The sequence below is a fragment of the Zingiber officinale genome, chromosome 9B (genome assembly GCF_018446385.1).
Source record: "Zingiber officinale cultivar Zhangliang chromosome 9B, Zo_v1.1, whole genome shotgun sequence".
Taxonomy (NCBI): domain Eukaryota; kingdom Viridiplantae; phylum Streptophyta; class Magnoliopsida; order Zingiberales; family Zingiberaceae; genus Zingiber; species Zingiber officinale.
In genome coordinates, this window is record NC_056003.1 from 117,549,296 (window position 1) to 117,621,384 (window position 72,089).

General features: G+C 34.1%; 4 protein-coding genes across 6 annotated transcripts in view; 2 read left to right on the forward strand and 2 right to left on the reverse strand.

The window, feature by feature from the left end:
- Nucleotides 1-11,413: 11,413 nt before the first annotated feature.
- LOC122025166 (ER lumen protein-retaining receptor A-like) lies at nucleotides 11,414-15,668 on the reverse strand. Its single transcript, XM_042583937.1, has 6 exons — nucleotides 15,431-15,668; nucleotides 15,074-15,339; nucleotides 12,422-12,537; nucleotides 12,181-12,251; nucleotides 12,039-12,102; nucleotides 11,414-11,674 (listed from the first exon to the last, which is right to left on the reverse strand). Exons 1-6 carry the CDS (start codon nucleotides 15,519-15,521, stop codon nucleotides 11,638-11,640), a joined length of 645 nt encoding a protein of 214 aa, XP_042439871.1. The 5' UTR covers nucleotides 15,522-15,668; the 3' UTR covers nucleotides 11,414-11,637.
- Nucleotides 15,669-23,122: 7,454 nt separating this feature from the next.
- On the forward strand, nucleotides 23,123-24,596 carry LOC122025209 (reticulon-like protein B4). Its single transcript, XM_042583980.1, has 5 exons — nucleotides 23,123-23,390; nucleotides 23,618-23,798; nucleotides 23,882-24,023; nucleotides 24,101-24,170; nucleotides 24,245-24,596. Exons 1-5 carry the CDS (start codon nucleotides 23,189-23,191, stop codon nucleotides 24,412-24,414), a joined length of 765 nt encoding a protein of 254 aa, XP_042439914.1. The 5' UTR covers nucleotides 23,123-23,188; the 3' UTR covers nucleotides 24,415-24,596.
- Nucleotides 24,597-60,606: 36,010 nt separating this feature from the next.
- Nucleotides 60,607-65,780, forward strand: LOC122023695 (probable polygalacturonase). Of its 3 annotated transcripts, none has more exons than XM_042581960.1 (7): nucleotides 60,608-60,898; nucleotides 60,983-61,044; nucleotides 61,147-61,476; nucleotides 61,874-61,994; nucleotides 62,691-62,865; nucleotides 64,851-64,921; nucleotides 65,006-65,780. In XM_042581960.1, exons 3-7 carry the CDS (start codon nucleotides 61,150-61,152, stop codon nucleotides 65,641-65,643), a joined length of 1,332 nt encoding a protein of 443 aa, XP_042437894.1. In that variant the 5' UTR covers nucleotides 60,608-60,898; nucleotides 60,983-61,044; nucleotides 61,147-61,149; the 3' UTR covers nucleotides 65,644-65,780. The 3 variants fall into 3 exon arrangements, with proteins under 3 accessions (XP_042437897.1, XP_042437894.1, XP_042437896.1); XM_042581962.1 differs by having other exon boundaries at nucleotides 60,987-61,044; XM_042581963.1 differs by lacking the exon at nucleotides 60,983-61,044 and having other exon boundaries at nucleotides 60,607-60,898.
- Nucleotides 65,781-70,821: 5,041 nt separating this feature from the next.
- LOC122023332 (abscisic acid receptor PYL8-like) overlaps nucleotides 70,822-72,089 on the reverse strand; it is a 2,983-nt gene continuing 1,715 nt past the window's right edge. Inside the window, exon 4 of the mRNA XM_042581386.1 lies at nucleotides 70,822-71,424. Within this exon, the coding sequence (XP_042437320.1) occupies nucleotides 71,215-71,424 (210 nt within the window). The 3' untranslated portion in view covers nucleotides 70,822-71,214. The remainder of the gene's footprint in view (nucleotides 71,425-72,089) is intronic.

A 72,089-nucleotide genomic window follows, 5' to 3' on the forward strand; every position in this document is an offset into this window, starting at 1 on the left:
TTGCGGATTTGGCGGGCCAACCCACGAACCCATCAATTTTTTTTTTTAAATTAAAAAATATTTCATATCTTCAACGTTTTACTTCAAAAGATTTAATCAAGTAAATATATCCATAAACATGTATTTTAAATATCAATAGATACAAAAAAGTACTTATATGAAATGAAAAGTACTATTTTTTATTTCAAATTTATAAAAAAAATAATAATAAATTGACATAAAACTTAGCTTATATGTGTTTCTCAATCCGCGAGCTAACCCAAGCCTATTGCAGGCCGACGCGCGAGGGTCGCAGACCTAAGTGGGTCGACCTACGGTAGACTTGAGTTGATAAAATTTCAACTCAATCTACTTAAATTGTTTGGTGGAGCGGGCTAATCCGACGGGCCCAACCTAAATTAACGGCTCTATCGACCGCTCTACTCCCTGGCAGTATGATGTTATCAGCACATATCTAATATGTGGTCAGTACGATGTTATCAGCTCATATCTAATATGTGGTCAACGTTTAGCACTTGGCAAAAAATTAGCCTCCACTGATAACATAAAGTTATTAGTTCGGATCATCTTGATAGATAAATAAATTTAATTTGATGTATTTAACTCCGGCTAATTTCTACCGAATATTATTGAACCACTAGTACTACTCACCTGTTAGTTTTAGACCATGTTCCTATTTTTTTAGGCATCTCATATGATAGTTCTCGGGTCTGTAAGTTACAACTTAGGTATCAAATATTAGAATGGAACAACAACAAGTAGAACTCAAGCGGGAAGTTGAAGCTTTGCGTTGTTCTTCCAGCTGCAAATCTAATACAATGTGAGATCTGTTGGGTGGGAGATATGGTTTCATTTCACCTCTCGAGGTTTACTCTCGTTTTCGAACTATCCTTCAGAGTTTTAAGATCATCAAATTTCCCCATAGAGTTGATTTTTTTTTGTTTTTTTGCCATTTTACCCTCCAATCACTCATACTGTTAAGTGACTCAAATAATATGTGCCAATTACTTCATGGTGTTAGTAATTGAGCGATAAAATTATACAGCATTTCAAATTCTACAGGGGCATTTTGACATATTAAACACTTTAAGGGCATTTTGAAAATGCAAGTAAACTACAGGGAGTGAAATGAAATTTTCCCCAGGAAGAAGAAGATTCAACATCTTACCGCACGAAGTAATAATAATAAAAGAAATCAGCATAAAGAACTGTCTGGCCAAGCCCACAAATCCCAGCTGTAAAAATCTTTAAAAAAACAACAAAAGAAAGGTAAAAGCAAAAAATAATTTATATGGCTACGATTATATAATTAGAGTTTTAAATGAATTAAGAATAAATTTAATATTTAATTCGGTAAGAATTTATTTATATTCATTCAAAATATATATATATATATATATATATAAAAGGTTAATTAAATAAATAAGTTTGAATAAATCGTTAAGCTAAATAAATAAGTTTGAATACATATGTGTTCAGTTCGTTAATGTTCGTGAACAACGTTCGTAAACAATATTCGTAAATAATAATATTCACGAATCATATTCATTAATAATTTTTTTTGCAATATGTTAAATAAATAATAAAATAAATAAATTTAAATTATCAAGCTCAATAACCAATCAAATAGCTAAAAATTTTAAACAATCAACCAATCTTGAATTGAGAGTTTGATAATATTTAAACGAACTAAGCTCAAACTAAATTTGAATTGAGAATTTGATAACATCTAAACGAACCAAGCTCAAGTCAAACTTCAAACAAACTCAAACTCATAAAAAATAAAATAAACCTAACCAATCTTGAATAATTATTTCAAAAACTTAATTCATTTTAAACTCGATTCAATTATCTTATTAAATAAATTTAAACGCCTTAAAACTAGACTCGAGTTATTTACAGCCCTATCAACCTCTCTATCTACATGTTCACGACCTGTTAATTGCAATGAATGTACATAAATGCACCCAGCACACTATATGTGACTTAAAAGGAATTGCATGAGCAATATAGCAGCTGTCCAGTACAGTATTACCAAGTCTTGATTAAAAAGGTTGAATATTGAGGCACGTTCTGACAGGATGTTGGAAATCTCAAAACTTATGAGCATGCATGTTAGCCATATATGTCAGTCCCAGTAGAAAGTAGATGCAATTTGAGTGTGATATATATGGAGTAACAAAGTAATGAACACGAGTACGACTTTGATCAATCTATAGACTAAATAAAATTAGCAATGAAGTTAAATAAGAATGATAGACATAGCAATGTTAATCCAAGAATGAAAATTAGCAATGAAGTCCCTAAAGCTTTGATCAATGCTTATTATATTTTTTTAATATCTCCTTCTGCAGCTGATTGAAGGTTTTGAATGTGGGGAAATAGATTGTGATGGACTGCGGACTGAATATATATATATATATATATATATATATATATATATATATATATATATATATATATATATATATATTAGGGTTCCTTTTGTGGAGTTGATATTGAGGAGACTATGAAGTTCAATATTAATCCAAGTGGCAAATTAAATTTGCCATAGAGGAATAGAGGAACTGAATAAAGTTTTGATATCTCTTCGTATGCTTCTAACTTTTCTACCCGTTGAATACTACTTCGCGTGTTTTTAAAATACCCAAAAATGCATCTCTTTTTTATTTTACCCCTACGTCAAACGATTTTTCCTCTTTGGTCTTTCCTTTTTCCTCTGCGTGAAATAATTTTCTCTTCTCTTTCCTCTTAAAAATTAAAATTTTTTCTCTCCTTTTTATACATGCAAAAATCACTTTGATGCTCATTTTAAAAAATTAACACCATGATAATATTGGTATATTAAACTATGGTAATGATTTTTTAAAAACAATAAAAAATGGGATATTTAGATTCTGAAACACTACATAAATTCACATAAGTTGGGATGGATCAAATCCGAGTTTTCTAATCCATCAATGGGTAAAAACTATTAATGGACCAAAGAAATTTAAATTTTTAAAAAGTTGACATGTAATAAAAGAGGATAGTGGGAAGGTATTTTATGGAGCCTATGTTTAATTATGACATTCCTACGATAAGTTATGTGTATATGTTAATGGTCTTAAAGTCGTAAAATTTTAAAAACCTTCTGATCAAGTTATTAATGATTTTAAACTAATATCATTTCTAAGTACATAAAGACTCTGGGGCACTTCGAAAACCTATAATACTTGGAATGAGTTCAATTGGAATTCATTAGATAAATGATTTTAACTGAAACTCATTGATAAATCTAAGAAATTTGAATTTCTGAAAAGTTGGCATATAATGAAAGAGGGTAGTGCAATAAAAATATGTATCATGTATGATGTCCATACCTGATTTTGACATCCTTACGATAAGTTATATGTATGTATTGCTTTCGAAAGTCATGATTTTTAACTTGGATATTAGAACAAGATAATTTTTTTAATCAAAGAGTGCTTAGAGATCTACATTTGTTGTCGAATCAAACCTGAATGAAACCTATAACAGCCCAATTTCAAGCCCAAAAAATATCATTTAAAGCTTTTTCAGATCTATCAAAGGATTTCAATCAAAATCAATTAATAGATCTAGAAAGCTCTGATCGGAACCATTCCAAGTACCACATATTTCTGAAGTGCCCCAGAGTCTATTTGTGCTCAGAAATATCAACTTCAAGTCAGAAGGTTTTCAAAATTTATGACTTTAAAACAATTAACACATATACATAATTTATTGCAGGGATGTCAGAACTAGATATGAATACCATAAATACTTTCATTGCAATACCCTCATCCATTACATGTCAATTTTTTTAAAATTCAAATCCTTTAGGATTCATCAAAACTCATTGATAGACTTAGATAATTCTGATTGGACCCACATTTCAACTCTTGTGAATTTTGGCAATGCTCCAGAGTCAAAATATACCCCTTTTTTTAACAACGCCACAACTTAATTAGATCAACACCGCTATGTTGCTAGTGTAATTAAACTACTGTGCATGCAGATTTTTAAAAACCATCATCTAGTGGTTGTTGTATGCATGCAAAGGAGAGAGAGATTTTTAATTTAAGAGGAAAGAGAAAAAAAATATTATTACGTGCAAAGAAGAGACGAGAGAGAGGAACATAGAAGTGAGGAAAGAGAAGAACAAGTCTGTTTTAGTAGGGTTGTAAACGAGCCAAGTCGAGCCGAGCTTTGGGGTGTTCAATCTTGTTTGAGAAGATAACCGAGCCGAGCCGAGCTTAAAATGAATCAAGCTTTTGAAATGAGTGTTCAAGTTTGGCTTGGTTTATTTTTTATGAGTTTGAGCTTGTTTGAAGCTTGACTTGAGCTTGGTTCGTTTAGATGTTATCAAGATCTCAATTCAAGCTTGGCTTGAGCTTGGTTCGAGCTTAGCTTGAGCTTGGTTCGAGCTTGGTTTGAACTTAGTTCGTTTAGATGTTATCAAGCTCTCAATTCAAGCTTGTTTGATTGGTTATTAAGATTGATAATTTTAATTTATTTATTTATTTTATTTTTATTTTATTTTATTATTTATTTAGCATATTGAAAAAAGTTTTATTAATAAATATGGTTCGTGAACATTGTTCACGAACGTTGTTCACGAACATTGTTCACGAACGTTGTTCTCGAACATTGTTCATGAACGTTGTTCACGAACATTGTTCACGAATGGTAACGAGCTGAACACATATGTGTTCAAACTTGTTTGTTTAGTTTAACAAGCTGTTCAAGCTTGTTTGTTTAATTAATCTTATGTATATTGAACGAACATAAACAACCTCTTACCAAGTCGAATACCAAATTTGTTCATGAACGCTTGGTTCATTGAAAATCCTATGTTTTAGAAGAAGAGTAAAATAGAAAAGAGATGCATCTTTTGGGTATTTTTAAAACTCGGGGCACCAGAAAATTACCGTTTAAAAAACATTAAAAGGATGTATTCTTTATTCTAAAAAAAAACTAAAATATTGCAATATTGGTATATGAATGACCCTAATCAAATTACACCGCCTTATAATAACTATAAGGTTAAAACAATTCTAATCAAATTAAAATAGCTTTACTTAAATTTATACAATTTTAAATAAATCATATTTTAATATAATAAAACATGAAAATAGTGATGCTTTGCTAATATTCTTTTAACTCGATATTAAATCTAAATACCAAGTATAGTAAAATAATAGAAATGCTAATTAATTTCAAAATCCTATTAATCCTTTACTTCAGGGTTTAGGATTTCATTAACATCTTGCTATCTATCTTGTAAAACACAATTACATGATTTTTTTTTTTAATCCATTTATCCAGCTCGTTAAACCGACTAATCGGGGAAATGACTGCCCCGGCCTTTTCCCATTACCCACCACGAAAATCAGAAAGTACAAATATCTCCTAACAAATGAGACAATCAAACCTTCCCTGTATTAGTGTATCATCTTACCACTTATGATCACATCATTGGCTACCAAGCAGCAGAATTATTTTACTTGCTACCCATTCCATATGATTTAATGCAGATTGTATTGCTTGATTAATTGCTTTTCCCACCAACCTTTTATGATTTTGTCCTCTTTTTTGCCTCCTGTCTTGTGACTGTGTGCTTCATCATTCTTGGTCCAACATCAATTAAATGCACAACAATGTTCAACTTATTGGATGATGTGGAATTGTCTCTTTATTCTCCAATGTTTGACCAGTTCATGCCCTATATTATTGGTCAATCTAAGACCCATCCATGCTTCCCTAGCCTAGTTGCTGATTGAGACATGACAATTAGTCAACTAGGTTTCATTGTCAAACTTGCCATGCCCTATTTATAAGGAGGTCCTCCTTCAAATAATAATATGTCAAAATGATTTTCATGTTATATATAGTGTATGTCTAGCTATCTTTGAACAATTCTATCTATGTTTCATATATAGTGCAACAAATAGACATTGAACATTTATGAACTAATTTGCCAGATCAATTCAATAAATCAATCAGATTCTCCTAATATATGCAAAAATAACCATTCCTGAATACATTCCAAAACTTTGGCTTCTTTAAGTCATAATAAAATACATTAACAAAGAAAACTGTGATTAAGATTAAGCCACAAGAATATTATTGGACCACTACTCACCTGTTAATTGGTTTAGAAGTCTATGTACTATTACTATCTCAGTGTAGAATTTAAATATCTAGTGCCATAGTTGAAATAATTTGATGAAAGACTATGTTACAATTTTTTTAGGCATCTTATATGCAGTGGCGGATCCAGATAAAAAAGAGGAGGGTGCTCAAAGAAAAGAGTTGGAGTTTGTCTTTCTTCTCGCTGTCCCTCGAAATGCGGCATACTGGTAGAATTTTCCGGAAGTAAGGGGGTACTCAAGCACACCTCCGCTTCCCCCTAGATCCGCCACTGCTTATATGATAGTTCTTGGGTCTCCAAGTCACATCTTGGATTTCAAATATTAGAATGGAATAGCAACAAGCAGAACTCAAGCGGGAAGTTGAAGCTTGCGCTGTTCTTCTAGCTACAAATCTCATACAATGTGGGACGTGTTCCGGTGCATGAAACTCCCACTAATATAGGGTCCTAGGGAATAATCCATTGTACATAATCTTAATCCCTCCAATAGTTAAACCTCTCCGTAAGTTTTTTTTTTAGTTTTTAATATGTCACATCAAAAATTAAAAATCTATTATTCTCTCCATAATAAAAAAAATCTCCATACAATTTTTTTTTATGGGTCCTCAGTTATAAATTACGTATCTTTATTTATTATTTATTCATTCAATATATCTATATAATTTTTACTTATATTTTAATTAATTCTGATCTTTAATTTAATTTATTTATAATTTTTTATTAATAAATTAATTAACTTATAATTTTTAATTTAATTTAATTTATAATTTTCATGTAATATTTTATTAATTTATGAATTTTAATTTAATTATAGTCATTTGTATTTTTTTTAACTTATCAAATATATTTATTAAAGAAAGGAGTACAATTTTAACCATTTATGAAATAAAACATTTTACTTGTTTAAAAAGTCAAAAATATAATATTATTTTTTCACTGATTAATGATTTCATCTCTAAAAGGAAAAAAGTATGTTTAAAAAATTAAACATGCTCTTGAACTAAAAACCCCAAGTTCACCTTGACATATTAAAACTTTTTTGTTGAGCATTTTTTAATTTTAAAAACCTTTTAAAAAGCTTACATTAGAGATATACTATATCTGTGCGCCAAGACTCCTATTCTAATAATAGCTCGATTAATATCAAAGGTAATTTGTATCCAATAGTTTAAGATACCACAATTCAAGATCTTAGGCATTTTTTGCCAAGTATATGATAAGTACGACGAAAGACTATATGTTAAGAACAATCGAAACTAGTTATATTAAAGTGAGTATGCATAGGCTGCTGAAAGAGACCATTAAGATTAAGAATGCATGGGCATATGTGTTTGTGACTTGGATCTCTCTGTGATTCTTTTCTCTCATAATCTCTTGTGAATCCTTAGTGTCGCATAAAGGCCATTATTCAAATATAAACTTCTTTCCTCCTCATTTTCATCTTTCAAAATAAACAAAGCATTAGTATGAAATTTTAAACCTACCTTCGGATAATTGGCGATGGTCAATTCTTTTATTTTGCATCTTTCTGTAGGATAATTGTTTTCCATGCAAATTCATTTTTTTATTCCCTTAATATGAAATTTTAAACTTTTTTTCTAAAAGAACAAAAATAGTATTAATATTTTCATTGTAACCATTCATACATCAATAATAAAATTTAAAAAAAACATATTTTACGATAAAAAGGCCAACGTCCCTGCCAAGTCATTTATAGGTGAAGACGAAAGAAATAAAATAAATAACATTTTTGAATTATCTCGGTTTGTTATCCCCTATATCAACACTGACAATATTGATCCTTTGTGGAGCAAAAAATCTCATGGTCCTATATTGACATTGATCCACAATCAAGGTCGGCTCAAGGCAAATGCCACTAAGATCTATGCCTAGGGCTCTATTATATTAGGGCCCATATAGATATATATGTATATATTAATTTTAGAAATATATGAATTTGAATAGTAATATTTAAAAGTATGATTAAAATCAATTTTAATTAATATTTATTTTCATTAATAATTTTGATTTTTTACTAATCAAGTTAGATTTATTCAATAATTTTTATTTTTTTATTTGATTATTTTTTTATAAATTAAAGTTAAATTTGGGTTTTTATTTTTTATTTTTTACTCATTAAATTTAGATTTGATTTAAAATTTATTTATTTTTACTTGAACGTTAGATTTGGTTGTTAATTTTTATTATTTTTATTAAAATTTTATCTAAATTTTTTAATCTTTTATTAATAAAAAATTAATTTACTAAAAAAAATGAAATTGATTAATAAATTAAAAATATTTATGCGTTATACTTATATTTTTTTATAAAAATACTTTTAAAAGTTAAAACTATATTTAATATTTTACTTTTATTCCTCTCTAAATTTCTTTGTTTTTTTATCTTTCTCTCTTTCCTTCGTTATCATTTTTATATTGTTATATGTTTATCAATTAAATTTTTAGCCAAATAAATTTAATTGATAATTTATCAAAGTTAGAATTGATAAAAAGATAATTCTATACATAAAACTCTCGATAATACAAAATTTTCAGTAAGAATTTATTATATATAGTACACAACAATAATTTTATTGTTGCGTCAAACTTCTCCTTTATCAAAATTAAAATTTATTGATAAAAAATTTTAAATAACAATTAAAATGTATGTTGTTGGAATTATTATAATTTATTTCTCAACAAATTAATTAGTATTTTTAACATATTATTGATGAAATTTAATTTAATTTATTTAATTTAAAAATATTGATTAGATAAATATATTATTTTTTAATAACTTATGCTTCAAAGTTTAGCATAAATGATTTTTTATATTTTATATTTTATTAATAAAAAAGTGAGCTTTCGTATAAGAATAAGTTGGTGTCTGTTTTCAATTGTAAAAATAATTTTTTTACAATGTATAAATTGTCCTCTCAAATTTTATTAATAAAATTAAATATCTCTAATAATAGTTTATAAAAAAATCTATTTTAAAAAAATATTATTTATTTAAAAAAAAATATTAAGGTCTTAGAAAAAAATTTCTACCTACGACCTTATGAATTGTTGAGATGACCCTGTCCACAATTAATCCTTTGTGGAGGACAAAAATCTCATGCCCCTATATTGACATTGATCCTTTGCAGAGAACTAAACACTAAAACCCAAAATAGCATTTCCATACCTTGCCATGTCAGCTTTGCTAGGGAAGAAAAGCTTCTTCATCTCTAGAAAGACTTGCGCGGTCAATAAGCTATCAGATCCAGCCTTGTGCACACCGCCAACTTCCTGAGTTATCGTCAACATTCTCTAATTTGCTGAACAATCCATCATAGTGGTACATCAAATTCTTGGCATCGATAAAATTACCGAACAAGTAGGCGACTTGCAGTAAAAAAAATCATCCAGAGTTTTTGGTAATCGTTGATCTAAAGACAACGCCTTTACCATGCAATCAAAGTCATATTCGTTGCTAAAGGTAAGTCATTCTACCGTGGTAGAGCAGCCGGGGCAATGACGCATGAGACTAGTAAGGTGGCAACACGCAGCAAAGCGACAGGTAAGAATGAGCAAAAGTTCGATTAAACCGAACAAACCAATCAAACCGACAGAATTTAAAAAATCGGTTCAGTTTATTCAGAAATTCAATTTAAAAAAAAAATCGATTAATTCGGTTCGGATTCAATTTTATAATTTCTTATTCGGTTAAACTATAATAATAGAAAATCAACCTAAAAATAAAAACTCATTTTTTTAAAAAAATAAATATTTATTTTAAAATACTTATAATGACAATGTTATAAGACCCTTTATTTAGAAGAATAAAATTAAACTTATTTTTTTTTTAATGTAAAGTAGTATAAATTCAACTAAATTGTTCTAAACTATATATATATATATATATATATATATATATAAACTCTAAAGATACTAAAAAACACATAAAAAATATTTACTTATATAATTATTTATCTAAATTAGTTATAAGGTGATTTCAAATTACTAAAATATATATAAAATATTCATATGTGAATTTAGACTGTAGAATAGAGATTGAGATAGTATAAGTGCAGAATAGAGTCTTCATTAGCATTTATTTATAATCTTCCTCATCCAAAACACAATCTACAAAATAAAACAAATAATTTTTAAATTCCACCACGGACTTCTTCCCAATGCAATGGAAGAGGCAGCACTTTTTTTTTAATAAAAAAAAATTATATTAAAAAATTAAAAGGATTTATTTTTTATTCTAAAAATACTAAAATATTCTTTCAATATTGGTATATCAAAAACCTTAATCAAATTGCACCATCTTAAAACAACTATAAGGTCAAACAATTTTATAAAATAGCTTTAATTAAATTTAAATAAATAAATCAATCACATTTTAATATAATAAAGCATGAAAATAGTGATGCTTATCTGATATTTTTTTTAATATTGAATCTAAATGCATAAATACAGTGAAATAATAGAAATGCTAATTAACTTCAAAATCATTCTCGTATCAAATCATGACGTGCTATTCTTTGCCTCCTCGTCTTGTGACCGTGTGCTTCATCATTCTCGTCTCCACAGGGAGTCCAAATCATGACGTGCACATATCCTCCAAGGAAAAAACTCATAACTTTTGACCACGTAACAATCATCTACAAATTCATCCTGATTCCACAATAATTGGACCGTTCATGCCCTACATTATTGGTCGAATTCCGACCCATCCATGCTAACGTAGCCTAGTTGCTGATTGAGAGACATTACAATTAATCAATTAGTCACAGTTTTCATAGTCAAACTTGTCATGCCCTACTTATAAGGAGGTCCTCCTTCAAATAACATTTTGTCATAATTTTCATATTATAGTGTATGTCTAAACAAATTATATACGAACGACGCGTATGGACGCCTCTCACGTCTCCAATGATCATAGTCACCCACGCGTGTCATCCAACATATTGGAATTGATCCTGACGGCCCAATTAAAATACATGCATTTTTTTATTATTATCATTATTTAAATCAGAGATTAAGTCAATTTTTAGAAATTAAGTTATAATATTTAAATTAAAAAAATTTAGATGCTCACAGAAGTAAATGCACATTAATTACTCGTGAACTAATTTGTCAGATCAATTCAATATATCATTGACATTCTCCTGATACATGCAAAAAAAAAAAAAAACCATTCCCGACTACTTTCCAAAACTTTGATTTCTTAAGTCATAACAAAATACATTAACAAAGAAAAATGCCATTAAGGTTAAGCTATAAGAATATTATTGAACCAGTACTCACCTGTTAGTTTTAGAAGTCTGCACTACGTATCTCACTATAGAATTTAAATATCTAGTGCCATGGTTGAAATAATTTGATAGTAGAACATGTTCTAATTTTTTTGCCATCTTATATGATAGATTTTAGGTCTTCAAGTCACAACTTAGGTATCCAATATTAGAATGGAACAGCAATAAGCAGAACTCAAGCGGGAAGTTGAAGCTTTGCGTTGTTCTTCCAGCTGCAAATCTCATACAATGTGAGATGTGTTGGATGGGAGATATGGTTTCATTTCACCCCTCAACGTTTACACACTTTTTCAAACCACCCTTCAGAGTTTTAAGATCATCAAATTTCCCCATAGAGTTGATTTTTTTTGTCATTTTACCCTCCAATCCTCCGATCACTAAAACTGTTAAGTGACTCAAAGAATATGTGCCAGTTCCTTCATGGTGTTAATAGTTGAGGGATAAAATTATAACGCATTTCAAACTCTATGGGGAATTTTGACGATATTAAACACTTAACGAGCATTTTTAAAATAGAAGTAAAGCTTAGGGAGTGAAATGAAATTTCCTTGGGAAGTAGAAGATTCAACATCTTACCTTATGAAGTAATAGTAAAAGAAATCAGCATAAAGAACTGTCTGGACAAGACCACAAATCCAAGCTGGAAAAAATGCAACGGGGTCAGGGGAAGAAATCTAGAAATCAGTTGAAATGGCAAGCATTCATGGTAAGGGCTTACCTATCCAGGAAATGTGATGTTCCGTCACATAACGATATATCCAGTTGAGAATATAAAATGCTCGGTAAGCCCTGAGAAAAATAGATTAAGGGAGACTAAAAATCCAAGTGGAAACATAGAAGCAAGTAAGAAATGAATTGAAACTTCAGCGAGTAAAACAAATAACCTTTTTTAACAGAGAAGAAATTTGATAAGTTAAAAGCTTACTAGTGTAAGATAAGGCATGTATAGGAAATAATACCCTAGGAAAAAGACATATTGGCTAGTCAAATTGTCAACATTTCCACTTCTTTGCAGCAAAACCAATTGTGGAAGTATTGCAACTGCTTCCAAAAATAAAGAAAACGACCAACACACCTACAAGACAGCGAGTAGATTAAATAGGTACAAGTGCAATATGTATCAGAAAAAAAGGAAAGGTAAAAGAAAAAAAAAAATCTATATGGCTGCAATTCTATGATCTACATGTTCACGGACTATTATTTGCAAGGAATGTACATAAACGCACCCAACACACTATATGTGACTTAAAGGAATTGCATGAGCAATATAGCTGTCGAGTAAAGCTACCAATGCTAGTACCGAGTCTTGATTAAAAAGGTTGAATATTGTGGCACGTTCTGTCAGGATGTTGGAAATCTCAAAACTTATTAGCATGCATCTTAGCCATATGTGTCAGTCCTAGTAGAAAGTAGATGCAATTTGAGTGTGATATATATGGAGTAACAAAGTAATGAACACGAGTACAACTTTGATCAATCTATGGACAAAATAAAGTTATCGATGAAGTTAAATAAGAATGATAAACATGGCAATGCTAATCCAAGAATGATAACTTTGATCAATGCATATAAAATTTTTTAATCTCCTTCTAAAACTGAATATACCACAGGACTTTGATGATTTTGAATGTGGAGAAATAGATTGTGATGGGTTGCAGAATGAAAAAAAAAAACTGATAGATTAGGGCTCCTCTTGTGGAGTTGATATTGAGGAGACTATGAAGTCCAATATCAATCCACCAGTGAATATGCCATAGAGGAACTGAGAAAAGTTTTGATAGCTGCTTGAGGGAATGAGAATACTTGAAGAGAGACAAGACTAATAAATCTTTTCAAAGTTAAACTTGATATAAAAATTGAGATTGCAGATGTTCCTGAGAATAAGGTTCAAATAACCTGCTTTGATTTTGAGAGAAGAGAAATGTCAGAAGGGCACTAAATATCCAACCAAATCATCTAAGAAAACTTTTGATCGATTATATGAGATTTTTAACTTTCAAATAGAAAAATTCTTTTTAATGTTTTGTCAATGTCATACATCTTATAGAAGATACTACTTATCAAAGCTATATTGCATTATTTGTATACTAAAGAATATCGATTATGAGTTGTCATGTTAAAGTAATGCAAAGTTTGCAATGTCCATGATAAAATTAGATATTCAAAGTTAGGGAGGTGATATCGTGCTCACCTCCCCATGTGTGATTCATGCATGACTCTCAACACTTCAGGGCGCCTGAATCACTTTCAGGCGCCCTGCATGGGTTGGCCCTCCCTGTCACGCACGGAGTTGTGCACAGGGAGGCGGGCATGAAAACTTTTCCGTATATATACGGCCAACAATTACAAATGATATAAGCTTCATGTCACTGACCACAAATAGTTGGGTAGTTGGGTTAAAGATAGCTTGATGATGACAAGATATAGAATCTTACGATCCAACACTCTCATCTTAAGATGCAATCTTGTGAACCTCTCATTGTGCCTAGATAGGATATCAATCCTTACCAATTGCACTCAAGTACAATCTACATGAGAGTAAAAGGATCAATAATTATACAAGTAAAACAATTTTCATGATAAAGATAGTCACCATCTCTTGATGTTGTAGTCCTTGACTGCCTAAATTATAGCTCAATTAATACAAGGGGAATTTGTATCCTATTGTTCAAGATACCACAATTCAAGATCTTAGGCATTTTTGCCAAGTATGATAAGTGCAGTGAACACTATGTCAAGAACAATCAAAATGAGCCAATTTAAAGTTAGTATGCTTAGGCTGCTGAAAGAGATTATTAAGATTAAGAATGCATGTGCATATGTGTGTGTGAATTGGGTCCCTCTGATTGTTTTCTCTTTTAATATCTTGCAAATCCTTAGTGTTGCATAAGGTCCATTAGCTAAAGTCTAAACCCCTTTTCTGCATGTTATGGGAAAAATATAAGATTTCAGAAGTCCACTAGCTTTGGGAATCTACCTTGGACTCGATTGGAAATGTAGCCAAAGGAGATGTAATGGAGAGAATGCCAACAAGCTGAGGTTTAACTGGGGTTATGTTCGCCGAGCTAAGCCCAGTTTGATGAAAGCAAATTGTTGGATCAAAGTGAGTTCAATTCATCCAAACTACAGGCAGTCTGGCGTAGTTGGGTTTGGCTAGGTTCTTGGATGTGGCAGTGGGAATTTACTAATCTGTGTAAGTTGAAATCTAATGAGGTAAAGTGGGGTTGGAGTTATCTGAGGTGGAGAAAAGTTAGCTACTTCATAGACAAACTACAAAATACCCTTTTTGACAGCCATGACCCGCTTTTGTAGGCCTTCAGACCAGTGCACACTGACAGATAGTCACCATGTGGTGAAGCATAATTTGGAGAGCCTACCATGTCTCAGCCACGGTTTTATCCGCCTGGGACATGGTCAAGCTCTGATTGATCGAATCCAATGCACAAACATTTGACCCTATTTACACTGTGAATCGGATATAGTGTACACGTGAAAAAAATCCAACGGTTCCTGAAATCAGTGATTCATTTTACCCACATCACTTGCAACTCAGATGGCAACGGGATATTAGGACAATAAAACTTAATCAACGATCAACAAAAAAGAATCACCTCGCGAATGGTGAACTCGTCATGGAAGACGAGTGCGAGGAGAAAGCAGGCACCGACAAGGACGTAATGCCGAAACATGTCCTGACTCTTGTCGTAGGTCCGCCTTACCGCAGGGTGGTACCTCATGCACCAGACAATGGCGATCGAACTGGCGACGAACACAAGCTTCATGATGGTATTATACACCGAGACAACGTAGATGAAGAGATCAAGGTAGCGGGTGAGGAACACCAGCACGAACAGCTCCTGCGTCTTGAGCGAGATCCCTGCCGCCACGAAAATCGCCCATCATGCGCGTTTCTCCGACGGGCTAAAAAGTAACTAGGGCAAATCGGATGAAAGGGAAAGGGGAAGAACCTGAGCAGGACTTGGTGGCGTAGATCTTGAGGAGCAGAAGCAGGACGCTGAAGAGGTGCGACATGTCGCCTAAGAACCGGAAGGCGTTCATGGCCGGAGAGGGAAGGGCGGCGGCGAGATCGGTCGTCCTCTTTCGCTAGGGTTTCAGGGGAAGGGAAAGAGCCAGGGACGGTGATTTGGCAGCCGTAACGGGAGGAAAAAGAGACCAGAGAACATTCCAGCACTTTGAGGCGACGAGAATGACGTGGCGATCTGCCGGCGCTGGCATAGCTTTTTGGGTAATTTTTTTTTAAAAAAAATATTAAATAACTTGTTCTCGCAGTTCAAACCGCTTTTGACCCAATTGACTCAGTCAAAGTTGACTTGGGTCAGACTAAGTTGACTCGTGTCTGTTCAATGAGTTGTCAAGCGAGTCAGCTCACAAATTTAGGCCGTTTTAGCATGACATGAACCCGGGTCAAGCACAACATATCCAGTAATTCAAAAAAGTTAAACAAAAAGTATTTATATTTTTCTATTTTTTATCTATTTCATTATTTTTATTAGAAAAATAAATCAAATATAATTAGAAAAGTTCTAAAATATCTATGTTATTTGGTATTCAAATCTGTCTTTCATTAATTTTGGAAGTAGACAAGAAATGAAGGAATTCTTAAAATTCGAGTGTCTTAATTTTGGAAATAAAATTCTATTTTTAAAATATTCTTTCCATGATTCAAACTCTAATTAATTTATTGGTCCTCATAAAAAAAAAACAAGGCGATTCGCTCGCCCTAGCGCTCTCGCCAACCCGTCCCTAGGTCAACACGGAGGAAGTAAATCACGGGTGGCTACTAGCCATTAGTGCAAATGGCCAAGACATGGGAGAGGTTATGCTCGGTCACGCTGAATTTCGACTCCAAAATCTCATGTGGTAACATCTCATGTCTTAACCATCGCACCACCCCCGAGGAGACCACATCTATACACATAGTAATTTATCGACCCTCATAGTACTTTATCATTATACCACATCTATACACATTGATCAATAATAATTTATCAATTTATCTCTTCATAGTTAGTCATAAGGCCGAGTGTATGAGATGACTGGAGTGATAGATTCTACCTCTTACTATCATTGTACCACATTTATAGGGACAAATGAAGTAAAACTTTGGATTAACTAATATATAAATTTTCTATAGGATTTTTGTTTTCTCAAATTTTTAATATATGGTTTTAAAATTTAGATAATTTGTCATAGAGCCTGAAAAAAATAAGGCCCGTTGCGTTGAGTCCAATAGGCCCGTTTAAATGGTGTGATTGGTCATGTTCGAGCCAACAACCTTTTTAATATTTTTTTTTTTAAAAAAAAGACATTTGAAAATATTAAAAATACATGAATAAAAAAAATTAAAGAAGTATGAAAACAAAATCCATACGGATTCATCCGCGACTAACGTTAATTTTTTTTTTTATTCTATTTTTTTAAGTTTTCAATTAATGTAAATAAGATTTTACTTTTATTATTTAAAAATTAGGTTATAATATTAAAAATAAAAATAAAAATTTAGATATGCACAAGTACACAGGATAAGGTCTTTAAGTTAACAAAACTTTTATATATATATATTGTAAATTTTAAATATTTATTCTTATTTACTTATATTTTTTTTTAGTTTTTTTTGTTTTGATATGTTATCCATCTTACGTCGCACATTTACTTAAAATATTTTTGTTCGATTGATTTTTTTTTATATTTAATATTATAACTCAATTTTTATTAAAGACAAAATTTTATTGGAATAACTGAAAACTAAAAAAAAAAACAGCTACATTATATAGGCATAACATGTGCAGGATAAGGTCAGTAGCATATATCAAAACTATTTTTTATTTCCTCAAGACAAATGTTAGGCTATCTACACTTTAACCCAAGGCCCATTTTAGGATTTATTTAAAAAATCTATCTATTAAAAAAAATCATACATTTAATCATTTTAGTCTAGATATTTATATTTTTAGTGGTATATTCATCCGGGAGATGACTTCGTTTATCTTAAATATTGAATTCTAATGTGAACACTTAGCATTATAATACCATGATGCTAACTTATTATAATATCCATCGTCTTATTAAAAAAAAAAAAATTCACTATCACATAATCATTATAATAATATATTTTTCTTTCACAAATATTTCTTTTAATATTAAAATTTATTACTTATGATCTCATAGTCCACTCAATTATCATAAATTTAATACATATTAAATAAATATAATTTAAATATATTTTAAAATATTTAAATTATTATTATTATTTTAATAATAATCTTATTTTTTAAAAATTAATTTTATTGTTTTAAAAAAATAATATTAATTTTTTTAATATATTTTTTACAATTAAAAAAAAAAATAAGAAGAGAGAGACAGTTTTTTAATACCTTCTTCCCACTGTGTGAGAGGGTATTATAATGTCCACTAAGAGGGGATGTTAAATAGACATTATAATACCCATTTAACATCATATATATATAGAATGTAAGTGTCGGTGCTTATGCTACGGTTTCGTCCATGTCATCTGCGTGAGAATGAAGTTGCGTAAAAGGCGAGAAAAAAAAACGTGTTTCCCAAACGACGCTCAACCTTTCACACATCGCCTGTTACACGCCATCTTCTGCCGCGAGCCGCGAGCTCTCCCTCTCTTCATGATCCTTCCTCTCCGCGAACCCTAGCAAAAGCGTCGACTTGTGCTAACTCCCTAGTAGAAGCGCTGGCACCTCCCTCTCTGAACACGAGAACCAAATCACCTCTCTTGCCGAAGCTTAGACGCAAGCTCTCTCTATGGCGACGTGCTACCTTCCCGGCCTTGACGCAAGCCACGACAAAGCCTCCCAACGCCACGATCAGCCCCCCACACCAAACTGCACAGCTAGGTTTTCTCACGTCTGGAAAATCCTTCTCCGGTAAAAGCTTATGTGCTTTTTGTTGAGGCACACCTCCTCTCGTTGCCTCTCTCGCCGCGGCTCAGTTCCTCTCCGTCACCTCCCTCTAGCCACGATCAGCCAGCTGCACCTCCCTCTCTCACGTACGAATGTCACGACCTCCTTCTCTCGTCGCAATTTCTCGCCGCAACTCAGTTCCCCTCCTTCTCTCTCCCAACACCACGGTTCTTGGACGCCACGAAGCCTCACAAGCGCGCCCTTTCCTCCTTGATCGGTTGTCGGTACTTTGTTTACTCTGATTTTGTGTTCATCAATATAAAAAGTAAACTATACATTATAGTTCATGGTTTCTCTTACTAAATTGTCAAAAGGCTAGATTTTTTTCCTTGAACAATGCTATATTTTTCTGGTCCAATATTGATATATCCTTGTTTATATGAGAATGTGATCTGGAAATTGAAATAATAAAGAAATTCTAAGTTGAAAGTAATATGGAAACAATGCAAGGTGTATAACTTGAGATCCAAGTAATAGTAACTTGAACAGTGCTACATGAAACTTATAGTTGTTTTCTTGGCATTCTAATCCATATTTAACTTAGTTAATGTTTTGTTAGGACAAGATATATGTATGCCCAACACCCAAAAGTAGTAATTGGTATCTACTAATGTATTTATATCATGTCTACGAGTTGATGTTGTAACATTGGATTCATTTATGGACATTGCTATAATATCCTAATCTAAGACATATCTCAAATGTAAATGTGATCTTAGTCGTAAAAACATAACTACTTAATGCTAAACACTTTGAGTAACAAAAACAAATCACACAAAAATAAGGCCTCGCCAATGTTAAAACTAAAAAATCATCACTCAATAAAAAACACAGAAGCTTTTACCGGAGAAGGATTTTCTAGGCGTGAGAAAACCTAGGCGTGCGGTTTGGTGTGGGGGGCTGATCGTGGCGTAGGGAGGCTTTGTCATGGCTTGCGTCGAGGCTGGGAAGGTAGCGCGTCGCCGCAGAGAGAGCTCGCGTCTGAGCTTCAGCGAGAGAGGCGGTTCGGTTCTCGAGTTCGGAGAGGGAGGCGATGGGGCTTCTGCTAGGGAGTTAGTGCAAGTTGTCGCTTTTGTTAGGTTTCGCGGAGAGGAAGGATAGCGAAGAGAGGGAGAGCTCACGGCAGGAGATGGCTCGTGACAGGCGATGTGTGAAGGGTTGAGCGCCGCTTCTACTAGGGCTCACAAGAGAGGTTTGAGGGAAACACATTTTTTTCTCGCCCTTTACGCAACATCATTCTCACGCGGATGATGTGGACGAAACCGCACAAAACCGCAACATAAGCACCGCAGCCTAACACTTCTGCATATATATAAGCGTAGCCAATGATAATAAAAGATAGAATTCACCATCCTAAAGATCCCATACGATCGGGTTCACTACCATCTATGAGAGGGTAAATCGAAAAACTGTAGTTGGTCGGTGCGGGAGAATGTTTTTTTCCTCGACTTTGTCAAGATTCGAATCGTTGTCCTATAGTAGTAACTCTGTCTCATATTAACCAACTCAACTCTGTCCCGAGGGCCATAGTGGAGTAGCCAATGTGGCAAAAGGTGATTTACTCATCCTAGCGCTCTTGACCTTAGTGGCGTAGCCAAGATTTAAGAGCAAGAGGGCAATTTTCAAAAATTTCAAATATTAGTGTAGATAAATTTTCACCATCCAAAAGGCTAAATTTCATATTAAGAAGTTAAAAATAAACTTAAATTCAAAATTTTCAACTTTAATCATTAGTTATAATTGAAACAACGATCTATCAGTCCCTAAATCTTATCTATGACTCACAGTCGAAGAATTAATTTTGATATCGCTTTCATAATATTTAACATTTCTACATTTGAGATATTTATTCTGATATAAATAACCATCTTAATTAACAACTTAATAAAATAAAATTTATAATAATTTCTCTTTCATTCACATTATACTTCATACTTACTTGAATCAACATTAAAAAGTAATGAAAGAGGCCAGATTAAAAAAGTAACGAAAGAGGCAAGGGTGGAGGAGGTAGGAGAGGAAGAGATGGCTTGTTAAAATAAGTTCATTTGGTATATTTTTAAAATACCTTAATTTTACCATTTCACATAATTTATCATTAGCATATTATTTTAGATATATAATCACCTAATTTAATCATTTTTTTAACAATTAAAAAACAAATAACATACTAAATTGATAATAAATAAACAACATACTTAAACAGCAAATAAAAACATGAATATGTGAAAACTTAAATTCATAATTGGAAGATATTAAATAAAAAAACCTCATCTCAATCAAGACGACACTGGTGACAAACAATGATGATGCTGGTAACAAACATACGGTGGAGTATTTTGATGGTCAAATTAGGGTTAGAAAAAAATTAAGAAATAATTAGAGTAAGAAGAAGAAAACACCGCGGAGAGGGAAAAGAAAACGCGAGGAAAAAGAAAACACGTGACAGGGGCAAAAAGAAAACACGGAGAAGAAAAATAAAAAAACGGGTGAGGAAAAACAAATACATAGGAGAGAGAAAAAAAATTAAAGTTTTTTATTGGACTTTTGTAAAAAAATTCAGAAAATTTTAAAATTATAATTAAGCAGTTATTTGGATTTTTTTTCCCTTTCAACGGGTGTGGCCTTATGTCAGACTCGTACCGATGAACCTATAAATACGAAGACAGATTTTCTGATTTAAAAAATTCTAGATTAGAAGAGATCCGATTCATTTATTAGTTGAATGAGTTGAATCTTATCTGTTTAACAGGAGCAAAGATTCTCTGGACCGCATAAAACAGTCCAGAGAAGGCTCCCTTTTCATGCATTAGTGGGGGTGTATGGTCCCCACCTATTTTACAAGTGGGGACCATACATTTCCACCAATACATGCAAAGGGAGCTTTATCTGGACTGCATTTGCGTTCTAGAGGATCTGACCTGATTTAACAGATGTCAAATGAAAAAAAAGAACTTCTTCTAGTCCAAAATTTTTTGGACCAGAGGATTTCTGCCCTGTAAATATAGATTGTGGGCACCTATCCGGTCCATAGTGTTAAGTTTCTTATTTAGCTATTTAAAATTTTGATTTTATAATTTAAGAAATGTTTACTATAATCGCTCCTCATAGGTTGGGATGCCCGAATTATTTTTAGACATCCTGGTGATTTTAACTGTGAGAAGCATCTATGGTGGGCGTTCGGGAATGTACAAAATAAAAAATTTATACAATGTTATCCTACCCTCTATGCACCCCTAAAGAAAATTTAGTTTATTTTTTTTTTCATACTTATTAATCATATCTCATAATGAAACTTCTAAACTCTAATCAGAAATTAAAAAATCATCATCGTCGTCGTCGTCGTCGAATAAGTGACATGTATGTCTGTATATATCTAATATTGGATCGGGTTAGGTCGAGATCCGGCCCGATTGCCGCCCTATTCTTGTTTGCTTGCTTGGTGCTTGACTGCTTCCTATGTTTTAGTGCTTAGCCATTAAGCAATATGCGTATTTTCTTCTCCAAGAAGTTTACAGGAATTTGAAATTTGAAAGTTTCAAATTGTTGCACGGGATTTGCCTCTTTTGCCCTCCCTGCCTGCCACTTTATTTTCAATCTGTGCAACTTTTGCATATCCTACACGACGCACCGTCGCGGTCGGTTACCTGTCGCAATCACCGTCAGGTCAGCAATTACTAGACGATGGAAGACATGTCGACCTTATATTGGTCGTAAGCTACTACGGTCCACAGCTATTTATCGACTTGGACAAATTCTGATGGTTAGCATGTTGTTTGCTGTCCGTTGTATGATACGGAGAGTATCATCGGGTAACGTGGAAAGCTGACCGCCCATTGAATAACGGACACAAGCCCCAAGTGTGGTCGGGGTCGCATCCCCATCCAAAAAGTAACGGCGTTACAATTTTTTCAAACTGATCCTTAAAAGTTTGTTAATATCAAAACCGATCTCCATATTTTTTATTTAGGAAAATCAAAAGACATTTATTGATTATTTTATCTCCTCCTTAAATTTTCAAAATAGTGCTCTATTTATTATTAAATTCTCTTTTCTTTATTCAATTTTAGAGCAATTTTATATAAAATGTTATTATTTTAGAGCTGATTTATATAAGATAATATAAAAATAATAATAAAAGAATATTTAAAATAAAAATTATAAATAGAGGTTTATTTTGATATTTTTAATAAAAAATACTGTTTAATGATCTAAATAATTAAAGTAGTTTTAAAATTTTTTTAATCATTTTTCATTCAAAAAATCCTTCCTTTTTAATAGACTGATCAAAAAATTATTAATTTTACACAAATATTTGTAAAAATTATCTAAAATAGTTAATATTGAATAATTTTAATTAAAACTACATAATTTTGATAAAAATTTAGTTTATTAAAAACTAATATGACAATATTAGTTTAATTTAATTAAAAAATTATAATTTAGGAAAAATCTATTATTTGGTAAAACCCCATTTAAATTATTTGTTTTTGTGTACTATTAAAATAAAAATTTGGAGCAATTTTAAATTTATGAAATCCAAAGAGGTACTTTTCAAAAACGAGTTAAATCTGAGACCTTCTGGAAATTTCCATTAAAATCAATCCGCCGTTAAGTTTATCGCCTGTCCATTTTCTGTTTGAAGATCGGACGGCTAGGATCGCTCCCCTGAGCTCCGCCGCTCATATAAACCCATCTTGATCGCCTCCGTTCTCCGCCACCTTTTTTGAAGCGCCGGGACGAAGGCGATTGTTGTGGTTGGTGGCGGCGACGATGGCGGAGCACGGAGAGGAATCACTTTTGGAGAAGATAACTGAACATTTCCACGGCTCGGACTCGTCGTCCTCCGATTCAGGCGACGAGAGGTCGTCCGGACCGTCTGCTGTTGCGGCCGCTGCCGAGGCCGCCAGCGCGAAGATCTACCGCCTCTTTGGCCGCGAGAAGCCCTTGCACACGGTCCTTGGTGGCGGAAAACGTATGTATACAGTGTGCTCTCCCCTTGTGCCTTTCCTTTTCGTGTGGATTTGCTTGGATCAATACGTTTTTGTTCATCGGATTGTTTCAGATCTTATTTTCTCTCATCTCATGAATACTCCAATCATGACTAATTTTTGTGTTCTTCGTTAGATCTAAGTTTTACCATGAACTCGCCCCTTTCTTACCTGACAGCTATTGATGATCTACTGACCATTTTCTGAACAGCTGCTGATGTTTTCCTATGGAGGAACAGGAAGATCTCAGCCTCGACGCTCGGAGCGGCGACCGCTATTTGGGTGTTGTTTGAGTTGTTGGAATACCACCTGCTGACTCTGGTGGGTCATGTCTTCATCTTATCCCTGGCCATCGTTTTCCTCTGGTCCAACGCGAGCACTTTCATCAGCAAGTCAGATCTTCCCTCTCAAATCACTTTACTGAATTCAATCACTTGTCTCTCTCACGGCTCAATCTCTAAGCTCTTCATAACAGGTCCCGGCCGAACATTCCTGAGATAAGCATCCCGGAGGATCCAGTTGTGAGCGTGGCTCTTTCACTAGGACATCAACTCAACTGGTTGCTAGCTTCATTGCGGGAAGTTGCATTAGGTCGCGATCTCAAGAAGTTTCTCATTGTAAGTCGATTGTGTTCGCTTCGCGGATTGAGTTGTTTTTGTAAATTGTCTATAAATCTTCGGCGCCTTGATTCTAGGTTATTGGCGGCTTGTGGCTAGTGTCGATCATTGGCAATTGCGTCAACTTCTTGACCTTGTTCTACACAGGTAATTAATTTAAATTCTCAAGAGCAAGTTTCAATTTTTTTCTTTTCCAACTCGTAATCCTTTTTCTGGTGCAGTGTTTGTTGCCCTGTACACGGTGCCTGTGCTGTATGAGAAATATGAGGACAAGATCGATGCCTTCGCCGAGAAGGCAGATGCAGGGTTCAAGAAGCACTATGCTGTAGTTCATGCCAAATACTTAAGCAAGATCCCCAAAGTGCCACTGAAGGATAAGAAGCATCAATAAAAGGAAAGGTACTTTGTGCTTCCATTGAATTCTCTAGTAGATGATGGCCATGAACTTTTCATGTTCAAATTGATTCCGAGTTTTATGCGGATCAGTCTAGTTTTTTTGCATTAGTGTATCAGACATGTTGATTTGGATTTGGAAAAACGCATCATTTTGATCTAGCATCTATTTAATTTTCATACTTGGTTTGCAAATAAATCGAGATTGAAACTAGATATTAAATTGTCCCTCTTGGCAAGTTGGCCGTGATAAGAAGGAACGATGCGGATTAGATGGGAGGAAGAACTATGTAGATCCTCCTATTGAGTCACAACCCGAACTTTGTTTTTATGTACGAGTTTGGACAATGTGTGAACCCTAGCATCGCCCTGAGCCAAGGCATTCCTAACTTTAGAGGTAACTTGTTTATTTTCTTATCTAAGTATTATTGAGTTCAACTAGCCTTCCTTCAGATGATATATCAAATTTATATTATTTGTCGAAGATTATAAAAAGTATTATATTTTGTATTATTTAAATAAATAAAAAATTTATAACTGTAAAAAAAAAACGATCAAACGTAAATTAGCATTTATTGAATTAAACATTGGTCTCTTTATTGTGGACTTCTAGTTTATAGTCCACCTTTGATGAATAATCAGTTGTGGCTCAATTTTGGTGTTACACGTTTATGTGTTTTTTAAAGGGAAAAGATAAAAAGGGCCTCTTTTTTTTTTTTTTCAATTCATAAGAGCGTGTTTTACTGTACTGTTTAGTGTCTCTTTTTACTGCTAAGTTGTGTATATTTATCTTCTTGCCAAAGTATTGTTCTCATTGTTATTTTCCGTTAAAATTCTAAATTTGTTCATTGTAACAATTATGAAATGATAGTTGTTATATATATATGGTAGTAATTAAATGGTTATGGTTCTATAGGATTTAGGTGCGAGATAATAATAACAAGGTGCTTCCTTTTGATTAAAATGCAAAGTGAGATGTTCATTTTGAAAAAAATGAGGTTTTTTTGCTCCAAAAAGTATTCTGGCATGATAGGGCATTTAGAGAATTTAGAATAACTAAGGTTATGAGAGCCTAGATATGTGTTTGTGGGATCTAGGTTTTATGTGTATTAGTTTTAGATTTAATCACATTATACCATTTTTTGTGTTTGTATTCATCATATTAGTTTGATTATTTTGCCTTTCGTTTGTTTTTCAGTTGGGGATATAAAATCGTGTTTAGATAAATACGTAAGAAAAAAATCAAAATAAAATTTAATTATGATAAAGTAGAAGATAAAATTTAAGCAGCATAAACCCTATATAGATTTGTTTATTATTATTATTATTATTTTCAAATAGTCTTAAATTTCAAATTTAAGGTCTGTAATAAAATGAACCAAACAAAGCCGTGAGTGTATTTCGTTAAATTTGGTAGATATTTTAGAAAATTTTCAATATTCATAAAATTGGATATATTTATGGTGGGTACTCATTTAGAAAATTAGATTATGAATGTTGATTTGTATTTATTGAAAATTTACCAAATTTTGAAGAAGATTTTTAAAAATTGATGAATATAAAAGAGAAATAAAAGAAATATGTTAAACTAATTGATTTTGATATATTTGAATATATTACTGTGATATGTATTAGTTTTTCGTTTTTTATTTTGTTTTTTTTAAATATAATTTGAAAATAAAAAAATACAAAACATTTTTATATGTATTTTTAAAAAATATGTGTTTGAATTTATTGGATTCAATTTTGATTTTAAAATTTTTGATTTGAGTAAATTGAATTAATATATTTGAATATTTATAAGCTAAAAAAATTACATAACCTTTTTACATGATATCATAATGGATCAAAATTTTGATTAATTCAAAATAATTGAACCAATTTTAATTCCGTAATTTTAATTTTACTTATATGGTAAAAAATGATTTGCTTGTCTTATCGTCCTTTCGTTAATTTATATTTAAATTAATATGGAAGAGATATAGGTTGTCTATATTTAATAGTCATTCGGTAGATAACCAAAATATGAGAAAAAGTCATTAGTATAAATGGTTAAGATATGAGAAAAATATATATTTGGACAGGAGAATGTATGTGTAGACAGACTGAGTTTCGATATAAATTTTATGTCGATAACATTTCTTAACCATCGTATTATCACAGGAAACAAATTTAATTTTATTAATTATTAATAAATTGAACCGACGACAACATTTAAAATAAAAAATAATGAAGTTGTCATGAGATTCCTCTTGAGTTGTCTATGTCATACTCTTTAAAATGGGTAAATTTCAACGGACGAAATATTCTAGTCTGTAAAATTTACGGATCAGAACATGATTTACTGCATCTTTACTGATGATGATTAGTAGATTATGATAAATCTTATCTATTTAAGTAATTCATCAAAATAAATCAATCATGAATCATCCTCTAGTCCACAAATTATGGATTAGAGGATCCATGCTTAATCTTAGAAGGATGTTGAACGTGTAGTCATCAGGTACCTTAGTAGTTAAAATTTGAATCTCAATTACAATCATCGTAAGATATTTAAGAAAGTTAACCGTTTCGATGAATAACTACGAATACTTTTTGGATCTATTTGATAGACAATGTGAGATGAGACTTTACAAGACATAATTAGGTAAGTCATAAATAGTTGGGTTGGAAGATCCAACAATCTGTACTTCTTAAATAATTAGGTCATAAATAGTATGTTTGTAAGATCCAAATATCCTATAAAAAAAAGATTAGGACTATGCAACTGGTTTAAAAAATTGAACTGCTTTGAATAATGATTACACTCGTTTAATAAATTGAATTTAGGGAATAAGAATGCGTTTTCTATAATTTACAAGTTACATTTTTTTTTGTGACAATTCAGAATTTGTGTTTAATTTATAGGAAAGGAAATAAAGATTTTAGGATGATATGAAAATCTTAAATATTAATAAAACTCAACTTCTTTAATTTTACTATATCAAAAAATTTAGATATCAATTAAATTATTTTAAAAGAACATATCCTTAATATTAATATATTTATTATTTTTTTATATAATTTTCTCTCTTTGTTCATTCTTACAACATACATCAACTAATAAATTTAGAATAATTATTTTTCACTGTACATTACATCAACTATGTTAAAAATTTCATCATCCTTTATTTTTTTTTATTATTTTCTTCTCTTTCTTTTCTTATTTTTTGTTATTATATTTTTGAAATGAGTGGAATGAGAAAAATTAAAAAAATTAAGTAAAAGGAAAGAAATTAAAAAAATATTACTTTATTTGTAAGATAAATATTTCATTTCCTAAATTTAGAAAATCATTATTCATCAAATCTAAATTTAAAAAATGAATAGGATGCAAAAGTTTTTAGTTATCCTATCTAAAATTTAAGATAAAATCTTTGGATAGGATAATTAATAGGGATGTTCTTATTATACTTTCTCTCATTATTCTCATTTTTTATTTCATCATATTTTTTTCTAATAATTTTCTTTATCATTTTCTCACTCTTATTTTTTCACAATACACTCTTTTTTCATTCTTTTTCATAATATCTTTTTTCTCATCACTTTCTTTTTTTCTCATTGTTCTTATTCTACAAGCCCGTAAAGGGTTGGGCCTCTTGAACAGATCAAAAGGTCTGTTAAACAAATCAAGCTTAAGCTTTATAATATTCAATTAATTAATTCGTAAAAATATTCGTTAAGCTCATAAATTAATTTTTAAATAAAAAAATAATAATTTCATTATTAAATTTATAAATTACACATGAAAAACATAAATTAATATATTAAGTTTATTTATTAGAATAAAATTATAAATTTTAACAAAACTATTATAATTATTTTAAAATATATAATTTAATTTTTAATGAATATTTAAATTTATAATTTATATTTATTAAACTCGTTTAAGTTTGATAAAACTTCGAATAAATTTGTGAGATATGAATATATTCGTTAAATAAAGTTCGAGCTCAATTCGATTATAAAAGAATCAAATTCAAACATCAAAAAATTCGGCTCGGCTGGATTACCCCTAATCGCAGGTTCATGGCAAACAGGAGGAACATGGTTGCCGGATGATCAGTAAAGGAGTATTGTATCTTGAAATTTTCAACGACCATCTTTATAGACTACCTTTTTTTCTTTAAAAAAAAAACAAGTAATCCACAATACTTACCAATAAGCATAACAAGATTTTCCTAGCTGTCCTTCTAAATGCAAGAAACACAACCTTTTAGTTGAAAAAAAATCAAAATGCTCTTGAGATTAAAAAGAGACCAGAAAATGAGGCCAAGGTCATTGGTGCATGTCATAAAGATAATTATTGGAATATGTTTTTTACTATTTCGTTCTTTATTGAGTTTTTTTATCGGATTTTAATTCCACGCCAATATACAAATAATGCAATACTTGCACCTTTTTCTGATGGCAACAAGTATAAATTTTTATTAAGAAATCTCTTTATTCTATAAGAAAATCCAAATTCAAGCATCTCAACAAATCCGATGGAAATTTGATGTTTTCGTCATTAGTGTTCAAAACAGTATCGGATTAAGAATTTGATCATTCATAATCGTGACGTAGAAGATAGCAACCTAAATTAAAACGTAGATGTGTATGTAGGTCACCAACGTCCAAATGCAGCGGAGAATAGCTTGCATTGGCTAGGAAGGGAACACTTAGTTTATGCATCATAACTTAGCAGGTATCATAGAACAAAACCACCGAATCTACATCCAATGCGATGAAGAAACGACGAAGTATCAATTCGATTTTGAAAACCAACAGCAAACGGCAGGAAATTTAAACGCAAAAGCATCAAAATCGCTCAATCATACAAGAAGAAAGAGGTATCAGAGGAGATCTGACCGATATTTCAACTTTCTTTGTGATGTGCGAGGTAGATCAGATTAGGAAGCAGATCTGGAGGTGGACGGAGCTCGAATCGAGTTGCGAGTCCGCCCGCCCTCGCCCCGATCCTTCTCCGAAGGCAAACTTGGAAAGCATCGCACCGAACAGGAAGGCGATGCCTCCATAGGTCCTTCGATTGCGAAGAGGATCCAAAAAAAAATGACAAAATAAAGGGAAAACAGGAAGATGGTCAGAGAAAATGAACCAGCGGAGATCGATTCACTTCGCCGGAGTCGGAGAGGGATGAACCGATCTGGATCTCTGCCATGGGGAAGGGAGATTGGAAGAGAACGATGGTCGCGGGGGCGCAGCGCGACGCCTGGTGACTTGAGAGTTAGGTTATCGGCACCCCCTTCGCTGTTGATTTATATTGTTCCGGAACCTGGACCGGGTCTTTAATGGCCTACGTGAACCGGAAGTTATTAGTCAGTCCGGTCTGGTCGGATTTGGAAATGACTGAATACATACGAGCAAAATTCAAATGAACATATTTATATAAAAGAAAATCAAATGAATATATTAGGGTAAGATTTATATTATTTAAATTTATTTGATATGATAATTAAATTAAATTAAATTAGTCTCATCACTTTATGGGTGTATCATTTTTCATTTTATAATGAACTGGAGCTTAGTTATTTCGAGATCTCAATTAAAATTTATTTGATTATTAGAAATTTTTATATTTTAAATTTATTTGATTAATTACTGAGTTTAAACATACAAACTTATTTTTACTAGTTTTTTAAAAAATATTTATTTAAAATATTAATAAGAGTTTTATTGATGAACATTGAATATTAATGAACTGAATATATATATATATATATATATATATATATATATATATATATATATATATATATATATATAAAAGAAGTAGTTCAAATTTTTTAATTAATTAATTTATATATTGAATGAATATAAATAAATTATAAGTTGAATATCAAATTTGTTTATAAGCATTATGTTCATTTCCAACTTGAATATTTTTCATTAGTCATTGAAATAGTGTACTAGTTTTTTAAATTGAATTATCACTTTTTATTCAATCAATTTAAATATATAAAAATTAAACCCCTAATTAAATAAATACTTAGGTCAATATTGTTGGGATATTTCGATGAGCTAGAAGGGTGATTAACTTCAATCACTTTATCTGCGGCAAATGCTAACCTCCTTGATTTTTCTTAGTATCGGTCTACTCTCCTCACTCATGGTATACTATGATCTACTAGAAATAAGATCTATAAGGACACATATAAATGTCTTTATAGTATACTTTTAGTGGCACCAATGCTATGATGACATCACCGAAAAATGTATTGAAATACGATGTTAGCATAGATCTTCCAATATTCCTTACATTTGTATAATGTCATTATAAAATATCTATGCTAACTACAAAAATGTCTTAAATATAGAAATATAATAACTATAAAAAATGTCACGAAAAGTATACTACATGAATATTTATGTATGCCTTATTATTATCTTAATAAGGACAAATATAAATGTCACCTAAATTCATTTATATTGACAATTATAAATGTTTTAAAATTTGTATATAAAGACAATAACATATGTCAGTAATTGATCCTGTCCGAATCGCCGAACCAAAGGACGCTGGGAACGTGTCGCTCTCCTAATCGATGGCGTAGGCCTCCAAAGCTCTGACGAACCTGCACAGAAGTCGGGCCGGGAAGGGGTTCCCGGCGGCGACCCTCCGACGCTCAAGTCAAGCGAAGCTCAATAGAGAGAAAGGGGCTCAAAAACTAGTAGCGTGCGTACCTCCGGCGAAGTAAGAGGGCCTTTATATAGGGCAGCGAAGAAGTGGGTGTACACATACCGAGGTGTACACGTGTCCATGGCCCATACCCCCGTAAGGGCTTGTCAATGAGCTTCCCTGACCCATACTGCTACAGTCCAAGCATGTCCTCGATGGGACAGCGAAATCTCCTGTCATAAGATTCGGAGCATGGCCTGCTCGTGAAACATACCTGCTGTCAAAAAAAGACGTTCCTTGACCTTTTCCCCTTTGCTTCAGATCTGTCGTCCGGTCGGCCAGCTCCTTCAACATCCGGCCGGCATTATGCGGTGATTTACTTGGGGTGATTCTCCATCACGTGCTTTATGGAGACCATTAGCAGTATGTTACCTTATGGCTTGGGCCAAGCGTGCAGTCCGCTCGTCCCTGCGATCTTTCCCCCTGAGCGCCAGAACCCTGACTTCCTACAGGGCGCCTTTAACCATCAGCCCGATACCGACCGGATATGGGCTTCTTGGATATGGGCACAAAACCTTTTAAGGAAAGCTAATATTTATTTCTTAAATAAGTCTAGGTTAACCAAAAAGAACAATCGAATCACAAATTCAAAAAAGAAGAAAACACAAACTCGAAAAAACTATTTCGAAAACTCTAGAATCATATGCCTCTTGTGTTTGGTATTTTCATAAATAACTATACAAAGAAAACTAGTATGATGCGGAAAACAATTACTAGTTATACCTTTCTTTGTAAGCAAAATAATCTCTTGATCTTCTACCGTATTCCTCTTCTTATCTCGGACGTTGTGTGGGCAACGATCTTCCGAGACGAGAACCACCAAGCTCCTTCTTCTCTAAGCTAGATTCGGCCACCAAGAATTCTCCATGAGAAGTAGAGGCTCGGCCACCACCACCAAGCTCCAAGGGATGCAAGAAACAAAACCTCCTTTCTCTCCTTCTTCTCCTAGCTTGAACCGGCCACCATCAAGAGCTCCAAGAGGGGATAAAACCGGCCACTAGAGAAGAAGAGAAGAGGAGAGGGAGAACCTCTAAGGGTCGGCCACACCAAGGAGAAAAAGAGAGGAAGAAAAGAATAGAGTTGTTCCCATGAAGGCACCTCTATCCCCTCTTTTATAATCCTTGGTCTTGACAAATAAGGAAATTTTAATAAAAAACTTCTTAATTCTTTTGCCATGAAAATGAAAATTTATTTAATTAAAAATAATTTTCTCTTCTCCAAATTATTTGGCCGACCACACTTCCACTACAAAAAAACTGTAAATTAGGGACAAATTTAGGGACGAATTTTCCCAAAATTTTCGTCGCAAAATTTTTTGCGACGAAAATATATTCGTCGTTGCCACATTTTGCAACGAAAATAAAATATTCGTCCCAAATTTTGCAACGAACTAAAATTTTCGTCACAAATTTTGTTGCAAATCTACACTGCATAGTGTCTTCAAATTTGGGACGAAATTAGATTTTCGTCCCAAATTAGGGACAAATTCTGGTTTGTTCCAAATTTGGGACGAATTTCAGTTCGTCCCAAAATTCAAGCTCCCGTTTCATTCAATTTCGGGACGAAATTATTCGTCCCGAATTCGGGACGAACAGATATTCGTCCCGAATTAGGGACGAACCAAATTCGTCCCGAATTGGGGACGATTTTGGTTCGTCCCGAATTAGGGACGAAAAAATTTCGTCCCGAATTAGGGACGAAAAAATTTCGTCCCGAATTATCCCTAAAATATAGTAAATCAGAATAAATTAGATTTTGGAACGAACCTAAATTTCGTCCCAAATTAGGGACGAACTTTAGATTCGTCCCAAATTAGGGACGAACTTTAGATTCGTCCCAAATTAGGGACGAACTTTAGATTCGTCCCAAATTAGGGACGAACTTTAGATTTGTCCCAAATGTGGAACGAACTTAAATTCGTCCCAAAATTTGTCCCAAAATACAATATCCAGCAACCAAACATTTTTCATTTCTTCATCCTATTTTACATATCAAATACATTCAAATATCTATACACATCCAAACAAACATTCAAACAACTTCATATCCAAACTTCACATTCAAACAACTTCACATTCACACAACTTCACATCCAAACATTCAAATATTTATACCAAACTTCAACACACATCATATTTATACACATCCAAACTACATACAAATATATCAACTCATAATATTTACACATCCAAACTACACATCCAAACTAACATTCAAATATATCAATTCAACAAACATCATATTTACACATGAAAACAAGAACTAGTTTGGTTCAACAACTCATAATCCAAATAACAAATACATCTAAGCATAAAATAAAATACTAATCGTCATGCTCCGAGAGCTTCATGCACCTTCTTCCATGCTTTGTTCTCCTTTTCCTACATCAAATTACAAATGAATAACTAACTTTTATAACAATATATATATAGATCTAAAACATACATCAATGATATCATATTGAAATAAGACATCTAAAACTTATGCAACTAACAAGTAAAATATTGTCTTGTTTTAAAAAAAACTAAGAAAATTAACGATTCTATAATAAAGAAAATTAACTACAACATAAATGAAAATTAGAAATACAATTGGTAATACAATTTCGACCTGTACCTACATGTGCATATCTAGTGCTTCATCCTATCATATGTGCTCACATCTACATATATATACTTTCACATATTTTAATTTCTAACTGGGTTTGGATACCAAGCTAGTTGATCACTTTAATCCAACTTATGGTATGTTTCACTGATCTAGTTTATGTTTAATCCATGCAAACATAAACATTTACAATTAATGCTTAGGACATAAACAAGTCATACTTTTTTCCACGCCTCTGCATCTGATGGATGACACATTAGTCCATCTTTTGTTTGATGATTTGCATGCCACGTCATATGTTCAGCAGTTGTCTTTGATGCATAAAGTCTTTGTAACCTAGGAGTTAAAGGCAAATAAAACAATTGACTGTATGATTTACGTCGTTGTTGACTTCTTCTGATGATCTTGTACCTATCTTGATTACAGAATTTACAAACATCTGCATCTGCATCATCTCCCCAATATAACATACAACCATCTCTGCATACATCAATTCTTTCCACTGGAAGACCTAATTCTTTAATAAGTTTTTTCATATTGTAAAAATCATTAGGCAATATATTATCACGCGGCAATGCCTCTTCAAAAGTTTGAACAAACCTATTAAAACAATATTCTGACACATTACACTCAGCCTTGACATTCAACAGTTTTGCAGTGAGAGATAATTTGGTGTGAGTGTTACAACCAGCCCATAATGGTTCATCAGCAGCACTCAACATTTCTTGAAATTTAGTATATGTTTCATTAACACCTGGTACTTCTGCCTCCTCCAAAGGTGATGTATAAATAGTAAACATTTGTTCAACTGGTGGAGGATAACTAGAACTTGTACCATGCATGTCAGGATTGAAATTATGACCTGCTGCATCAAGAATCATCCTCTGATATGGATTTAATTGATCATAATAACTCTGCTCACCACTAATTGAGACTTGTATGTTTCGTGCATAATCATCATCAGATATGAACGGTTCACCATGAGATGTCCAATTATAGTACTTCGGAGTAAATCCAAATCTACAAAGATGTTCTTCAACTTTATCGCAGAGTAAAAATTTTCCATTGTGACACTTTTTACAAGGACATCTTATCTTATTGCCATCCATATAATCAACTTGACTAGATGCAAAATTCAAAAAATATCGCAAGCCCGTGATAAATTCATCCGTTAAACCGCGACGATTAGGCAAGTTCTTATTATACATCCAACTTCTTTCATTCTGCATTTTGTCTATTTCAAATAAACAATATTACTAATGATAATAAACTAATGATGAATATGTACTTAGTGTACATACAAATGAAATAATATATAACAAAGAAAACAATAACATCAAATATTATAATAAACACATTAATTTCATCCTTACACTAATGCTATAATGATTAAATTAAAATAACATATATAGATACATATACCTCACAACGAAGAACAAAGATGAGCGTCTATCCAAGCCACGTCAAATACAAATTAACCTGCATAAACAATAATATATTAGAGTACACAAGTAACTATATTATTTGACATCCACAAATAACATTAATTACTACACTATGGGGCTGCAAGCAGCAGCCCTAGAGGCCAACAGTGGCTGCTAGGGCGCGGCTGCCAACAACCAGCTAGGGCAGCGACTGCTAGCAGCCATGTGAAGGTCCATTTCCGATGGCGCGGGGCTGCCAGCGGCCAGTAAGGCCTAGATCCGGCAAGGTGCAGCTGCAAGCGGGCTACCAGCGGCTGCCAACGGCCAGGAAAGGCTGGATCCGGCAGCCACCAGCTACCAGCGACTGCCAACGGCCAGGAAGGGCCGGATCTGGCAACCGGCGGCTACCAGCCATCAGCAATAGCATGCTCCGCCGGTTCCCAGTGGCTGCCAGCCCCGAGCAAGGCCCTCGGCGCCCAGATCCGGCGGTTCCTAGTGGCTGCCAGCGCCGAGCAAGGCCCTCGGCGTCCGGATCCGGCGGTTCCCAGTGGCTGCCAGCGCCGAGCAAGGCCCTCGGCGCCCGGATCCGGCGGTTCCCAGTGGCTGCCTGCGCCGAGCAAGGCCCTCGGCGCCCGGATCCGGCGGTTCCCAGTGGCTGCCAGCGCCGAGCAAGGCCCGGATCCGGCGGCTTGCGGCTGCCGTGCATGGGTAGCCTCGACAACGAGGAACCCTAGCTGGCGATCGTAGTCAGCCGCACGATAAGGCGAGGCCGCAGCTGTCGAGCGAGGGGAAAGAAGTGAGAATACACGCCGGAGATGAGGACCCGAAGCTTACCTGCCGGAGAGCGTGGAATCGTGGCCGGAGAGGAACGTCCACTGTCGCCGCGCGTGAAAAGAAGGAAGAAGAGGCTGCTCGCGTGAAAGAGGGAAGAAAAAGTTAGCTCGTGACAAGAAGGAAGAGGAATAATCGGATCTGTAATTAGGGCAAATTTGGGGACGAATTTTATTTCGTCCCCTGGTTCGTCCCTATTCTGGGACGAAATCCAAAGTTCGTCCCAGATCTGGGACGAATTCTGGAGTTCGTCCCAGATCTCATATTTTATTAAAATACAAAAGTAAACAATAAAAATACGGATGCAGGACCTAGACATCTCAGAATGACACAAAACCAGTTTCTATGCGTTCGTATCGATCTCCTGATCGTAATGAAGGCCCCAAACATTTTTTCCACTCTATATTTTGGGGTTCATAAATTTTTTTATCAAAAATTTAAATAATCAATTTCAAAAATTAAAAAACCCGAAAATATTAGCTAAAAAAATAATATCATGTCATCATTATGATCATAAGATCGATACGAGCGCATAGAAATTTGTTCCGCGCCAATCCGAGTTCTATAGGTCAAGTTTTCATTTTTTGAAAGATTTTTTTCCTAATTTTCAAATATTCACAGTTTGGGACGAACTCCAAAGTTCGTCCCAGATCTGGGACGAATTTTGGAGTTCGTCCCAGATCTCTATTTTCTTAAAAATTCAAAATAAATTATTTCGAAAATAAAAAACTAACCTAGAGATCTAGGAATGACATAGAACAAATTTTCATGTGCTCCTATTGATCTCATGAACGCATTAGTGGCCTCAAATATTTTTTCAAAATCTTAACAAATATAGATCAGAAATTTTCTAATATCAAAATGACTTTACCTTATTCAAAACAACTCTTATTTTTACCAAGTCATAGGTTCTATCAAATTTATATTTTTAATTTAATCTTCACTAACTATATTGGGTTTTCGAGTTCACCAATGTGGTCATGAGATCGATACGAGCGCATAGAAATTTGTTCCGCGCCATTCGGAGCTCTATAGGTCAAGTTTTTATTTTTTAAAAGATTTTTTTTACAATTTTCATATATTCACAGTTTGGGACGAACTCCAAAGTTCGTCCCAGATCTGGGACGAATTCTGGAGTTCGTCCCAGATCTCATATTTTATTAAAATACAAAAGTAAACAATAAAAATACGGATGCAGGACCTAGACACCTCAGAATGACACAAAACCAGTTCCTATGCGTTCGTATCGATCTCTTGATCGTAATGAAGGCCCCAAACATTTTTTCCACTCTATATTTTGGGGTTCATAAATTTTTTTATCAAAAATTTAAATAATCAATTTCAAAAATTAAAAAACCCGAAAATATTAGCTAAAAAAATAATATCGTGTCATCATTATGATCATAAGATCGATACGAGCGCATAGAAATTTGTTCCGCGCCAATCCGAGTTCTATAGGTCAAGTTTTCATTTTTTGAAAGATTTTTTTCCTAATTTTCAAATATTCACAGTTTGGGACGAACTCCAAAGTTCGTCCCAGATCTGGGACAAATTTTGGAGTTCGTCCCAGATCTCTATTTTCTTAAAAATTCAAAATAAATTATTTCGAAAATAAAAAACTAACCTAGAGATCTCGAAATGACATGGAACAAATTTTCATGTCATCCTATTGATCTCATGAACGCATTAGTGGCCTCAAACATTTTTTCAAAATCTTAACAAATATAGATCAGAAATTTTCTAATATCAAAATGACTTTACCTTATTCAAAACAACTCTTATTTTTACCAAGTCATAGGTTCTATCAAATTTATATTTTTAATTTAATCTTCACTAACTATATTGGGTTTTCGAGTTCACCAATGTGGTCATGAGATCGATACGAGCGCATAGAAATTTGTTCCGCGCCATTCGGAGCTCTATAGGTCAAGTTTTTATTTTTTAAAAGTTTTTTTTTACAATTTTCATATATTCACAGTTTGGGACGAACTCCAAAGTTCGTCCCAGATCTGGGACGAATTCTGGAGTTCGTCCCAGATCTCATATTTTATTAAAATACAAAAGTAGAGAATAAAAATACGGATGCATGACCTAGACATCTCAGAATGACACAAAACCAGTTCCTATGCGTTCGTATCGATCTCCTGATCGTAATGAAGGCCCCAAACATTTTTTCCACTCTATATTTTGGGGTTCATAAATTTTTTTATCAAAAATTTAAATAATCAATTTCAAAAATTAAAAAACCCGAAAATATTAGCTAAAAAAATAATATCGTGTCATCATTATGATCATAAGATCGATACGAGCGCATAGAAATTTGTTCCGCGCCAATCCGAGTTCTATAGGTCAAGTTTTCATTTTTTGAAAGATTTTTTTCCTAATTTTCAAATATTCACAGTTTGGGACGAACTCCAAAGTTCGTCCCAGATCTGGGACGAATTTTGGAGTTCGTCCCAGATCTCTATTTTCTTAAAAATTCAAAATAAATTATTTCGAAAATAAAAAACTAACCTAGAGATCTCGGAATGACATGGAACAAATTTTCATGTGCTCCTATTGATCTCATGAACGCATTAGTGGCCTCAAACATTTTTTCAAAATCTTAACAAATATAGATCAGAAATTTTCTAATATCAAAATGACTTTACCTTATTCAAAACAACTCTTATTTTTACCAAGTCATAGGTTCTATCAAATTTATATTTTTAATTTAATCTTCACTAACTATATTGGGTTTTCGAGTTCACCAATGTGGTCATGAGATCGATACGAGCGCATAGAAATTTGTTCCGCGCCATTCGGAGCTCTATAGGTCAAGTTTTTATTTTTTAAAAGATTTTTTTTACAATTTTCATATATTCACAGTTTGGGACGAACTCCAAAGTTCGTCCCAGATCTGGGACGAATTCTGGAGTTCGTCCCAGATCTCATATTTTATTAAAATACAAAAGTAAACAATAAAAATACGGATGCATGACCTAGACACCTCAGAATGACACAAAACCAGTTCCTATGCGTTCGTATCGATCTCCTGATCGTAATGAAGGCCCCAAACATTTTTTCCACTCTATATTTTGGGGTTCATAAATTTTTTTATCAAAAATTTAAATAATCAATTTCAAAAATTAAAAAACCCGAAAATATTAGCTAAAAAAATAATATCGTGTCATCATTATGATCATAAGATCGATACGAGCGCATAGAAATTTGTTCCGCGCCAATCCGAGTTCTATAGGTCAAGTTTTCATTTTTTGAAAGATTTTTTTCCTAATTTTCAAATATTCACAGTTTGGGACGAACTCCAAAGTTCGTCCCAGATCTGGGACGAATTTTGGAGTTCGTCCCAGATCTCTATTTTCTTAAAAATTCAAAATAAATTATTTCGAAAATAAAAAACTAACCTAGAGATCTCGGAATGACATGGAACAAATTTTCATGTGCTCCTATTGATCTCATGAACGCATTAGTGGCCTCAAACATTTTTTCAAAATCTTAACAAATATAGATCAGAAATTTTCTAATATCAAAATGACTTTACCTTATTCAAAACAACTCTTATTTTTACCAAGTCATAGGTTCTATCAAATTTATATTTTTAATTTAATCTTCACTAACTATATTGGGTTTTCGAGTTCACCAATGTGGTCATGAGATCGATACGAGCGCATAGAAATTTGTTCCGCGCCATTCGGAGCTCTATAGGTCAAGTTTTTATTTTTTAAAAGATTTTTTTTACAATTTTCATATATTCACAGTTTGGGACGAACTCCAAAGTTCGTCCCAGATCTGGGACGAATTCTGGAGTTCGTCCCAGATCTCATATTTTATTAAAATACAAAAGTAAACAATAAAAATACGGATGCATGACCCAGACACCTCAGAATGACACAAAACCAGTTCCTATGCGTTCATATCGATCTCCTGATCGTAATGAAGACCCCAAACATTTTTTCCACTCTATATTTTGGGGTTCATAAATTTTTTTATCAAAAATTTAAATAATCAATTTCAAAAATTAAAAAACCCGAAAATATTAGCTAAAAAAATAATATCGTATCATCATTATGATCATAAGATCGATACGAGCGCATAGAAATTTGTTCCGCGCCAATCCGAGTTCAATAGGTCAAGTTTTCATTTTTTGAAAGATTTTTTTCCTAATTTTCAAATATTCACAGTTTGGGACGAACTCCAATGTTCGTCCCAGATCTGGGACGAAATTTGGAGTTCGTCCCAGATCTCTAATTTTATTAAATTACAAAAGTAAACAATAAAAATACGGATGCATGACCTAGACACCTCAGAATGACACGAAATCAGTTCCTATGCGTTCGTATCGATCTCCTGATCGCAATGATGGTCCGTAACATTTTTTCCACTCTATATTTTGGGGTTGATAATTTTTTTTTTCAAAAATTAAAATAATCATTTTCAAAAATAAAAAAACCCGAAAATATTAGCTAAAAAAATAATATCGTGTCATCATTATGATCATATGATCGATACGAGCGCATAGAAATTTGTTCCGTGCCAATCCGAGTTCTATAGGTCAAGTTTTCATTTTTTGAAAGATTTTTTTCCTAATTTTCAAATATTCACTGTTTGGGACGAACTCCAAAGTTCGTCCCAGATCTGGGACGAATTTGGGAGTTCGTCCCAGATCTCTATTTTTATTAAAATACAAATGTAAACAATAAAAATACGGATGCATGACCTAGACACCTCAGAATGACACGAAACCAGTTCCTATACGTTCGTATCGATATCCTGATCGTAATGATGGCCCCAAACATTTTTTCCACTCTATATTTTGGGGTTGATAATTTTTTTTTACAAAAATTTAAATAATCATTTTCAAAATTTAAAAATCCTGGAAATATTAGCTAAAAAAATAATATCGTGTCATCATTATGATCATAAGATCGATACGAGTGCATAGAAATTTGTTCCGCGCCAATCCGAGTTCTATAGGTCAAGTTTTTATTTTTTAAAAGATTTTTTTTTGAATTTTCAAATATTCACAGTTTGGGACGAACTCCAAAGTTCGTCCCAGATCTGGGACGAATTCTGGAGTTCGTCCCAGATCTCTAATTTTATTAAATTACAAAAGTAAACAATAAAAATACGGATGCATGACCTAGACACCTCAGAATGACACGAAACCAGTTCCTATACGTTCGTATCGATCTCCTGATCGTAATGAAGGTCCCAAACATTTTTTCCACTCTATATTTTGGGGTTCATAATTTTTTTATCAAAAATTTAAATAATCATTTTCAAAAATTAAAAAACCCGAAAATATTAGCTAAAAAAATAATATCGTGTCATCATTATGATCATATGATCGATACGAGCGCAAAGAAATTTGTTCCGCGCCAATCGGAGTTCTATAAGTCAAGTTTTCATTTTTTGAAAGATTTTTTTCCTAATTTTTAAATATTCACAGTTTGGGACGAACTCCAAAGTTCGTCCCAGATCTGGGACGAAATTTGGAGTTCGTCCCAGATCTCTAATTTTATTAAAATACAAAAGTAAACAATAAAAATACGGATGCATGACCTAGACACCTCAAAATGACACGAAACCAGTTCCTATGCGTTCCTATCGGTCTCCTGATCATAATGAAGGCCCCAAAAATTTTTTCCACTCTATATTTTGGGGTTCATAAATTTTTTTATCAAAAATTTAAATAATCAATTTCAAAAATTAAAAAACCCGAAAATATTAGCTAAAAAATTAATATCGTGTCATCATTATGATCATAAGATCGATACCGCATAGAAATTTGTTCCGCGCCAATCCAAGTTCTATAGGTCAAGTTTTCATTTTTTGAAAGATTTTATTCCTAATTTTCAAATATTCACAGTTTGGGACGAACTCCAAAGTTCGTCCCAGATCTGGGACGAATTCTGGAGTTCGTCCCAGATCTCTAATTTTATTAAATTACAAAAGTAAACAATAAAAATACGGATGCATGACCTAGACACCTCAGAATGACACGAAACCATTTCCTATGCGTTCGTATCGATCTCCTGATCGCAATGATGGATCCAAACATTTTTTCCACTCTATATTTTGGGGTTGATAATTTTTTTTTTCAAAAATTTAAATAATCATTTTCAAAATTTTAAAAACCAGAGAATATTAGCTAAAAATATAATATCGTGTCATCATTATGATCATAAGATCGATACGAGCGCATAGAAATTTGTTCCGTACCAATCCGAGTTCTATAGGTCAAGTTTTCATTTTTTGAAAGATTTTTTTCCTAATTTTCAAATATTCACAGTTTGGGACGAACTCCAAAGTTCGTCCCAGATCTGGGACGAATTCTGGAGTTCGTCCCAGATATCTAATTTTATTAAATTACAAAAGTAAACAATAAAAATACGGATGCATGACCTAGACACCTCAGAATGACACGAAACCAGTTCCTATGCGTTCGTATCGATCTCCTGATCGCAATGATGGTCCCAAACATTTTTTCCACTCTATATTTTGGGGTTTAAAATTTTTTTATCAAGAATTAAAATATTCATTTTCAAATTTTAAAAAACCCAAAAATATTAGTTAAAAAAATAATTTCGTGTCGTCATTATGATCATAAGATCGATACGAATGTATAGAAATTTGTTTCGAGAAAAGAAAGCTTCTTGCGAATCCTTCGCTACTTGTCTTAAAAACAGTAAATTAGGGACGAATTTGAAATTTTGTCCCTAAATTGCGTTAAATTTGGCGACAAATATATATTCGTTGCCAATTAGCAACAAATCCAGAGATTTGTCGCAAAATTGCATAAATTTTCCAACGAAATTTAGATTTTGACGCTGATTGGCAACGAATTCTGCGACGAAAATATATTTGTTGTTAATATCCGACGAATTTATTTCGTTGCTATTTTAGTTGCTAATTAGCGACAAATTTGTTTTTCGTTGCAAATGCTGTTGCAAATTTGCAACGAATATTATTCGTTGCAAATTTTCGTCCCTAAATTACAGTTTTTTTGTAGTGATTCTCCCCAAAACAAGGAGAGTTTTAATTTAAACAATAATTAAAACTTCCTAATTTGTTTCCGGAAAAATAAAAATTTCTCCAATAATTTTAATCCCTTCATGATTGGTTAGTAAAAAGGAAATTTTATAAATTAAAATCTTTCTTTTAAACATGTGAATAATTTTCAAAAAGGAAAGTTATCTCTAAAAATTAAAATCTCTTTTCAATCTACAAATAAGGAAAGATATCAAATCTTTTCTTAATCTTTTGTAGAAACTAATAAAAGAGAATATTTAATTTTTAAACTATCTTTTAAATTATGAACATGGTTAAAAAAGGAAAGTTTTCTCAAAATTAAAATCTCCTTTCAATCTTATTTAAGGAAAGATTTCAAATCTTTTGTAGAAAACTATAAAAGGAAATATTTAAATTTCAAACTCTCTTTTAAAACCATGATATCCACATAAGAAATAATTTTAATAAAAATCCCTTTTTAATATGATGTGGCCGGTCACCTAAGCTTGGGCTCCAAGCTATTAGCCGGCCACCATAAGGCTCAACCTTTAGGCTTGGTCGGCCCTAAGCTTGAGCTTCAAGCTTAGCTTGGCCGGCCCCTATTGGTTGGGTAAGAAGGTGGGTATGTGGTGGGTATAAATCTCTATATACAAGAGGCTACGATAAGGACCGAGAGGAGGAATTGGTTTTGGTCTCCCGATGAAATTAAGCTTCCCGTGTTCGCCCCGAACACACAACTTAATTCCATCAATAATAATTCATTCCACTAAAGAACTATTATTGAACTACCGCACCAATCCCAAATTACATTTTTGGGCTCCTTCTTATTATGAGTGTGTTAGTCTCCATGTGTTTAAGATGTCGAATGTCCACTAATTAAGTGAGTTACTGACAACTCATTTAATTAATATCTTAGTTCAATAGTAGTACCACTCAACCTTATCATCATGTCGGACTAAGTCCACCTGTAGGGTTTAACATGACAATCCTTATGAGCTCCTCTTGGGGACATTATCAACCTAGATCATTAGGACACAGTTTCCTTCTATAATCAACAACGCACACTATAAGTGATATCATTTCCCAACTTATCGGGCTTATTGATTTATCGAACTAAATCTCACCCATTGATAAATTAAAGAAATAAATATCAAATATATGTGCTTGTTATTATATTAGGATTAAGAGCATACACTTCCATAATAACTGAGGTCTTTGTTCCTTTATAAAGTCAGTATAAAAAAAATGACCCCTAAATGGTCCTGCTCAATACACTCTAAGTGTACTAGTGTAATTATATAGTTAAGATAAACTAATACCTAATTACACTACGACCTTCCAATGATTTGTTCCTTTCCATCTTGATCGTGAGCTACTATTTTTAATTTATAAAGAACTGATAACACGATCTTCTGTGTGTGACACCACACACTATGTTATCTACAATATAAATTAATTGAACATCTACATTTGGTATATATAAATGTAGACACTTGACCAATGTGATTCTTATAAATGTTTATACAAAAGCTAAGCTTTTAGTATACACTCCAACAATAAACACAAACACAGAGAACACCAAGGGTTTACTTGGTTCAGAGCCTAGGGCGACTCCTATTTCAAGGCCCGCGATCGTTGATCGCTTTCGGTGGGCAACAACTATAATATCGTAAAAGATTTACAATTGAAATACAATTAATAGCAAATAAATATACCGACGACAAAAGAAATGACAAAATAAAACTCCAGGTCGTCAGCGTCAAGTTGTAGCTTCGTCGAAACTTCTCATTAACAGCCGATTGCAGAAAGGTCGCTTGGAATCTGATGCCTCTAGCTGCTGGTCGAAGAAGCCTTAAATAGGTTGTTGGAGGCGCCTCCAATGCCCCATGGAGGCGCCTCAAACACAAAAGTTTATCCCTCTTCCTCCGCTGCGATAAGCCTTCACTGCCTGCTGCTTATCCAGCCTGGAGGCGCCTCAATCAACCATCTAAGGCGCCTCAAAGGCAATATCCAAGGCGCCTCAGACTCCCTTGAGGCGCCTCCAGCTCCACTTCGCAGCCTGCTTACCCCTTTGCACCCGAGGCGCCTCCCAGCTCTATGGAGGCACCTCGGATACTGTTCATCTGAGGGAAAACCTTGTTCTTTTGTACCTGCAAGACATGTTAACCCCAAAACATAAACATATCCTACAAAATAAAGTTAGCACATATAAATTTATTAAATGAATTGTTCGGCAGTCTCCAGACTGTCTGGTTCTGACTTCGGATTTTCAACCGGAAATCCTAGGTCGAACCGACGCCTACTGTTCCCTCTTCCGGAGAACGTGCCCTTACCTACTCCACTCAGGAGAGTTTACCTTTTGTCAGTTCGGTCCTCCAGACTGACTAGACTTTTGCTCGGTGCTCGAGTCTTCCGGTCTTCATGCTGGACGTCCGGCCCACGACCCGTCCAGTCTTCCACCCGGTTCACGACGTTAGGATTTCAACCTAGGGTTACCGCCTCCTAGGATTTTTGCCCAAAGACCTCGACCCGGCAAGACTTTCCGCATAGGGTTACCACCCCCTATGACCCAGGGTTACCGCCCCTTAGGGTTTTCCACTTGTTAACCGCAGCTAGGACTTTTGCCTAAGTACACTTAGGACTTCTCCTGCAATGCTCATTCAACATATTAGCAAACAAAACACCTTAAATTTGAACCCTTTGACATAATCAAAACATAGGTTCGATCGTCGGATGCTTTCCGCACCAACAATTGTATCCCAATGATATTTGGGCCTCTAACAAGTGATCTCAAATCATTAGATACCGGATCATCTTCTGGAAAATTTGTATCTTCAATCTATCATACAAGAAGTACTTAATTATATTTGGAAAAAATAATATGTATTTTTAATAACTATTACAACACAACTTACATGATTGGCAAACCACGAGGCAAAAGTTTCACTATGCATGCGTTCAATTTGATGCAATGGGAGACGGGAATGACTAAGTTGCACAATTCCACGATGTTTACTATAAATTAGTAATATTAATTTCATAAATAGTGATGACTAAATAGTAATATATTTAAACACCATGAATTATATAAAATCATACTCTATATAAGATTGTATGTGTTGGCAATTGAATAACACATATTGATGCGCCTTCTTTAATATTTCAATATCAAACTTAGTTGCAATGGTCTTTCCAAGTGCATAACCAGATATGTTAAACACATCTAATATAAATGTTGAGTCAATATTTGCATTATCATTTCTTGATGATTGATTAAATCTTGTTTCTACTTAATCTGTTAAATATAAACAGCAGCAATCGATCCTTTTGGCCTATTTCTATTTCAAACATAGAACTTCAATGTCCCTAGGTACATTATGTCAAAAACACGACAATTAGTATTATTTAACAAACAATATAATTTCAATAAAATAATATTAAAAGATATATATATTACTTTTCAATTGGATATATCCAACGATAGTGAATCGGACCAACAAGTTGTACTTTAGTGGCCAAATGAATAGTTAGATGAACCATTATGTCAAAAAATGACGGAGGAAAAATCTTTTCCAACTCACATAGAATCACCGCAATATCTCTCCTTAGACGAAATTACTTTACTACATAACTCTCAAAAATATCTGCTTAATCTAATCAAAGGAACCCAAACTGACTTAGATAATGTTCTATACCTAGTGCTACTAGCAACAATTGTTGCATCAAAATGTGATTGTCATGACTTTTTAGACCAATTAATTTTTTCGATTTCATTTGAATACATCGTGATATGTTAAATGCATAGCCATCTAGAACTTTAATTTGCTTTAACACCATGCAAAATATGTCCTTCTCTTTTTTCCCCATTGTAAAAGATGTTGCAGGTAAATAAACTTTCTTTAGTCATTTCTCAATAGGATGAAGTGTTGCTCTTATCCCCATTTCTTGCAAATCAAGTCAAGATTTAAGATTATCTTTCGTTTTTCTTTCCATATTCAGCAATATCCCACAAATAGATTCATAAACATTCTTTTCAATATGCATAAGGTCAAGATTGTGACGTATCATATTATCTTTCCAATACGGTATATAAAAAAAATACTTAATTTTTTCCAATTAAATGGTAGTGCTGAATTATCATTAATTATTTTTTTCAAATGTAAATTTCAAAATTTTCAACTCATCCATCACCATGTCTCGTGATAGTGTGGGTGGTGGTCTTCCAAACTCTTCTGTGCCATCAAAAAATTGAGCATTTTTTCTAAATATATGATCACTATTTTAAAACTTACAATGACCCATATAGCAATATTTTTCACCATTTTTTAACCATTGTGAATGTGTAAATTTGTGACATACTGGGCATTTTAGCTGTCCTTTTGTACTCCATCCTGATAAGGTTGCATAACTAGGAAAATCACTTATTGTCCATAATAATGCAGCATGCAATTGAAAATTTTATTTAGTTGATGCATTGTATGTTTGCACTGCTGTCTCCAACAAATCCTTCAAATCTACAATAAGAGGTTGTAAGTAGACGTCGATGTTATTTCCTGGAGCAGATGACCTCGGTATTAATAGTGACAACATAAAGTATGGTTACTTCATACACATCCATGGTGGAAGATTATATGACATTAAAATGACCGACCACATACTATGTGTCACACTCATATTTTTGAATGGATTAAATCCATCTGATGATAAACCAAGCCTTATGTTCCTAGGATCCTTTGCAAATTCTGAGTGCTTATGATCAAATGTTTGCCAAGCTGGAAAGTCGGTTAGATGTTGCATTTAACCATCCTTTGTGCGAGATTCAGAATGCCATCTCATATGGGATGCTGTTTTAGATGACATGAACAAACGTTGTAATCTTGACTTTATTGGAAAATACCATAAAACCTTTCGTGCAATTTTTCTCTTTTCACCGGTAGAATTATTTTCAGATGTTTCCCATCTGGGCTAACTACATGTTTCACATTGAATTCTTTCTTTGTCCAACCTCCAGTACAAAAAAGCAATCATTAGGGCAAGCATCAATCTTTTCATAACCAAGTCCTATTTGCTTCATCAATTTCTCTGCTTGATAGTATGATTTGGGAAAATCATCAATGACATTAGGAAACACTTCTCTCAACAAATCTAAAAGCTTATCAAATATCTTATTATTAATTTTACCTAGACACTTTAAGTGAAACAAGTGAATCATGAATGCAAGTTTTGAGAATTTCTTGCATCCTAAATATAATTCTTTTTATGAATCATCAATTAATTTATAGAATTTCTCAGCCTCTCCAGTTGGAAGCTCCTTATCATTTTCAAATTCTGATATACCAATTATATTATCATTGTGCTCAGAGATCCCAAATATCTCGTAAACTAAACCTTGCATATCATCTGTATCGTTTCTAGATGGAACATAAGTAGAGTTTGTAGATGCACTATATGTTATCTCTCCATGAGCTACCCAATAAGTATAACCTTTGATAAATCCATCAACTGTCAAATGATCAAAGACAACTTCTCTTGAAACAAATATGTCAATCTTACATCGTATACAGGGGCATAAAATCATTCTATTTATATTTGCATTAGAAAATGCAAAATGTAAGAAACTTTCAACATCATTTCTATACTTCTCAGTTTGTCTCGGTAAAAACATCCAACTTTTATCCATAATGATTCTACAAAAAACACTTATTAAAATCAATTTAACATTATGATAAATTGTTAAATTTTAAAATGCATATATACTAAATTTAGCATTCATAAATAAAGAACTAAGTTACAAGTGAAATTTAAATATAATAAGAACTATAGACCACAAATATAGTTTAAATGAAATTTAAAGAGACATGGGATTAGGCTTTACAAATCAAGAATGAAACATCATGACTTAAGAGGATAAAACAATATATGGTATCTCATAATTTACCTCACCTAAGAAAAATACACAGTAAAAAAGAAAAATATACAATTCAGAAAAAAAAAAAGAAATGTAACAAGGAAAGCCCTTTAAAGCTTAAGCTTCCGGTGTCTTGACCAAAACTGCCATTGTATTGACTAAAGCTTATAGTTCCAATTATGACCATTTCATAACCATGCATGGATTAAACAAACTCAAAGTAATCATTTGAAGATTATATGAAAATGACACAAAAATGTATTGAAATTGTATGAGACACCTCTCCAAAATACAAGCAATGCAACAAGGAATTACTTGTATGGTTGGGGAATCAATCAATCTTACTTTCATGGAGTAGGGTTCGGATTGAAAAAATTAACAGTACACAAAAATAAAAGGTAACATGTAACAAAGAAATATCTTTAAAACTTTAAATTTCTTAGACCAAAACCTCCACTCATTGCTACCTTCTGTTCCTACAATTGAGGTTTTAAGGTTCTCAGAATTTCCTAACGCTTGTTGATCAATGACAAGGAGAATGATTTGGTTAATTTAAGGATTCAAAAGATTACCATAAACCTAAAGAATCACAGAGGAGGTAGTGTTGTGGAGGAATCGTGGTGGAGACGAGCAATGGAGGCCGGCGGCTGGCGCCGACGGCGACAATGATGCGTGAACGTGAGTGAGAGGAGCGACGACGGCGAGAGAGTGTTAGGGAGGAAAAAGGGTGAGGAGTAGCAACAGAGATGATGAGCATGGGTGAGAGGAGTGGCGATGGCAAGTGTAGGTTATGGAGGAGAAAGGGAGAGGAGCTAGTGGCGCTTGAGCGTGGGTGATCTGCGGAGCGGTGACGACGAGAGTTAGCGATTGCACGAGAAGAAAGAATCGGCGCTCTTGAGGGAACAGTGCTAGGGCAAAATCTATAGATGCGACTGTGGAAAAAAATACACGAAACTATATAGGTTATAGATTAAATTACTATGTTATATGATGATATTATTAAAATTTGTCACCATAAATAGTCTAAAATGATTTTTTAATATTTAAAATAATCTCTTTTGATATATGCCATTAAAAATTATTTATAATGACATTTAAAATTAAATGTCATAAAGAAAGTGCCATCATATTTCTAGTAGATGAAATCCTTTTTCTAGGAGGCGGAGAAACTTTGTACAAACTCTAACATAAGAATACACGAGAAATACAATAAAAGATACAAAAAGAAAAAGGAAATGAATACTACAATGAGGACATTTGCTCTTGATCTCTTATTGTTGTGGATCGCCTCTTGAAACTTGGAAATGCAGCAGCACAATTTGCTTCAAGAACCTTCAAGAATTGGCAGAAAGAATAGGAGAAGAAGTTGCTGCGTTTTAATCTTTGCCGCCACCTTTATATCCTGCAGATTAGAGCTCCCAATCATTTGACCTTACCCCAATCAATTTTCACGTTAGATCCGAGCGTATCTAACCATCTAAACCTCGCAACGATTTTTTTTCGTCACTTAATAAATTAGCCAATCGATTACGTGCATACTTAATCAATCACCCAATCGATTACAAAAGCCCTCTGTTTGCTCGTGAGATTCTCCCAATTGATTACTTAATCGATCAAGCAGCTTCATTCGTTCATCTGATTGATTCAGAAGCTCTCTGTTCGCTCACGACCAAGTTTAATCGATTAGTCAATCTATTAAGCCTCTCACAATATCCTCAATTAATTGGAATTCTTCCCAATCGATTCAACATAGTGTAATGCATCACTTAATCGATTGGGTTCAAGGTGAATCAATCTCACCATGCACTTCGCGAAGAGATGCGCTCAATGATCAACTGATAGATTGACACAAGTCTCAATCGATCACCTGATCGATTACCCAACCCTAACTTGTTTAACTCAAGTATAGGGTTCTCTTACCCAATCTTCAGTCAATTGTGACCTGCTGGGACTTCGTCACCAAGTGTCCTATTAATTTTTGACTTACTTGGACTTTGCCAACTTTTCGTTGGACTTTTAATCACTAAGTACGGTCCTCCTTGATCCACTTGGATTTTCCTCTTGCCTAATTGTAGTTAGGACTTTACCTTCAATGTGCAGTCCCCCTTGATCCACTTGGATTTCCGTTTGCATAACTGCAGTTAGAGCTTTTCTTTGCCAACTTATTATCCTCCTTGATCCACTTGGACTTTGTTTGCCTAACCGCAATTGAGACTTTTCTTGTCAACGTGCAGTCCTCCTTGACCCACTTGGACTTTTCTTTACATAACCATATTTAAGACTTTCCTTGCCAACATGCGATCCTCCTTAATCCACTTGGACTTTCCTTGTCAATGTGTAATCCTCCCTGACCCACTTGAACTTTCCCTTTACCTAACTCTCGAGTTATGACTTGTTATGCTTAACTTCCAATTAGGACTTTACCATTTAAGTACTAGTCTTTCTTGACCTACTTGACCTTTCTCACATATATTCCAATTACATATTGTCCAAACATGTTGTCCACAACATATTATTCAAACATCGAAACTCAAACTCAAATCCACTCAAGCTTAATCAAATTGGTCAATCTTAACTCGAAAAACACAACAATCTCCCAATAAATACTATAATGTAACAACTATAAACAATAATTAATATAATTTATAATTGTTACAATATTTTCACATATGAAATCCTATCCAACTCAAGTTAACATTAATTAATAATATATTTTAGCAACAATATAGCATATGTACAACACTAGTAAAAAATATATTATATAGTACGCATGACTTGTAATTCCTTTAACGTTGTAATAATTAGTCTATTTAATTGAGAGAATACACACTCTCTATGTTGTTTATAAAATTTATGGAAACAATGCTCTATTTCTTTGAAAGAATAAAAACTCTTCACATTATTTGTAAAATTTATCACAAATCATAAGTTTTAAACATCCATTTTTCTTTGAGAATTATATCTATGATGATAATTCCTCGTATTTATTATTCATTAGCTCCTTGAGTAGCAAACATCTAACATCCAATGTATTATTGGCACTACAAGTTACGAAACGCCAAATAGTAAGAACAAAAGAGGTAGTTTTTTTAGATTAGAAAAATATTGTTTTTGTTGGGTTGATCGTAAGTGCAAGTACGTGCCATCTGCGATGTTCGACTTGTCTAAACCAAACATACGGATTGACCTAATCATATTGCTTGATTTTGTCCAACCTCATCGTATGAAACAAACTTAAACTTACCTATATATCTAGATAACCAAGACTAATAAGGGCAATTAGATTGCTCAACCTAACTAGACCATGCAACTCATTTAACCCACTTAACTTATTTAGACTCACAAACTCACGGAATCTATTTAGATTGACTAGTTTGTCGATCCATTTGAACTATTAAATCCTATTTAGATCAATTGACCTAGTCGTATATAAATGAAAATGAAAATGAAAATTGACCTTGTCGGTGTATGAATGAAAGGTAAAAAGTTAAAAAAAAAATGAATGACTTATAAGTTATTTTATAATTACAATATTTTATATTCATCAAAACACTGAAGAAATTTTAAAAAATTAAAAATCTGTGAAACAAGCTAATTCTTATAAAGCATATAACATTTCCCCCTTTTTTTTAAATATCAGTATCGATATTTTATCATTTATTAAGTATCAACTAATTAAGTAGTGATATTTATTTGCTGAAGAAAAACAGTCTACATGTGTCGGTGGTTTTTAATAATAATAAATGTACGACCCATCTGAAGCTCTGTTTTTTAGTCCATAGGAATATTCTTAATAGTTATGCCTTTTTTATCCAAAATATTTTAAGTTTCGGTTTAAAAAGAAAAAATAAATATGAAAAAGGGTTCAAATGTCGTGGTTAAAATAATTTATCTAATTAAGTACAGTATGTTTATAATTAACATATTCTTAATGTTTAATGAGAAAATATACTATTTTAATATATAATTAGAGAGGTGACTCATCCTATGTATCCTATGAACTAATTAGGGTATATTTGATTGAAGATTATTATTGATAATAAGTGATTCCTATTTAATAGAACATCATGTTACCTTAATAAATATGAGATATATCTTAGAATGTGATTATTTTAGAAGTGTGAGGTTTTATATAATTTTTTTTTTTCAAAATGAGTATTCAAAACGTTGAATTAAATAATATTAGATTATATTTTATTTTGTTAACTTTGATTATGTTATTATCAGATAATTACATGACTAAGATTATATATGATAATTTAAACTAAACGCATTCTTAAGATATTAATCATAAATGCTCAATTATTTATTAAACTCACTATTCTTTAACCATAATTGTAGCTCTTACAGACTAAAATCCAACTACTCTATATATAATTAATGATCTATTATATTATATCCTTAGATGTAATCCTATCATATCTTAATTGAGTATGAATATCTTCTATAATTTTAGTTTTCATAGGTTTTGTTATATATATTCATAATGATACCTTGTGGGCGCTTTAGAGTGTCCATTAGATATATTTTACAATATACTATTTTTTTTTTAATTCATGTATCCATACCTGTATGGGCCTAATAAATTCAAATTCTGGAGGAGAACGGCCTTCCTCCTAATTCATCCGTTGAAAAAATCTGACAGTTAACGTCCCAAAATTTTGAGAAAAATACCTTACCATAGATAAAATTAGAACAACAAATACTTAGTTAATCTAGTGAATGTCTTACCACCATCGGCTACATTTGCTATTTAAAATTATGTGTAATAATTATATCAGAATTTCTTATAACAATTTTGAAAAGCTGTTAGAGATTGTAGCAATTTTAAATAAAAAATAGTATACGTAATAATACTTTTAATTACAATTATGGTGAAATAAATTTGATCAAATTTAAAAATATTTTAAAACATGTCACTATAACCTAATTGGAAGTCTGAATTCTAGAGGTAAAATATAAAAAAAAATAGCTTTGATACTATAACCGAAAGCCTGAACCTTAAAGGTAAAATCTTAAAAAAAAAAAAACTTTGATACTATAACCCAAAGTCTGAACCCTAGAGGTAAAATTTAAAAAAAAAATAATTTTAATACTATAACTCAAAGCCTGAATCCTAAATAGCTTTGATACTATAACCCAAAATCTGAACAAGGTAAAATCTAAAAAAAAATAATTTTGATACTATAATCGAAAGCCTGAATCCTAGAAATAAATTTTTTAACAAATATTTTAATTATTTTTTTAATTAAAAAAATAAAAAAAATAAAATAAGTGATATCATGTATATATATATATAAAAGAATTTTAAAAATTAAGCTTTAAATATAATGCGTCCCTACATCTATTTGGTAAAAGTACATGAAACAAAAGTACTTTGTCATCTTGTTCCGTTTGGAGACATGAAAATGACTTGCTCCTTTCCGTCCAATCCATCTTGTCATCTTACAATAATTGGGCTGCTTGTTAGCCAATCGCTCAAGATCATCCTCATCCTAATCGTTGGAAGGGTAAAAAAGCAAAAGAATACTCCACCCCTAAATAATTCACGTATAATTATATAACGACGCTTCAACTACTATTCTCATTGTAAATTATAAATTATTAGTTCGTTATAGATTAATTATAAAATCATAATTATTATAATATAAATATTAGATGAGTAAATTAAATTCGTAATGTAATAATTGTAAAATTATAATGGCTATAACATGAATAGTAGAGAACAAAGTTAAAAATATATACTATAATGTGAATATTTTTTAATGTTAAATATGTATTATAGCGGTTATGATTCTATAGCTATTATAATGAACTTGACTGGTTCAAAATTTAGGCGGGAGATAAAAATAAAAAAATGAGTACAATATATTAGAGGAAATAGTTGGATAATTATACATGGATTAATGGTGAGATTGGCTAGTAGCATTATTAGAGGTAATCACCGACGGAATTCTTAATTCCGTCGGCGAGTAGCATAAAATCGCCGTTAGAATTTTGGGTATTTCCGACGGACTTATTATTCCGTCGGTAAAGAGGCGGGTCCGGGTGTAAAGAATACCGACGGAATAATATTCCGTCGGTAATTAACGGGTTTAGGGTTATATTATACCGACGGATATATAATTCCGTCGGGAAATTTCCCCCGTACCCGTTTCCTCTGCGTTCGCTAAACCTTGCCCGCTAACTTAGCAGAAATCACCGACGGAAATAATAATTCCGTCGGTGATTACCGACGGAAGTATATTTCCGTCGGTGATTACCGACGGAAGTATAATTCCGTCGGTAAATCTCGATTTAGGGCACAGAATTCCCTTTCCTCTTCGCGCGATCTTTCCCTCAGCGGCGGCGGCGATTTTCCGGCGGCTCTTCGAGCGATCTCGGCGGCTCTTTCCGGGCAGAGGAGCACTATTCTCAGGGGTATGTTCTCGTTTGTGTTTTCACGCCACCGTCTCAAGGGGGTTGGGGTTTTCTACACCAGCGTCGTCATCTCACGCCCGGCCTGCTTGGGGGTTCCTGTGGTGCTCTAGGCCGGCGGCCAATGGGGTGCTCTAGGCTGGCGGCCAGTGGGCTGCTCGCGGGCAGCGGCCTGCTCGCAGCTAGCGGGCTGCTCTTGGCTGGCGGCCTGCTCACGGCTCGCTACTCGCGGCCAGCAACCTGCTCGCAATTGTAGCGGTGCTTTGTTACTGTTCGTAGCTGAGCACAATGTAAACCCTAGAAAATTTAAGTGTTGTGACATATTTTGATCAATTTCGCTATTGTACTTGCATAAAATGTAGTTTGATCGATGCTTCTCATATATGTATGATTATTTCATTTGATAATGCTATAAGGAACAACATGTTTATAATAGTTTCATTTAATTGTTCTAGTGTAGAGGTGATTTATGGTAATATGATATGATGATTGTGAGATGAAATTGTGCACATAATTCTTTATTTAAACTTATTTCAAGTGATACAACAAGTTTAATAATGTTTCAATTTATATTCTCTTTAGGTTATACCAATGTATATGAACAAAGCTTGGATGTACAATCGATTAGACAATGGTTTTATCAGAGATGATTTTATTGCTGAAGTTGAACAGTTTGTGATTTTTGCTAAAAGTCATCCAAAATGTATGAATGGTTCTGAGTTACGGTGTCCGTGTAATCATAAAAAATGTCAATAAGTTTGAACCTTTCATTTTTGCAATACAAGCGGGTCAGGTGGTTTATCTTGAATATCCTACGAAGAGAAGAAGAACTAGTGAATGGTTGTCTGTTTGTCGATTGAAGTCTCGTTCAACCATAGAAATGCCGAACACTATTACTGCTCAAAACCATGATGCATTTCAGAATGACGAAGTAGAGAGACATTCAGTTGATTCACAAATCCAATCTACATCACAATTACTTGTAGATGGTAATGCCACTGACGAGGATATAGATGATGGAGAGAAATCCAGCAGTGAGGATTTTGTTGAACTAACAGAGTCTAGCGACGACGACCTACAAACTGTTAATGTTGAGTAGAAATGCTTCCAGAGTCTAGCATTGATTAAATTTTAGCATTATTATTCATCTAGTAAGTTATGCTTTAATCATGTTTTTTTGCTTATTTATCATGTTATTAAAGATTTATTATGATGTGTGCTAATATGGTTTTTGTAGATATAAGGTATCATGGCAGATCTTCCAGCACCACTCCGTGGATCCACCGTACTTAGGGTTGTTGGAGAGTCGTAAGTATTTTTTTTATTATTAGTAATTCAAGTTCTTTATTTATAACATATATCTTATGTCTTAATATTGCTTATATGTAGGTTTACTCCCGACGGCCATCGAGTATCCACCTATATCACACGGAAATTTAAGGAAAGAGTCTGCATATCTGGGACTACATGGAGACATGTAGATGCTGGAACTAAGGATTTCTATTATCAAGAATTTGTGGTAAGTAAATTGAATATGTACATTATATTTATCCTTTAATATTCTAAAATTTTATTTTTAAATTGTAGAAAAAATATACATGGGAGGAGGGATACGAGGTAGAATTTGCAAAAACTTGGAATATTTATTGTGCCAAGTTGTACAAAGACCTATTATACTATGTGAGAAAGGATGGCACACGGCCTGCTTATGTATCCGAGGAGATTTGGAGTGCATGGACGACCACTTGGTCTGCAGAAAGATGGCAAACAAATGCTCTAAAAGCTCGAGCGAATAGGAATACAGAGTCAGGTGGTCCGAGTACTGGATCTGCTCGACATACATCAGGATCTCGTTCCATTGTTGAGCACGCTATGGATCTGGTGATTTTAATTTAAAGTTATATAAATTAAATTTTTATTTATTAATGAACTTGTATAATTTTAGTCAAATTTGTTTGTGCATGCAGGAGCGTTCTTTAGAAAGACAACCCACTTGCTTGGAGATCTTTCTCAAAACTCACAAGAGAAAGGATGGCACATATATTGATGATCGATCAAAGAACATTGGGGTTTGAATTAATTTATATTTAATCTTTAATAATGATTAATTAGCTTTACTAATTGTGTATAATATATAAATTGTATATTTTTTCTACACAGGAGGAAATGACAAGCAGGGTTGCTCAGGCATCTCAGCCACCAGTAGAGGGAGGGGAGTCACAGGATCTATCCACCCAGGATATAAATGAAATTTATTATGATGTTGTGGGTGGAAGGACAAAGAACTCCTCCCTCTACGGCCTTGGTTCCCAGGCGAAGGTGGTATTTGATCGCTTGAGGACTCCTAGGGGTCGTGCGAGTTCCTCTTCTTCTTCTGAGGTGGAGTCATTAAGAAAAGAAAACCAAGACTTGAAGACTCAGATGACTACCATGGATTAGAAGTGGGAGAAGAAGTGGGCTGCACAGGAGCAGACATTGGCCCAGATGCAAGCAATTATTGCACGATGGGACCCCTCACAGCAGCCCCAGTCAGAGGAGACCCCAGACCCATCAGACCCAGACCCCGCTGATGATTAGATTTTGTTGAGGTATGTTTATCTATAACTTGATTTTTTTTATATTTTTTTAGATATTCATTAAGTCAAATATATTTATTGTATATTATTAGATACTTATCTTAAAGTGTTTTACATTTTTCAGGAGTTCATACTGATACATTCACCATCACCACTATTATTGGTTATCCAAAATATAATCCAGGTATTTTTTTTTTACAAGTAAAATTAGTCATATATAACAATGTTTGAGTTATATTACATTTGCATCGAGTTATTCTAATCATAATCTATTGTATTTGACTTTTACAGGATTATATTCGGATATATGTATAAGTGATGTATCATGGTATGTATTTTGGATATTTTGTATTTGTCGTTCACTTGTATAAATTTAGATATTTTTGATTGTGAGAACTTGATACTTAGATTTTATTATAGTTTGGAGATTTTCTATTTGTCGTTCAGTTATGTTTATATATTTGTTGTATGTTGTATTTTGGAGATTGTGGATTGATTTATATTGTGATATTGTTAATATATTGTGTGGATTGTGTTTGTGATACCATCGATTGTGATGGTTTGTATTTGTATTAAATTTGTATATGGGAAATTAGCAAAACAGGGGCTGGATTTCAAAATTTTTCCAGATTTTTACCGACGGAATTATAACTTCCGTCGGTAACTTATCGAAAAAAGCACAGGTTTTCTTCGATATAATACCGACGGAATAACTAATTCCGTCGGTAAACACCGACGGAAACATATTTTCCGTCGGCAAACACCGACGGAATAGCCTTTTCCGTCGGCAAACATCGACGGAATAGCCTTTTCCGTCGGCAAACACCGACGGAAGCTATACTTCCGTCGGTGTTCTCCAACGGAAAAGGTTATTCCGTCGGTATTTACCGACGGAAAAACTGATTCCGTCGGAGTATATACCGACGGAAAAACTGATTCCGTCGGAATTATACCGACGGAATTAGGGTTTCCGTCGGTAGTCTCCGTTGACCGCCATTTGTTTTTTTACCGACGGGTAAGAATCTCAGTCGGTAATATACCGACGGAAATATATATTCAGTCGGTAATTACCGACGGATGTATTTTTCCGTCGGTAAAGTTATTGCCGACCAAAATTCTTCCGACATCAGAAATTTCGTCGGCATTCCGTCGGTAATCTCATATACCGACGGAAAATTCAGTCGGTAATAATGGTAATTTTTGTAGTGATTATACCCATAATTTCAAATCCAACTATAATAAAGGAAGATTTTACAATGGATTTTTAGCGGTGGAGGTCTGTTGCTAGATGAATTGCCATGAACATTTTTTAATTTATCTAGTGGAGGAATCAGGGAAAAGTCATTCACGCCCAGAATTAATTGGTCTCTAAGGGTCTAGATATATGGATTAACAAAAAAAAAATAGACACTCTAATTGAAATTTATCAAAATAATACCTAAAATATTTTATCAAAACTTCCTTAACATAATACAACTTAAATCAAAATTACTTATGCTCTAAGAAGAATGTATTTTCAAGATCTAAGGTGGTGCAACTTTAGCTGCTCTGTATTCTTTCTAAAGTAAAGCCTAGAAAGATATTTCGGATATCAAATTACAAACGAGTGGCTATTTTAATCCTTAATTATTTTTCCTCCTTTATCAGCTTTCAATAATTGTCCATTGTGGTCCTTATGGGCTGACTTATTTAGTTCATATAAAATATTATCGTACAATTCTCAAGGAATATAAAATATTTTATTAATTATCCCAACACTTTCTTATATGTACTGTTATTATTTGACGAATCCTCCGTAATTTATATCCCTTTCAAATAATAAAAGAACCGTTAAATGACGATTTCATCATTTACTATCAATAATAATTTTTCATTATCTTTATTGATTAACTAATAATAATTTATAATCCCTTTTACTCATCTGTGTTAGTAGACTAATATTCAAGGATCCTTGTTGACTATTTTTTTAGAAAAAAAAACATAGAAATTAAAAATACTCAATATTTTTTTTAAAAAAAAACATCATAGACAATAATATCATTAGTGAAACAACATTTCCTGAAAAATACAAAAATGTCACATCCTAATTTTTTTTGGGACGAGAAGAAGTTATGAATAGATAAGTAAGTATTATTCTTAGTTTATCATCCCACGGTAGGATTTAGGGTTAATCCCTACACAAACATAATTTAAGGGGACGTTTGATTAAATGATGAAAATTATCATGAATATAAATTTGATAATAGGGTGGAATGAGAATATGAATGAAAATGAAACTCATCAAATTATATGAGTTTGGTTGATTCCTATAAATTTAATAATCATTCCCAAACTCATAATTCAAAAACTATCTTTTACTATTATTTTATTCTCTCATTCTCAAATTCATCGACCAAACACCCTTAAATTAAAGTTTTTAATTAAATTGATCGTGAGAAAATGAAGATCCTGTTACACCTAATTAGTTGCACTTATATATATTATTTATTTATGGGAGTTTAACGAGTCACATGCATATGTTTTAATACTTAGGATATTTATTGAACAATTAAGTCTTGATGATGACCATTGATAAACTAGGTGGACTAACTTGAAGCGTATTATTAGGAGGTTAGTTTATTTTAATTAAATTGGAAGATTTAATTGTAATTTTCATAATGCATGGGAACTCGCCAAATTCCCAACAGAAACCACACTGTCGAGTGCACGTTAAAAATATCAGTCGGCGACAGCGTTGGGAAGCCCCATCCATCGGTCCTCTCTCGTCGCCGCTTGTCTCGGTGTCTCCTCCCATCTCTGATCAATCCGCGGAGGATTAAATGGAGCAACTCTGCCGCCAGGATTAAAGAAATCTGGTTCGGTGGAGCAAGTGCCAGATCTGCTTTTGCTGCGCTCCTTCTGGTGGAGAAGCCGCTGAAAGCTTCGGACAAGCGGACAACGCGCTCTCCGACAAGGCCTGCCTTTCTTTCCGGAGGTGGCGGAGGTAAAAAGTAAGTGGGTTTTCTTCTTCGCTTTGGCATTTTCTCTCTTCTTTCTTGCCGAGGTCGAAAACAAATGAAAGGTGTCTGCTTTAGGTAGGTCTTCGTAGGTTTTGCTGGATCTGTGTCACCGGAGACTGGTTCGATCAAGGATCTTGGTAGAGCGAGTTTTGCTTCTTTTTTTTTTTTTTTGTGCGAATCGAACTCGAAGAGAGGGATAAAAGCAGCATTTTTTTGTTTCCCTTTTGTTTTCGGCTTAGAAAATGGTGCGCCTGCTGTTGGCTATCCTGCTAGCGCTGTTTCAAGGTGGCGCTATTGCGGCGGCGGAAGGGGAAGAAACGTGCTCGGGGATCGTGCCGATGAAGAAGCGGGATGAGGTGCTGTTGATTACGGACTTCGGAGGGGTTGGAGACGGGCGCACCCTTAACACAGAGGCCTTCATGAGCGCAGTTGACTGGATTGAGCAAAGAAATGCACCGGGGGGAACCCTTCTCTACATCCCTGCCGGTGTTTGGCTAACCGGAGCTTTCAACCTCACCAGCCGCATGACGCTCTTCCTTGCTAAGGGCGCCGTCATCAAGGCCACACAGGTTATAATCTTATCTGTTCTTTGAGTAACTCCAGTTATTTTTAAGGGAACGAAAATACCATAGTATACCTAACAGTTTGTGTGTTGAAAGGACAATTTTTTGATTCCAGAATATCAATCATGTTCTTTATTTTTCACTTTTGTTAATCCTAATTCAGTGAAGTTTATTGAGCAAGAGGGAGACCAAAGAAGCCTTCGTTAGCAATGATAAAACAATATAAATTTCATTTAAATACAGATGAAACTATAGTAGGGGATCTGAGGTCAATGACATAAGAAGATCCATACAGCTGACTCCATATAGATAAATACTTGGTTGTTGTTGCAGTACAAGTTTTGGCTGTTGACTTGGTAATAATCAGACAGTGTTGTTTAGATCTGATATTCATTTTTTGCAGGATACATCAAGTTGGCCACTGATTGATCCTTTGCCATCGTATGGAAGAGGGCGGGAGCTACCAGGTGGGAGATACATGAGTTTCATTCATGGCAATCGACTTCAGGATGTGATAATAACAGGTGGTGCTCATGCAGCAATGCATTTGATATATATTACCACAGTGATATGTATTTACAGAAGAGGCTTAGCTCAACTTACCACCCCTAACCATATGAAAACATGTCTTCTCACTTCTTTAACTCTTAAAGTGACGAGTTTTTGCCTACATAATTCCTGTAGAGAACCTTGTTGGCTTTGCTTACAGCTCAACAAGCTGCCTAGGTAGGCTCTACAAAATTTTAACTAAGATAAATCACGTGTGTTCTTCTTTAGGGTAAAAAAAGACAAATCTTATTTGTGTTAATGACAAAATTGAAGACCATCACAGCTATTTGGCAAATTCAAGTAATGCAATTCCGATTCATAAATCACAATTTCGTATAACTGAATATTTTATTACTTGTCTAAGGAAAGACCATTTGGGGATACAAAGTCATACTTCTGTTATCTTTTTTTTCACCCATCTATTTTATGGTATTCCTATGATGTTTTTTTTTAAAGTTTTTATTTTGTATTGTTGCCTTCATATCCGGAGTATTTTGGTGAGTTTTTGTATTGTCAAGCCTTACATATCTCTACTACTTTAGTTTCGTGAACATCGTTAGTCAAACCCATAGTTCTTTCTTTATTTTACCTATTCTCATTATGCACTCGTTAGCTTCCCATAAACTTACATACAACAGCTGCTGCTGTTCACCTAACTGTAATTTCTACAGGTGAGAACGGTACAATTGATGGCCAAGGTGATTTGTGGTGGAATATGTGGAGACAGAGGACCTTGCGTTTTACTCGACCAAACCTCGTGGAGCTCATGCATTCTACAGATATTATCATATCTAATGTGGTTTTCTTGAACTCACCCTTTTGGAACATTCACCCTGTTTACTGCAGGTGAGAATATTATAACTATAATAGCAAAAGAAACCTTTTATTTGTCATTTTCCTTTGAGTACTTCAAAACACATCTATAATATCTACTTTGACACTGCTTTTGTGCTATATTTTACTGCTGGTTCAACTCTTGGTTTTAAATGACGAACGGAAATTGTTCCCACCATCACTTGTTGGTCTCAACAGAATTGAAAAAATCTTCGGCAGACTCATCCCATTAAGGTAGATGCTCTGATTTATCGCCTTGAATCACCCATCTAGTCAACATTGATGTGCCTAGAGAATGAAAATCAGCCCATCGTGAAGCCAAGCTATCAGAGGGTCATTGATTTTGTAAGGTGTGACCCATGTGGAGTCCATGATAATCTCTCCATAAATATTTTGTAAGGTGTGATCTTCAGTAGACATCTGAACTCGCATGATGTCTTGGAGAAGTCTTTGGCTGGTTTATGTGTCACCCAAGTAGATTAACTAGTCATGGCGTGGCAAAGTGCCTCATTTTGGAGCGTTTAGATTGACACCAAATATGTTGCAGAATTTTATGATTGAATACCCTGAAAACCATGCCAATTTAGTGGACAAGGTGGCTTGACAAACATCATCCATCGCACCACTTGGTATCAGAGTACTATGGAGGATCAGTTTCACATCTGATAGTATTTTTTGCTTATTTTTCTTGTGATCTTGTTGTTAGCATCTATATCCTTGACCAGTAAAATATCTCCCGGTTCTGCTTTGAAGACCTCTATCTATCAATATCGTATCTGAGAAGAATTGAGTCATACAACTTGAGAATTGAGAAAAATCGACTTTCCTGGATGCATAGTCTTACTAAATTGGTAACTTTCCTAGACTTCTCTCACAACATAGAGAGATATATACAAGCATTGATATCATTTTTTGCGCTCCTTAGACAATGAAAACATTTCCCGAAGCTTCGAATGCTGACAGCCCATACATGCGTTTGATGCCGTCATAGTCAACAAATGATTTCTAGGTGAAAACCCCCTTTAAATAGGTTTTCTGGAGAGGTTATGATAAAAAAATTTTGCTGGAAAAGTGAGCAAAACATCACCCATACTGCAATCTTTCAATTGCCTAGCCATTGGGCAAGCTGATCTAACAAACTTGCAGTTCTCATTATGAATGAACCACTTTAGTAAGCCGATCCAACAAATGTGGTTTTCGTTTGTTTGTTATGTAAGGGTTAGGTTGGTAATTTAAGAGTATTGATAGACTAGAAACTTGCAGTGACAGTGACAACTGCTCTGTAACTCATAACCCTAGGGGACTAGCAATGGTAGTGGCAGATGTTCCACAAAGTCTGTAAGATTATCATAAAGAAAATTATCAAGAATTGTTTACCAAAATTATACCCCTTCGAGCGAGCCAATCTAACAAGCATGTGGTTCTCAAGTGTTTGTGCTGTATGAGTTAAAATTGATTATTCGAGGGCATCGATGAACCTGGGGACTGACAATGGTTGCTCCACTAAGTTCATAAGTTTATCATTAAGAAAACTAATATGCTTCTTTTTTTGTTAAACCAAGTTTCATATGATTGCCTCCTCTGTGACCCACTACAACAAGACATGCGATTCTCATTCATGTTTACCGCAAGAGTTGGGGTTGGTAACTTTAGAGCATTGGAGGGAGTAAGGCATTTGGCAATGGTAGCACTATCCGGATTCCCTCATTTTATTGGAACTGTGACGAAGAGATACTTGCGAAATGCAGAGTTTGAGGTTCAGTGACCTTGAACTTGAAGATACCAATGTTTTGGAATTACAATCGATGTTAATTAGCAATAAGCATTCTCTTTATATGCCATGGTTCCTATCGAATTCGTATTTAGAATCTTAGAGGTAGCTCCTCCATTACATTGTGTTTTTCTTTTCATCTTTGCAGCAATGTCGTCGTGCAAAATGTGATTATATCTTAAAGGTGGCTCCTCCATTACATTGTGTTTTCATTTTGTCTTTGCAGCAATGTCGTTGTGCGAAATGTGACTATTTTAGCACCCCATGATTCTCCTAACACCGATGGAGTTGATCCAGGTAATTATGTTGGTTTATTTTACTTTAGTAATGTGATTGTATTGGTGATTAAATTCTTAAACATAAGACTACTCTATCTTGCAGACTCGAGCTTAAATGTCTGTATCGAGGACTGCTACATTTCAACAGGGGATGATTTGGTTGCCATAAAGAGCGGTTGGGATGAGTATGGCATGGCTTACGCTCGCCAGAGCTCTGGAATTACCGTTCGTCGAATAACAGGATCTGGCCCATTTGCTGGATTTGCTATCGGTAGTGAAACTTCCGGTGGAATAACAAATGTTCTGGCCGAGAAGTTAAACATATTTAACGCTGGCATTGGGATCCATATCAAGACTAATTCTGGGAGGGGAGGCTTCATAAGGAACATAACCATCTCCGATGTGAATCTGAGCAATGTTCGAAAGGGATTGAGGATTGCTGGAAATGTTGGAGGCCACCCGGATGACCACTACAATCCTAATGCTCTTCCGGTTGTCGATGGATTAATGATAAAAAATGTGTGGGGTGTGGGAATCCAGCAGCCGGGTTCGATTCAGGGTATCAAGAACTCGCCATTCATGCAGATCTGCCTCTTGAATGTGAAGCTGGATGTTGTCGCGACGAGGGTAGTTCCATGGGTGTGTGCTGATGTGAGCGGTGGCGCCCTCGAAGTGCAGCCGGCAGCTTGCTCTGAGCTGACCAGCACAAATAGCATGAACTTCTGTACTACTGCTCTTTGACATTTATTTGTTTCTTCATGCTCCTGAGCTTTTGGTATGTCAATGTTGCTGTGCAATTAGAAGGATGAAATTGTGCTGAAAGATGAAGCTGATAGTTGTGAAACCAAATGAAATGAAATTTGAGTATTCCAAGCTGAGTTTAAGTGTTTGTAACAGTCGAACTGAATTCTGAAGCAAGTCTTGACCTTCATTTTATTGTTCCTTTTAAATTTGTTTCTTTTTTAAAAAAATCCAACTATCTAGACCTTCACATACTTAAATCTTGAACACTAAGTGATTCTTATATACCTGACTAATTATGAAAGTGAATGGTCTTTTCCTTGATTTGTCTATTAGATAAATTCAAAAGCACTCCCGGTGATTTGTTCAGTAGCCGATCTCCTTAGTTGAAACTTCATGATACTTAGAGTTATTCATTTGGGTTAGATTAGTTGGATTGGTCTTCCCGTCAAACTAAAAACTATTTAAGTGAATTGTATCAATCAATTTTCAAGATCTAGTCGGACTGATTCAGCTTGGGCCCACAACCTGCACCGGTAAGCTTGTGGAGGTCTCAAGTTGGGTTGAGATTTTGTTTGCTTTCCAAAATTTAAAACTAAAGTAGGAAATTCAATAGACTTAGAGCATCCATAACGCTAACTCATTATAAAATTCATCATTTCATCAAAAATCATAGAGTCCACTAGGGGTGAGCATTCGGTTAATTCGGTCCATAAATTAACCGAATTAACCGAAAACCGATTTAGTGTTGGCTAACCGAATTAAATCAAAATTTTACTAAAACTGAATTAATTGAATTAGTTATTTCAATTAACACCGAATTAATTAAATTTGATTAAAATAACAATAAAAAGAATTTATACACAATTAATATCAAATTAACCAAATAAACCGAATTAACCGAATGCTCACCCCTAGAGTCCACTGTCACATACTCATTATAATAACATATTTCTTTCACCTATATTCCTTTTAACATTAATACTCATTATTTATGGATCCCACCGCACACTCAATCATCTTAAAATATATATATATATAAAATAAAATTTAATTTAAATATGTTTTAAAATATTTAAATTATTATTATTATTTTTAATAATAATTTTACTGTTTTTTAAAAAAATATTAAATTTTTTTAAAGATATTAAAAAAAGAAGAAAAAACAAATAAAAAAAATAATGAGAGAGGAGGATGAATGTTGTTCATCCCTCTTAACACTCCTCTCTCTCTATCTCCTGTTAGAATGGAAAGGGGATGTTAAATAGATATTATAATACTCATTTAATATCTTATTGAGGAAGCCCTTATGGCTTGACCTTAATCTGCAATCAAATTAAAAATTTTGATTTTTTCTATATATTTGTTTATTAGTTTTTGATGGACTCATGGGTTAGATCCATCTAACATGCAATTTATCTTGGGTTGGGTTAGAGATTTCTAACAGACAGACAGAGTGGCGTTGGTTGATGCACCGATCGGAAAATGAGGGACCATATAAAATAGCGTCGATCGGACGTATAAAGTAGCCAAGGACCAATTGTCTAGTCAGCCGGATTTGTAGCCTCGTTCGACTAGACTTGAGGGGGAGACTTATAATACAGTGATAAGGAAGAGCCCACCTGTCACGAGTTAATTGACACAGTGTCGGTCAAAGTCAAAACGGTCAACACCGGGCTCATAGCTATCCTGGTCGGCAAAGGAGTGACCGAGCGGACATCACCCACCCGGTTGAGACATCATGACCCGATCAGTAGTGAAACGAGTCGCTCAGACCGCCCGTCCGGCGCAAGGAATGACGCTATACAGAAAGAGACGAGAAACAAAAGGGAATACACCATGTATCATTAAATACAAAGAAGTCAAGGCAAAAAAAAATACTACACTTATCATTATGCACAGAAGTCAAGACAAATAAGTTTTCCTCTAACAATTAATATCATTAAATAAGGACAGATGAGCGATCACAGAAAAAAATATAAAAAGGGACGCTAGGTATGAGGGAAGCAAGATTTTCTAGTTTCTTGATTACTTCATTCTCTCTTCTTGATTTTGACTTCAACGTTTGAGGGTCAACGCCGAAGATCCTTTCCCTGATTTTAGTTTTGTTTATATAATTGAAGTGTTCATCTCATCAGCAGTCATCCAATTCCTTACTTTTCAACTTCCTTCATTCGGATAGTTCGGGCAGGATCATGTTGTATTAATATAATTGGCAGTCTAGATAAATGCTTTCCTGTATAAATACAAAGGAGGTAACTGTGGGATACTCAAGATTGATGGTGCTCATCCCATACACAAAGCAACCATTATGTCCTGGGGTTCTGCACTTGGGATGTGACTCAGCTCCCTTCTCAAGATGAAACATCCATTAGCAAGAAGCAACTATTAGCTCGCCTGGTTGTCTGCATGGGAGGGAGGGTAGCTGAAGAACTCATCTTTGGCGAATAGAGTATTACAACTGGCGCTAGTAATGATCTCCACACAGGTACAGATTTTGCCTATTACATGTTATTTGTTGGATATATGTGAATGGAAAAGAAATAGAACAAATATAAAGATACAGTATAAATGAGACTTTAGTCCCACATTAAGAGTTTTAAAGCATATTGATTGGTTTATATTGATTTATATGTATTAATGATGTGAACAAATGCATAAGAAAAGACTCTTTCATGTGTGGATGTACAGATGGTGCAAATTCAATATTGGTATTTCATAGTTGGCGATCATTAACGCTCTCGTTATCGGCCACTTGCTCAGCCTCTTCCTCCGCTTGGTTGCACACCCAGACCGTTTACTCGTTCGGTCGCTCTGCCTGATCAACTACACAGCACGATCAGCGACAATAGATTCTTTTGTCCAAGAGTATTCTCTTTTGATAAATTCAGCTACATTTGGAGCTGCTTAGCAGGTGCCTACCTGTGGGATGAGTGATGCAATTCGCCCAGTGCATGCCAAAGAACAGTGGCGAATAGATGCAGAAGTATATGTTTTCTAGCATTTAAAAGTTTACCTTCTTTTAGTTGTTGAATACTTGAATTTTTCTCATGATACTGTTTGAATGCTCGAACATCTTATATACTTCTTCTTTAAATTGTAGCTAGGTTGTCAAACTCTTACCAGTTACCAGAGGCTTATGAGCGTGTTAAACGACCATTAAAAAAGATCCGTTAATCTATAGCTTTCTTTGAATTTATCCTTTATTTTAAGTCTATCATGATCTTATCGATCTCCATGATAATGCCATGCAAATTTAAGTAGATGGTAGGATTCTGCCTATTCAAATCCACGTTGACAATACCATACAATCTTCAATACTCGAAACATTTTTACATAGATTAAACATTAACACAGCTCGATTATTCTTGTTTGACGACCATACTAAGTATATATCTTATCGACAAGGACGAGCAGGACAACAGGCTGGTGATTTTGTTTGCTATGTGCAGACAGACAGTGACATGTTTGTACCACGTGGCATCCCGTTCTATCACGAGACCAATGGATCGGGAGCATCATCAACTTTGTTTTTCGGCTTTTTCTTGATCATCTGTCCTTTTATTTTGAATTCATATGCCAGAGAAATTTATTTTCATGCATTACTGCAAAGGTTCCACCTCTGTTATAGCCTTCACAGGAATTATCATGGTAACTTGGAACACTCGAAATGATAAAAAGGTATTGTCCCAATTCAGTAATAAACATCACACCTGACCAATTGCTTCATCAATTGTGATTATAGTTCTTAATCTGTCCGAAAGTCATGGAAATGGAGGTTGAGGACGTGGCACTCCTGTTGACCTCTGAGAGACTTTATATTTTCCTATAACACAAGCAACATCAGTGTCGAGTCAGGAAAGGATTCTCTGAAGATGACCCTCTGACGCTCAAGTCAGTCTCCGACAGTAGTGGAAGCAAGGAGACAGATGAATAGTAGCAACAACAGTAATGTGCGTATACCTTCGCTAAAGCTTGGACCTCCTTTATATAGGGCTTATGCAGCGTGTGTGCACTCTTCTCAAAGCGGACACAATGCCCTAAGTTTTCCCTGAAAAAACATGTAAGTAAAGTGTCCCTGACACAGTACCTTAACGAGCCGAGCATATCTCTGAAATGACAGTAGAAACTTCCGTCGTACGATCTGCTGCCTAACCACGCCGCCCATCGGCGATACTAACTCCCAAAAGGATGTTGAAGGATCTCTCTGCTATCTGTTGCTCAGTCGAATGGGACGATCACTCGGCTGGGAGTTCCCTGTTCCCGTGTCGTTCGTTGCTAGGCCGAGCGAGGTGGACGCTCGGCTGGAGTCTGGCTGATGAATCTACTACTTTGCCGAGCGGGATAACCACTTGGCCGATACTTCCATTGCATGGTTGCTGCAAGTCTAGAACAAACGGAATAGCCGCTCGGCTGTAATAGCGTTGTCCTCGTGTGGCTCGTTCGGCCATGACTCTGATGATCTAGTGATTGATGTAGAGCCGAGCGGGATGGGCGCTCGGCATGCTTTCGCAGAGACTTGGCGCTTATTCCTGTCTTGAGCATCTCAGCTCAGTCAATGGCCGAGCTAGTGATGATATTGGATCGGATCTTTCATATCTTGGCCGGATGAACTATTCATCCGTCCGATCTATGATAGGAGTATTGACCATCTTGACTTTGATCTCCATCGTGACGGAGACCTTTCCCAAGATGAGCCTCTCCTTTTCACTGGATCAGTTCTCATTTGATTTTTAACAATTCTTTGCAGCATGAAAATGCACTCCATGCTCTAGCAAATGCGGTGGCGATGAGATTAAACGATTCCTCAATCCGTACCAGGAAGTTCAAATTGCCGAACAGGAGCTGGCTTTGACGTGAAGGACATCTTCATCTTTTTTTCTTCCTTTTTTACCCCACTGCACAGTAGTGCACAGTAATTCAGACACAGGTCCATTTTTATACATGGCATCTATTAATCTTCAGATCCAGCTTTTGCAGGCGACCAAGGGAACCAAGGGAGATCCCACTCCTGGACATGGAATAAGGCACCTTGGGAAGGTGAGTAAAAGATGACACTATGTTTTTTAGGGACAGAATCTGCCGGGATGCTGCTTTTACTTTGAAATATATTCACACAGAAAATAAGTGGTCAATTCTGCAGGTAGTCAATAAACACAGTGCCGAAGACGACAAAGATTATTAGCCCCACCCATTATACTTCACCATCAACAACAGATGCTTACAAGAGAGGGGTCTCACTTTCAAAATAACACAATTATTGGAGTCACATGGTCCTCCATTGGGATTGCATGTAATTGGCACAACATCATGGAGCCGATACAAACCAAAGCACAGTGAAGCCAAAAAAATCTCGGACAATTCTGCACAGTAAAGCCTAAATGTGCTTGGCTTCAGTGCGCCATCCACCGACAACCACAATTTTTTTTTTTTTAGCTACAACTCAGTTTCAAACATATATAATTGTTCACTTACATACCAAGAATTTCGAATTTCTTTAAGGATTTGAAAGATCTTGGCAGCTCATCTTGTAAACCCCCCATTGTGCCCATTACCTTCTCAATCATGAGTTTATGCATCGGGTTGTTTGGCCTTTTCCACCAATTGCTCGCAGACATCAGCTAGAGATTTCAGGTTGCATTTGATGAAGGCCTCCACGAAGTAGCAGGTTTCATCCTTGGTGTTGCCCTCTGGCACATCTACTACAAAGGACTCTATAACAAGCGTGCCTGGCCTTCCATCAATCACCATTGGATGGACAGTAATAATGGAGCAGTAGTTCTGCAAGCCAAGCAACATGAAAGGAAAGGAAAGGAATGAATGAATGAAGACATGAAAGGAAAGGAGCTACTGCATCAGTTGCACCTCATCCAACTCTAAAGACTGCTTGATCATGGTAAAATGACACCAGATACTTTCAACAAAAAATATGCTGCCTCAAACAAAATAAAGTTCCTGAAAGTATCATGGAAATATTTTTTTTTCATCAAACTGGACACTTTGCTATGCTATATCTTACCATACAATGCATTTCTGCTTTTTGGAACATTGCATCTTCACAGTAACCAAAAATAGAAAAGTATATATGTATATATATATGTTTGTGAACTAGAAGTGGAATAAAGAGCTAGTCCTTTCAATAGTAAAGCTAGTTGCCATTAGAAGAATAAAATTGAGGATGCTGATTATAATTCCAAGGGCTACTAATTGCTGCCAATACTTAGAACCAAGCTGTCTATCTGAATGTAGAAATGGAGAATGAAGAACAGATCCATCATGTTCTTTAATCACTTGGCACATCCTAAGACAAGATGGCACCAACCAACAACTTGGTCAAGTGTCATGGTGAATTAAGAAGTTTCATGGCAATATCGAAGCTTGCTTACAAAGGATTAAGAATTTGATCGAGTTGATATTTGCAAACAGGTTGCGAAATAAGACAGTGG

Excerpts from the sequence above, each read along its gene's own strand:
- LOC122025166 (XM_042583937.1), bottom strand. The coding sequence starts at position 15,521 with ATGAACGCCTTCCGGTTCTTAGGCGACATGTCGCACCTCTTCAGCGTC. Across the intron at positions 12,252-12,421 it reads CAATATGTCTTTTTCCTAGG|GGCTTACCGAGCATTTTATA; the intron begins GTATTATTTCCT and ends TATTTTTCTCAG. Across the intron at positions 12,103-12,180 it reads ACATCACATTTCCTGGATAG|CTTGGATTTGTGGTCTTGTC; the intron begins GTAAGCCCTTAC and ends CATTTTTTCCAG.
- LOC122025209 (XM_042583980.1), top strand. The coding sequence starts at position 23,189 with ATGGCGGAGCACGGAGAGGAATCACTTTTGGAGAAGATAACTGAACAT. Across the intron at positions 23,799-23,881 it reads GCGAGCACTTTCATCAGCAA|GTCCCGGCCGAACATTCCTG; the intron begins GTCAGATCTTCC and ends TCTTCATAACAG. Across the intron at positions 24,024-24,100 it reads ATCTCAAGAAGTTTCTCATT|GTTATTGGCGGCTTGTGGCT; the intron begins GTAAGTCGATTG and ends CCTTGATTCTAG.
- LOC122023695 (XM_042581963.1), top strand. The coding sequence starts at position 61,150 with ATGGTGCGCCTGCTGTTGGCTATCCTGCTAGCGCTGTTTCAAGGTGGC. Across the intron at positions 61,995-62,690 it reads TCAGGATGTGATAATAACAG|GTGAGAACGGTACAATTGAT; the intron begins GTGGTGCTCATG and ends TAATTTCTACAG. Across the intron at positions 62,866-64,850 it reads ATTCACCCTGTTTACTGCAG|CAATGTCGTTGTGCGAAATG; the intron begins GTGAGAATATTA and ends TTGTCTTTGCAG.